This window comes from Salvia miltiorrhiza, unplaced genomic scaffold, assembly GCF_028751815.1.
Source record: "Salvia miltiorrhiza cultivar Shanhuang (shh) unplaced genomic scaffold, IMPLAD_Smil_shh fragScaff_scaffold_39, whole genome shotgun sequence".
Lineage (NCBI taxonomy): Eukaryota > Viridiplantae > Streptophyta > Magnoliopsida > Lamiales > Lamiaceae > Salvia > Salvia miltiorrhiza.
The window spans coordinates 462,472-534,560 of NW_026651458.1; the positions used below are offsets into that span (position 1 = coordinate 462,472).

Below are 72,089 nucleotides of genomic sequence, written 5' to 3' on the forward strand. Positions count from 1 at the left end.
AACTTCCTTCATGGCTGGATTTAGCTTTCTCTGGGGGTCCCGGACTGGAACTGCATCTTCCTCTAGTAATATGCGGTGCATGCATACAGTAGGGCTTATGCCCTTAATGTCGGCTAGGGTCCATCCAATTGCTTCCTTGTACTTCCCCAAAGTCATCTTGACTTTGTTCTCGTCTTCGAGTGTCAACTCTGAATTGATGATTACGGGCAAAGTGTCGTCCTCGCCCAAGAAGATATACTTGAGGTGTTTGGGCAAAGACTTCAGCTCGAGCTTGGGTGCCTTTTGGATTGATGGAACAAGTCGGTCTTCTTCCTTCAGGGTGGGGATTTTCAGTGCCTCAGTGTGGTTGACCTCTTCGCTCCACGCATTAAGTACCTTCACCGCCTCTTGCAAATGCTCCTCTTGCAAGTCCTCATCGGTTATGCCATTCTGGATTATAGTGTCATATGGCTCCTTGAATGCTGTTCTGGGTAAAACCTCCTCAACGACCTTCTCGATCATGTCGACACTTTTCACCATCTCTGTATCGGCTGGATGTTTCATGGCATTGTATATGTCGAAGGTCACTGTCTCCCCTTCGAACTGATATGTTAACTTGCCCGTATCACAATCAATGCGAGTCCTGGCAGTCTTTAGAAATGGTCTGCCCAGAAGCATTACCGGATCTCGTGCTTTTGACTTCCCCATGTCGAGAATGTAAAAAACCGCTGGAAAGATTAGTTCCTCCACTTTGACCAAAATGTCTTCCAATATCCCCTCTGGGTAGACATTTGATCGATCTGCCAATTGGATCACCACTCGGGTAGGCTTCAGCGGTCCTATCTCCAGGTCCTGGTACATGGATAAAGGCATAACGTTGATGGATGCCCCTAAGTCGAGCATTGCCTTTTCCACCTTCATGGTTCCTATTGCACATGGAATGTAGAACATGCCAGGATCTCCACATTTTATGGGCATATCTCGTTGTAAGACTGCGGACACGGATTCGCCCACTTGAAATTTCGCATCATCCGTGTATTTGACCTTCCGAGTGCAGAGTTCTTTGAGAAATTTTGCACATCTGGGCATAGAGCGTAGCGCGACCAAAAGGGGTATATTGACCTCTACCTTATTGAAGATTTTAACCAGTTCGGTTAATTCTTCATTCTCTTGTTCCTTGGCCATTCTGTCTGGGAAGGGGAGTCTGGGCTCAGTCTGGCTTGATTTCTCTTTACCCTTCCCTGTCGCCTTTCGCTTTGCCTCTTTCTCTTGGGCGAATTCTTCCTCATCTGCTGATCCCATTCCGACTTGCTCGTTGATCTCCGGCTTTTCTTTATTTTTCTCCTTATCAACCTCGGGCAACTCCTTTCCTCCTCTGAGTGTCATGGCATTCACCTTCTTCACCTCCACTTGGGATGGGAGTGTCCCTTGTTTGCTTTCAAGTCTGGCGACTGCTTGGGCAAGATGTGATAGTTGGGAGTTCACATTCTGCATTTCTCCTCTCGTCTCCATTATGAACTTTTCGGTCTCTTGCTGGAACTTCATTTGTTGTTGGGCCATTTGATGCACGAGCTCTGATAGGGAGGATCCTCTTCCCTGTTGAGGTTGTTGCGAGTATTGTGGTGGGTTACTCGTCTGCCCTTGGTTTGGCCCCAAAAAGTTGTTGTTGCCGTACCTAAGGTTCTCATGTTGCCTCCATCCTTGATTGTTGTACTGCTGCCTGTAGGGCTCAAAAGGTTTCTGGTTCTGCCCTCCGTTGTTTCCTCCTGGCTGTTGCCCAATAGCATTAAGCTCTTCATCTTCGAAAAGTTGTGGACATTCATCGGTTGCATGTGAATTTGCCATGCAAAGCTGGCATGCCTTCACAGGCTTACGAATGTTGGGAATCCCTTGATTGGGTGTTCCTTGATTCGTCATAAATTTCTCGAACATGTTGCAAAGCTTGTCCAACTTTTCGTCTTGGGCAGAAGGAACCGGCACCGGAGAAGTTCTGACCATAGTCCCTTCCTCATCTCTCGATTCCTCTGCCATGTCGGCTATGAGCTTGAAAGCTTCCGCTGCAGATTTGTTTAAGATCGATCCTCCACATGCAGCGTGTAACCATTGCCTATCTTACCTTCGGAGTCCTCCCACGAAATACCGAATAAGATCATGATCCGGTATTTGGTGTTGTGGGCATTTGGCCAACATCTGCTTGAACCTTCCCCAGTATTCATAGAGGATTTCTCCCGTCCCCATTTTGATGTTACTTATTCGAGTCCTCAAATTTTGGATTCGGGCGGCTGGGAAGTATCGCTCTAAAAACTTGCTCTGCAGCTCTTGCCAGGTCCGAATGCTTCCTTCGGGCAAATCGTACAACCACTCCCTCGCTCCTTCTAATAGAGAGAACGGAAAAGTGAGGAGTCGGATGTACTCGCCAAGGGCTGGGCTTGCGGTGCGCACTGTTCCACACGCCATCTCAAAGTCTTGTAAATGCCTTTAAGGGTCTTCCCCGGGCATATCACTGTACTTGGGCAAAATTTGGATTAGTGTATGCTTCAACTCCCAATTTCCAGTGATCTCGGGTAACACTATTGCTGACGGCCTGAGATTCAGGTTGCTTGGGAACATCATGTCTCGAAGGGTCCTGTTGTCATTGGGATCTTGACTGATTTCATGTGCTGAATACCGAACTTGACGATCAGTTCTTTGGCGTACTTTGACTGATTGATCGGTATTCCTTCGCTGGTCTGCTTGACTTGTAGTCCAAGAAAGAAATTCATTTCTCCCATCATGGGTATCTGAAACTTGTTGGTTATGATATCAGCAAACTTCTTGCACATGCGTTCGGATTTGAATCCGAAAATTATGTCATCGACATAAATCTGAACAAGTAGAAGATCTTATCCTTCTTTGAGAGTGAACAAAGTTCTGTCCACAGATCCTTTCTTGAATTCTTGTTCAACAAGATACTCAGAGAGAGTATCTGACGGAGCTGTCGTTTGAGCTTCGTGCAAATAAATAATCCTGTGCCCACAACTAGACTAGCTAGTGGTAAGTCCAGAGTCGAATCCACAGGGAACTGAGCAGTAACTTCTCCTGCAAAGGTGTCACTAAAAGGGTTTTGTTTTCTGCAGTGTTCTGACCAAAACGTGGTTGTGGGCAGAACGGGTATCCAACCTAAACTGAAATAACAAAGTAGATAAATCAAATAACAAAACAATTCTGACTTGGGTTTGAATCACTAAACATGAATTAATACTCTATCATTGGTGCAAAGATTAATCACTATATTCGCATACCAGTGGTTATAGGCATAAGAATTGTTGTGCCCATATTGTCACTCGTCACGCACACAACAAACCCCTTGACCAATCTATCCTTTCAGTTTATGATCCCTTAGAAGGGTCAGCTAATGGAAATCAACTACCCCGGGCAACATCCACGCTCTCTGCGATGGCCTATCGCTAGTTGTGCTTTGCCCAGAATGCTTTAAGAATTAGATAGACCCACTTGACTCTTACGCCGATATTTCACAGCAGTCACGGCTCCAACACCAGTTGTACTATTTTGGAGGTCGATGGCAACTCGCCTTATGCCCAAATTATTACTTGTAGTCAGAACTTCCTAGTTAACTAGTGATCAATTAATTAACCAAGTTGTTACAACCTTTTTTGAATCAAACCTAGTGTATTGGGAATATGCTCATATAGTTTTTATGCCCAAATTAGACCTCTCGAGTTTATTCATTCATGCTTAGATCATCTTTCCCAAATCAGAATATAAACTTAGCCAACCATAACGTAAATAACATAAGCAAAAGATGTAAAGGAAAACATAACTGGAATTGAAGTTACTTAAATGAAAATCGAAGTACCTACGGCCGAAAGTGCCGTGCAAATCATAAACAGAAAAGTACGAGATTATGCCCACAGCCTGGGCTAGCTTCAACTCTCAAACAATGCACAACAGAACGGAATTTCAGCACCCTTGGCTTAAGAAGCTCGTCGGCTATTTATAGGAGTCATTAGGGTTCGAAGGCCCAGCCCATGACGTGCGGCCGGATCCATGCAAGCATGGAGATGCTTATCCTTTTTCAGACCTAATCTTCGTGAAGATATGTTTCCTTTTGGATAAGGCGTTGGTTTGGCCTTATCGGTCTCTTTTGGATAGCTGCCGCCTTCCGCCTTTCTCGGACTCCCACTTGCATTCCTTCCTCGCCCGTCTGTTGTGCCTCCGTCTTCTCTTGCCTTCCTTCCTTCTCTTGCCTGCCAGCTCTCGTGCGGTACTTATGGGCATAAGGGATGGTTTTGCTCCAAAATTCCTTTGTTTCTGGAACATACCTCTTTCACGAGAGGTGACAGCACTTTTGACCCCTGGAGTGCTCGGAGGATTCCTCTGCTCGGCTGATTTCACTACTCGGATGATTCCGCTGCTCGGATGATTCCTCTGGCAAAGCCGACTTCGCTGCTCTGGCACTTTGATTCCGCTGGCAGTTTGATTTCTCTGGCGAAGCCGACTTCGCTGCTCTGGCACTTTGATTCCGCTGGCGGCTTTGATTCTTCTGGCTCTTTTGAATCCTCTGGCACTCCGCTTCTCTGGCATTTTGGCCTCTTTCCCACGAGCTGGTCCCTGCCATTGAACTACGCCCTCCCAGGCGACCAAACGACACAAACACAAGGAAAAAGACTCGATCTAGACTTGAAACACACACAAAAATAGAGCACAAACCTGGGCTCATCAGTATCATACCATGCTCTTAGTGCTTGTTTCAAGCCATCGAGCGCTTTCTTCAGCTTGTACACCTTTTCTGGTCCTGCAACCTCAAAACCTGGAGGTTGTTCCACGTAGACTTCATCAGAGAGTACTCCATTGAGAAATGCGCACTTCACGTCCATTTGGTGTACCTTGAATCCTTTGTGAGATGCGAAGGCTAAGAAGAGTCTGACTGTTTCCAATCTGGCAACTGGGGCAAAAGTCTCATCGTAGTCGATTCCTTCTTCTTGACTGTAACCTTTTGCTACAAGCCTTGCTTTGTTTCTCACAACATTTCCTTATTCGTCTTTCTTGTTTTTGAAAATCCATTTCAAACCAGTCACCTTTGCATCTTCTGGTCGATCCACAAGCTCCCAAACTGAATTCCGATTGAATTCATTGAGTTCTTCTTACATTACGATGACCCATTGAGTGGATTTTAGAGCTTCTTCAACGTCCTTGGGCTCTGCTGATGATAAGAAATAGCTGAAGTTCTTATCTTCGTTGATGTAGATCTGGTTGATATCAAAGATGAGATTGCACATTGATCTTCGAGTCTTTACACTGTCTGATGGTTCTCCAATGATGTTCTCCTTTGAATGGAGTTCAAACCATCTTCGATACTTCTTGATCTCTTCTGGTGATGGTGGAGGTTCTTCAGTCAGAATGGTTCTGAATTGTTGTGTATTTTCTTGAGCTGGGGAGTGTTGAACTGGAGTTGCTTCAGCAGGTTCAACTTGATCTTTGGCAGCTGGAGTTCCCCCTTGACTGATGCCATCTGTAGTGGATCCAGTCTGAGCTTCAGAACTTTGACTGATCTTCTGATACTGAAGCTTTTCAGTATCTTCTTCTTTTCCTAGTCCCCACACCAAGACTGTAGAAGGTTCGGTGTTGTTAATTTCAGTTTTGGAAACTTCAGTGTTCTCAACACTTCTTTCAGTTTTCTATTTCCTGAAATCATCAGTAGACTCATCAAAAACAACATGTTGTGTTTCTTCAACACAAAGAGTTTGAGAGTTAAATACTAGATAGGCTTTGCTGGATCGTTCAGTTCCAGAATATCCAAGAAAAATTCCTGTATCAGCCTTGCTATCAAAGGTGTTTAATCTCCTCTTATCATTGTTGTGGATGAAACACCTAGAACCGAAAGCATGAAAATATGAGATTGAAGGCTTCCTGTTCTTCCATAGCTCGTATGGAGTTTTCCCATGTCTTTGAGTGCGGAAGGAGCAATTTTGCGTGTAGCATGCGTTGTTGACTGCTTCGGCCCAAAACTTCTAAGAGAGTTTTGATTCGGCTAGCATCGTCCTTGCCGCTTCCTTCAAAGACCTATTTCTTCTTTCTGCTACTCCGTTTCATTGAGGAGTCCTTGCTGCAGAAGTTTGATGACTGATTCCTTGTTCCTCACAATAGTCACGAATGACAGTATTGAGGAATTCAATCCCACGATTTGATCTGATGCTCATGATGTTGACTTCCTTTTCAATGCTTAGTCTTCTCAGCAGCTTTGATAATTCCAGTAGTGTCTCTCTCTTGGTGTAGAGAAAGATAACCCATGTATATCGTGAGTAATCATCCACAACAACTAAGGTATACTTCCTACCGTTGTAACTTCTGGGAGAGATTGGGTGAAACAGATCCATGTGAAGTAGTTGAAGAATTCTTTCAGATGAGTGTCGTGACTTTGACTTGAATGACGTCCTGGTCTGCTTTCCTCTTTGACATGCTTTACATTCTTGCTTCTTCTGGAACACAATAGAAGGTAAACCTTCTACCAGTTGATGTTTAGCAAGCTTGTTGATCGTTTTGAAGTTGAGGTGGTTGAGTCTCCTGTGCCACAACCAGTTGAGCTCCGAGCTGCTTTTGCTGATGAGACATGTTTCTGGAGGGCTGTCTTCCCATGAGACGACGTAGAGACTTCCTTGTCTGATCCCTCTCAGAACCACTTTTCTTTGGTTGTTTCTGACAGTGAATTCATCCTTTTTGATCTTCACTGCGAAACCGTTGTCACAAAATTTACTCACAGACAACAAATTATGTTTTAGACCAGAAACAAAGCTAACAATACTGATACTGGCGTTACCCATGTCGAGCACACCATAGCCTTTTATTTCTCCGATTGAGTTATCTCCGAATGCAACTTTTGATCCAGCTTTCTCAACGTATTGAGTTAGATATTCTTTGTAACCCGTCATGTGCTTCAAACAGCCGCTATCTAGATACCATGTTCTGATTGAAGCTTTAACTTCTTCATTCTTTTTGTGTTTCCTGTTTTTGACCTGCAAGGAAGAGTTATTTTAGGTACCCAATCAATGTTTGGGTCCTTCATTGTTAGCTAGTGTTCCTTTTGGAACCCATATCTGCTTCAAAACTGGTCTTGGTGTTGATCTCTTGCGCTTTGCTGGTTGTTTGACTGAAGTGGTTGGTGCTTCAGTTGGCACATGAGCAATATTCTGTTGAGCTTTCCTTTTGAGAACCTCACTCTTGTAGAAGCTTTGTCTGATGAGTTGTTGAGGTTTTCTTTGCTCTACAGAGTATCTCCCTTGAGATACTTGAGTCACTCTTGACTGTTGGAGACTTGACTGATGTTGTGGAACATGAGTAATATGAGGTGCAGTTGCTTGTCGTCGTGATTGGCGTTTGGCTCGTCTGGACCTATCATAGCTTGTCTCCATGGATGTTGTTCTTTTAGGAACTGAACTGATTTCAGTTTATGACTGATGTTATTGTTCTTCCCTTTGGACTGCTGAGGAAGATTCTTCTTGAGTCCCGATGTTCCTTGCCCAATTTTTGGAGGAGGAACATTTGTTCTTGCCATCAGCTTACGTTTTCGAACTTCATCCATATCATGATCTCTTGATTCTTCTGAAGTGACATCTGCTTCTTCGATCATGATATTCTTTCCTTTATCAGTTGGAGAAACTTTCCCTCCAATGCTTTCAACGATGCCTTTTGAAGGAAAGTAAGTTGTACATCATGGGAGACTTCATCATGCAGTCCTTGACTGTTTCTTCCAGTTTGTGAGCCTTTAGATTTCATGAGATGCTCTGTCACACTCTGAATTAGAAACTCTGAGTTTCTCTTCCAGTCGACTGTTCTTCATGATCAGTTGATCAAGACAAGTTTCATCCGGAAAGTAGATCTGATTCTTGGCTTCACTACTAAAAATCAAAATAGGGATAACGGTTCATACATAACGGTTTTGGTCAAAAACCGTTATGTGTGAGCGCACTTTTGAATATACATAACGGTTTTATGGACCTCTGTTATGTATGTACTGTTATCTAAATGTATTTATAATAGTATCAAATTAAGCATTACGTAATAGCGTTATCTATTTATCATATATATAACAGTGCTACTGAACCGTTAACCCAATCGTTATGTATTAATGTCGATTTAATGACGGTTGTTTCAACGTTAAGACAATCGTTATATATGAGCGTACATTTATAACGGTAGTTCCAACTGTTATTCGCTATTGTTATCTATCAACATCTTTTATTTTTTATTTTTTAGTCACATTTATATTTTGGCAAAATCAGTTTATAGTAAAAAATAAGAATTATTAAAAATGTGATTAATATTATTATTCAAATATTTTTTCGTCAATATTAATAATTAAATTAAAATAAATGTAAACAATTTATTTTGAATTATCATTCAAATAATTAAAAGTAAAATATATTATACTTTAAACTAAATAGAAAACACTTTAAAAAATTAATTATGGCTTCTAAAAGGACTTGAACTAAACAGATAAAAAAATCACACAAAGAAGAAAAGTAATTTAAATAGCCAAAATCGAAAAAGAGATCACGATTTAATTTTATTTTATTTTTAATCAGTTTTTTTAATTATAAAATACTATATTTTAAAAATAAATAGATTCTTTTAATTGGCATTTAACCCCTAGGCCTATCAAATTAGTTCCCAATTCCCATCTAGGGTTTTCGCATCCTCCCCCTCCCATTCCCTCCGCCTTCCCTTCACCTTCTCGCATCAGTCCGCCGCCACCCGCGCCGCTCCTTCTGCATGCCACCGCACGCCGCCCTCACCCCAGCCGTGTGCCCATTGGCCCCCTTTCTCGGTGGCCGTGGCGTGGGTAAAGGAGGCCGGATTGAGCTTCGCCAGTCGCCCCAAGGCCAAGTTGCGCCCTGCCTCGCTAGAATCCAGACGGCCACCGCGATTCAAACAATCAGACGCTGGCCGCAGTAGCAGGAAATGCGAGCCTTCCCTCTGCCTCAATTGATCTGGCGAATGCTCTTCCCTTGCCTCAATCGGTCCGGCGCGAGGCGATTCAACGATCAGATGCCGCAGTAGCAGGAATCGCGAGCAGACGCATCGGCGCCGCACACGCATCAGGTCTGCCGGGAGCAGACCTCGTCATCCGCTGAACTCAGCCACCTCCACGTGAGGCCCTCACGCAATTTTCTCCCCATAATTTTCCAAGTTTGTTTATCTTATTATTATTTTCTTGTTTTGGATCGGAGCAGTGATTTGCAATGGTTTTCAAATTGAGAAATGGGCGGCTTGCGTGGAGGACTGTGAGGCGTTATTGAGGGAGAATCCGGAAAATAAGGAAATCGCGAGGATGATGAAGGAGACGGAGGTGCAACTGAGGAAGGGAGGCGCCGCCCAGGAGTTGAAATGCGCTGGCGGGGATGCTGCTGGCTTGCTCGTGGTGGCCAGCAGTGAGCATTTTAGGGACTTTGTGGCTTCTTCTGGTCATTCTTCTCAACTCTATTAGTACCATACTACCTATCTACATTTACTTCAATGCTTCAGAATTTTTAGTCGTTTTATCTTATTATGTTGTTTGGAGATTTGATTTGAACTCAGGGCAACAAAATCCCTTATCTCAATTTCCATTATTGTTAGGTGGGGGAAAATCTTCTGTATGATTAATTTGCTCATAAAGTTCTGTAATCACTTTTGTGTACTAGGATTCTGAATCCAAAAACTATACGATTTTAGGTTCAACAATGAGCTGGATTCAATCCATTTTTCAATTAAGAACGCCTCAAAGCTAGTTAAGAAAATTGGTAGGCAGGTGAGCATCTCTCTAGTGAACATCCTTCTGCTGTCATATGCCTAATTATTTTTATTATACAAGTTAACGTACTTTGGTTTCTTAATTAGGTTGCAACTGATCGGTGTATCATGGCTCTCCTATTCCTTATTGTTGTCGGTGTCATAGCTATCATTATTGTGAAGGTCAGATGCCTGTTTGCTTTCCTGTTTTGCTCATATTTTACTGTGGAAAATTTATGGAAATATGTATATTTTCTTCTAAAAACCATGAACTTTCCTGTTACTTGATCATCTATGAACTCATATGTATAATCTATGAAGGCATAGCACTTTGTTTTTCTTGGATGTCATCTGTTTCAGATTCGAGCCTTGTTAACGAGGTCAATAAGTTTACTCTAGCTGGTTTTGTGTCATAATTGACTTGTCATACTTGTAATCTAGGCTATCAATATGTTAAGCATTACAAATGGTTTCAATGTTGAATTACTATTATTCCAGTACCCCCGATGTAATCTAAACTAAATAGTATGTTATTTGGGTGTAACAACTAAAATTCTATTTGGAGATTCTTGTATACATAATAGACATACCTAGGAGATTCTTCCATAATAAGCTTGTTTAGGAGATTCTTGTATAGAAGGTTTGTTTAAGAGATTCTTGCATAATAGGCTTGTTAATGAGATTCTTGCTGATAAAAAAGGCTTGTTTAGGAGGTGCACAAGTGACCATCTATGGCAGAAGCTCTTGAAACGGAAATGCGGTGAAGCCATTGGTGATGTTGCTTACAGAGAATGGCAATCTCAGATTCCTTCACAGAGGGCTCTTCAATTCTTGCATTTCACTAAAAAAATAAGCAAATTCTTGCCCTTCTCAACCCTTTTCAGGTCTAGGTCTAAATCAGAGATGGAGGATAAAAAAATACTTCTTTACCACATAACTCACTCATGTCTTGCTATCTCGCTCTTGAAAGTGGAAAATTCTGGTTTCCAGCTCAGGTTTTCAACAGAGAGGTAAATTGGGTAATTTTTCAATACTTGTGTATGGAATTTTCTTGATGTAAACATTTTTCTGATTTTTGTAATTTTTTGATGTGCAGAATGGGCATGTGGGATTTATGCTTTCGTGTTATGACACACAATTAAGCTATGGTTCAACCTCAGACAATTTTGTTGCTAGGTATGGATCGACATTAGCCTTCAAAATCTTGCTCATTCTTTTTTGGTACATTTGGTTTTGAGTGTCAAAATTTGATGATTGCAGATATAAAAACCTTCTATACAAGAATCTCCTAAGTAAGTCTATTTACATCCACCTACTTTGTAAGTTATTGAAGATATCAATTATTAGTTTTTTAATATGAGTTAAAAGTTCTAAGTTTCTTCCTACAACAGCAAAATTGATGGCATAACTGGATTATAAAATTATAATGTTGTCTGCTTGTTTGTTCATGTTAGCTATTAGTTGAAACTTGAAAGCTATCGTGAATGACTCTCAATCTCAGGTACTCTTGCTGTACATGGATCTATTGAGTGGTGTTGACATGGACAGAGTTAGTTTCGTAAGGTGTTGTATGGGCATATTGGTTTATGGTAGTTTTTTTTTTAATGTTATTTTTGTTTTCTTTTGACTTTAGATAGAACTATTGTACTTAGCATTTTGATTATCTTCGGATGAGAATTTTATTACAATGTTTATTTTAGTACAATGTTTGGATGATTAATTATTTATATAATATATGTTTTAGATTGTAGTATTTGTTGTGTTTGAGGCTATTGTATAATTTATATTTGGGAAATTATAAAAATAGGCAAAAAAAACAACTATTATGTTTCATAACAAAAGATAACAGAAATGATCGTTATGTAAAATTCAAAAAAACGTTATGTATAACAACTACACACAGTACGTAAGAAATATATTTTATAACGGAAAAAATAAATTTTATAACGGTGAAAAATGGTTATGTTTGCTATCATAAGAAAACGGTAATTAACCGTTATGTAAAATATAAAAAATCGTTATGTATAGTTACAATACATAACGGAAAAAATACATTTTATAACAGATTTTACCGTTATGTATTACATTTATATAGAACGGTAATTAAAGTGTTACGTATATCTCATTTACCGTTATGTATACATAGTATAGGTAACGGTATATGACCGTTATGTATGAGCGCCCTCATACTTAACACCACTATATACAACAGTAGTTTTGGTACATACATAACGGAAATTTACCGTTACGTATCAGCGTTTTTTTTAGTAGTGCTTGTTCATCATTGATCTTCTTTTCCATTTTATGATTCTGCTTGAGGTGATCTTCGAACATTTTCCTCAACTGACAGTGATCAGTCATGAGCTGATCGAACTCGTCAGTTTCATCGGCTGAGCTTTCTCCAGATTCTGAGTGATCTCCTGAAAACACCAGGGAGTTAGCAGTATAAGGAGTTTTTGAGTGAGAGTTTACCTCTGAGCCATTCATTCTGTTGTCGTAGCTGTTGTCGGCCACGCTTTCAGTTTCGTTGGCCATCAGGGGTTGGCTCTCATCATCTGAGCTGGTAGAGTTGAAGTCGGATGATTGTGATGTTTCTCCGGAAGATCCTGCATCGTCAGCAACCATCGCTTTCATCTTCGGATATTTGCGATCTTTCTTGGCTTTCAGCTTTTTGCGCTCAGACTGCAGGGCATTCAGTTCGAAAGTGCCCTTTCTTTTTGCATCCAAAATATTCCACATTTTTCAAGTCGAAAGCGGTTGACTTTCTTTCTCCGCTTCGATCAGTAGAATATCTGGAGTTGCTTTCTCTTTCCTTCCCTTTGTAGTGCTGCTTGTGGACCCTCTTGTACTTGCAGAATTTGGACTCTATCTTGTTGAATCTTTTAGTCAACAAAGCATATTGACTGAAGAAGTCCTCAGGCTTGAGTTCCGCTGGTTCCTTTGTCTTCTTCTTGCTTTCTCTTGCTGAAGCTTTCAGTGCTGCTCCTCTTGAGGTTGATGGACCATCTTCGTCTGATCTTCCAGCCTTCTTGATTCCAAGATTTCTCTGGATGTCGAACTCATTTGATTCCAGGCTTGTTCTGATGAGCAATTGAATAGATCTGCCAATCTTCTCGTGGAAGTGCTCGAAGAATCTTCAAATTGATTTATCATTGAGTGTACTTGTCCTTCGAGATGGATTGAACATCGTTTAGGATCTGGTTGAATCTGAGTTCCATCTCGTCGACAGATTTATTCTTGAGCATGAGGAAGTAGTCAAATTTCTGACAAGCTATGGACAGCTTGTTCTCCTTTATTTCCTCGGATCCGATGCACATTCTTTCAAAAATGTCCCACATCTCCTTTGCAGTTTTGCACTTGATGATCTTGGTGACATGCTTTTCTGGAACTGTGCCGGAGATGATGCTTTTGGCGAGTTTGTCTAGCTCATCTTGCATCCTTTCTTCTGTGGTGAAGTCTGCCTTTTGCTTGATTTGGATCTCATTGTATGGATCCCGAGCTGGGTCAACAGTAACTCTTTTGACAATTTTGTCGATGATGATTGGTCCGTTGGTGATGACTTCCCACATTCGGCAAAGTTGGGCGGTGAGGAAGCTTTCAAGCCGAAACTTCCATATGTCGTATTGTTCAACACTAAACATAGGTAGAGAGGATAATCTGCTGTTGTTAATCTCTATCAAAAAAGAGAGAACAGGTAACAACAGATAGGGCAAATAGCAAGCACTTTTTGAAAGCGAGAAGTTTTTGAGACCTTTGAGAAAAAGGATCTAGTTCAATTAGAACCTAATCAGAAACAGAATTGTTCTTGCGAACAACCTGCTCTGATACCAATTGTTAGGTCCGGAGGGTCTCGAATAGGTGTATGGGGGGGGAGAATACACCTATATGCTATTTTTCGAAATCAGATGGATCTCAATACAGAGATCAAAACAAAACTTTAAACTCAAACACACACACACACACACACCTATTTATTGAAAAGAGATTTGATCAAAATAGGGTTGACGAATGATACTGAAAGACTCTTCAGTAAGGAGTTATCAGTTAAGTCACAAGAACTTAACTGATGCACGTAAGGCTTCAGTCGGGTTCGATAAAAACAGAGATGTTATAAATCTTCCTGACTATCAGAAGATAGATCAGTCAGACTGATAACATACGCAGCGGAAATACTTTTATTTCGCAATAGCCTTTGTTGAGCACGTTGTTAGTCTTAAGTTTCTTTTTGCAATTAATCAGTATTCAGTTTATCAAAGTAAGAACACAAGTAGAAAAGTAAAACTGAATGTTGTAAATAACACAGAGATTTTTATGTGGTTCGGAAAACACTTCCTACATCCACGGTCGGTTGATCAGACCGAAAACTTCACTCTACAAGTGCTTACGGGTGCACTGCAAACCGATGCTTGTGCTTACGGGTGCACATCAAATCAAATCCCTGTGCTTGCTGGGTGCACACAACCGAATCAACTGAAGATCCAATCTTCAGTACCAACACACCTTGTTGGATTTCTCACTCCTAACACGAACTGGCACTAGGATTTCACGGAGTCAGAGTACCTTCCTAAACTCCTTTTCAACTCAAACACTCGATTCTATCGGTCGAAGGGAGGTTTGAAATCTTGCCAACTAAACTTCAAAGAACAAGTTCTTTGGAGCTAGTTTTGACCTAGGCTCTGGGTAAACAGAGGTTTGCCTGAGGTCTAAAAGAATATATGTAATCAGCAGTGACTGATTTTTGGCTTTGGAATTCTCTTCTTCGATTCAAGCTTTGAGAATTTGAGCTTTGGGCTGAGACGCAATTTTGGCAGAGCTTCAGCTTGTGTTGTTGAATCGGTGAAGATTAAAGTGATCCTCGAGCGCTATTTATTGGAGAGGTCTTGAATAGATCCATTGGCGGAGAAGGTCTTCAAGATTTCTTCCGTTAGAAAGTAATTCGAACTTGGGCTGAGGCTTCAATCTTCGAGGTTCCTTGTTTGGTGAGAACGGCTATGTTGAAGAGCAGGAGATGCGACGTCTTTGATAAAGTAGTCACCAAATAGGAATGACCTCTGCAGAGAAAGGATGTTCCTAAGATCTCTGCATTTAATGCGGCTGTACTTTTGGAGTACGTGGCTTCCTTTGAACGTTGGAGATTCAGTCTGAGGAAGAAAGTCTAACTGATACTTGACTTTAGTATCAGTCCGCTGATTCCACATGGCACACATTAAGTAACCAGTTTAAGACTGATTCTTCAACTGATACTTCAGTTGGCAACTTCAGTCTTCAGCCTCCAGTCCTCCGTTCTTCAGTCTTCAGAACAACAACTAAACTAGAAAAGAACTCTAACACTTGAGTTCGAACAGTTCTATTCTATTACAAATAAAGCCTATGGATTTTGGTATCATCAAAATAAAGGATTAGGATATTCCATAAAGTTCCCAACAGATTTGTATACTGAAAGCAAGAACGTTTTATGCTTGTATACAATGTTTCCTAAGTTCACTATTTAATCTCCTATCTGATTGTGTTCATGATTGCATATGTATGTCATTTTATCTCTATATAAGTAGATTATATGGTGTGTTGTAGATCACAAAAGACCATATAATTGGAATAACTTTAAGAGAAATAAACTGATCACAGCCGAGATGACTCTAGGACGAGTCGTTGGTTTAGGCTGCAGTATAGATGGAAATAGTTTTTCTTGGCTACTTATTTATACTGGTACTGATGAGGGATAAGGTCCTCATCAGCGCAGCATACGACCTGTATCCCATATGTTACCAATGTGAAGTATCTACTACCTTAATGATTATCGCACAAAATAGGAAAACTAACAATGCAGGACAAAGAACGGAGATCCCAGTGCCCCTTGAAAGAGCAGCGCAGTCATTCCACCCCTTGAAGGAGCAACGCAGTCATCCATCCTTTGAAAGAGCAGCGCAGCCATTCCACCCCTTGAAGGAGCAGCGCGGTCATCCATCCTTTGAAAGAGCAGCGCAGTCATTCCACCCCTTGAAGAAGCAGCGCAGTCATCACCGCTCCAAGAGAAGGCGGCGCAACACCAGCATTCCGTGGAGAAAACAGCGCAGGCTTCAACACCTAAAGATAGCGGCACAAGCGAAAAGTTCCCAACTACCTTCTGAAGGGTACAAAAGCTGCAAGGCCGTTGGAGCAAGGACAACCACCAGTGACAACGACGCCAAGGACGTACCGAGCACGTGCCATGAAGGAAAAGACAATCTTACCCTTCCCTCTCCGTCTCTTATAAATAGCATGTCTGTAATAGTAGAAGGGATCCATCTTTTCTCTCAAGTTTTACCTGTATGTTTTGGCGTTTGTAAAGAACTGTTCCATTGAAGAGTGAAAGAAGCATCCGTCCGTCTATTTCCTTCAGGTACTGATCTACTATCAACCTTCTAGTTTAGGTGTTGGTGATTCAGTGCATCACCAACTGGCGCCGTCTGTGGGAAAAAATGCTAGTTAAGGCGTGAGTTTTTGGGTGTGTCTGGGGGTTCTGTTCTTCATGTTCTTGTTCAATATAAGTGGAGATCTATGGTGTATGAGTATGCTGTGAGGAAAATCTTCAAACGTGTGTTTTGATCTAAGTTCTTTGCGTGTTATGCATGAAAAATCTTGGAAGAAGACATGAAAAATTTCCTTGATGCCTATTGAGCTCGTATGATTCTTAGATCCTAATGTGTTCGTTGCAAATCTTAACCTGGGGATGGGGTGTTCGTTCTTTAGATGAGTCTTTTTCGCCCATAGAAGTTCACTTATCATTCATGTGCACAGGGGAACAGTTGAGTTTGGGCGAGAGTTTTTGTTGATTTGAGAGTTCTGAAATTTTACATGCATGCTCTGTTCTTACATGTTGTTATGCATAATATCAATGCTCACTAACGTTTGTTCTCTTTGGTAATGATTACCACATAACCGAGCTCCTTATTGTCACAATGGTTTTTTTCCTTTCTGGCGATGAAAATGTGGAGATATCTTTTCTGGGTTTATTTCCCAGAAAAGCTTGATGTTCCTCATGAATATCTATGAGGAAGGGTTTTCTACGCAACTTTTCTCTTCGAAGAAATCCGTACGTTTGATCCTGAATGGCTCTATGGGCCGAAGTTCGTGGGCTTCTATGAATCTTTCGTTTTAAGAATCTCTCCAGGGTTTCTCTAGGGTTTTACGGGTCCCACCAGGACAGTCAATGATTCTAGGGGTTACGAGAACAGGGTTGCGCAGGCCGCCTGCGCAGCGATAATTATTCATATGTCCTTATGCTAACATGTCTATTTCCTTCAGGTACCAATCATGGGAACCGATGACCCGTACAGGAATCTGGCTAAGGATTTTGACACAGTCGCAGGAGAGTCAGGAACCGGGAAGGCTGGGATCCCTTCGACCCAAGGGATTAATTTGTCTGAACTCACACCGCCAGGTTTCACCACTTTCAACAACCCGGCCTCGGGGCCTACTGGGATTACTCCGGGAACAACACAATCTTTGATCAGGACTTCGGCACCAGAGGGTACGGTGCCTACTTCCACGCAAGGGCTCCTCAATATCACGCTCACTGAGCAAATGTTAACGATGCTCAACTATGCCACAATCCGGCAACTGGCAGGGATGCAACCCCCCCCCCGTTACCCCGACAGCATTGGGAGAAGTTGAGCCTATCACACACAAGAAAACCACCACAGTACCAACCCAGGACAGGAACCACGAATTACCTAACATATCACACCCGGTCACGCAAAAAGGAATGGGAAATACCGGGGAAGGGCAAGGGAAGAACAAGAGGAGGTTTGTCACTAATAGTGTCCAAATAGAGGATGTAGGCGACTCTACAAGCGGCACTACTCCACAGCGCAGTCGGGGCACCCAGAGGGAGAACACTAGACTCAAAGAGAGAGTATCATTTCTTAAAAGTCAGCTGAAGAGCCTAGAAACGGAACTGAGAGAGCATCCCCAAGAAACCGTAAGGAATGAAGTCTCCGATGAGGAAGCATATTCATCGGAAGAACAGGAGGAAGAACCTCGAAGGGAAACTCCACACAAGCGCAGGGCCATGGGCACATCTGGGGGAAGAAGGAGGAATGCACCTCACCGACAAGTGCCAAGACTAAGCAATAGTCCATTCTCAGACGAGATCTTACTGGAACCCTTACCAGTGAATTATCGCCCAGTCTCTCTCGACTATGATGGGACAACTGACCCGGAAGCACATATGGCACGGTTCGAGGGCCTAACATCGTTACACCAATATGGAGAAGGCATAAAATGCCGAATTTTTGCCACCACCTTATCAGGAATGGCCCAGAGATGGTTCCACAACTTGAAAAGCAGCTCCATCTACTCTTATGGGGACTTATACCTCATGTTTATGCGACAGTTTGCTAGCTCCAAGAGAATGGGAAAGACCGCTATATCTTTGATGGATGTCAAACAGGAACCACAGGAATCGTTAAGGGAGTACGTGACCAGGTTCAACATGGCCGTGTTAGACACACCAGAGGCAGAATCGTTGATCAAATGTTACGCGTTCGTTCGAGGATTAAAGCAAGGTCCCCTTTTCGACGCATTACAAATAACACCGCCTAAGGAATTCGACAACATCATGGCTATATTACCAGGATACCTACAATTGGAGGATGCCAAGGCTGCACGTAGGGCCGAAGCCGATAAACTCCGCGCGAAGAAAGGTGACAACGGGATGCATCCCGGCGAAAAACACTCTCAGAGAATACCATATAAGGGTCTGCCACCGAGAATGCCAGCCATGGCGGTCGAAACAAGGCCTCCCTCCCCGAGACCTGCGCAGCCAGATCGGCGCAACAAAACTGGGGATACACATGAGCGTCACCCTTTGGACAGGCCTGCTGACGAGATTTTCCATCTTGTCAAAGATGAAGTTTGGTTCCGAGCCCCATGGAATTACACCCGCGGTGATCCCAAACCAGGGAAAAATGACCAACTATGCGAATACCATAATGCTTATGGGCACACAACCGCAAATTGCGGACACCTGATGAATCAGCTGGAGATATTGGTGAGACAAGGTCGACTAGACAGATTCGTCACTGGACCCCCGAGAGCAATGAACGGAGAACGGCACAACCGTGACCGGGATAACCATAGGCGTGATAGGGGGGAGAGAAGAAATGACCCAGACGACAGGCAGGAAAGAGAATTAAGGAATGAGGCACCAGAACGACCACCTTTCCAGAGGGAAATTCATATGATCGTTGGAGAAAACGGTATGCCTACATCAAACAGAGCGAAGAAACAACTTGTCAGGGCTGTGAGAACAGGACACTTTAATTTAACTCTAAGGTCATGGCTATCACCAGCGCAGCCAGCGAACCCACCATATCCTTTGGCCCGGAAGATGCCAGACCGTTAATGTACCCCCATGATGACGCCTTAGTCTTCTCAACAGACGTGGCTGGATGCCTGGTCCACCGAGTTTTTGTGGACTCAGGCAGCGCGGTGAACATTGTGTACTGGAACTGCTGGAAGGCCCTTGGCTCGGATGTCAATGTTGAACCAACGAATGCACCACTCTATGGATTCTCAGGAGAATCAGTAGTACCAATCGGAATGGTAGAACTGCCAGTCACCTTGGGACGATCGCAGGGTTATAAAACCAGGACAATCAGATTCTTGATCATAGATGCTCTGAAACCCACGTACAACATCATCTTGGGGCGGCCCGCGCTTAACACCTTCAAGGCAGTAGTTTCCACGTTCTACCTCAAAATGAAGTTTCCAATAGACGGTGGAAGAATTGGGGAGGTGTGGGGGGATCAAGCTACATCGAAGCAATGTCATGTGCAAACACTAACTCAATAGAACGATAGTATTGGAGACGATCCCAACACCCGAAAGCAGAAACGAAAGCAAGCAAATGTCCCGGGGGAACCTAATGATCAGAGAAAGGAGAAGATGGGGATAGTCACCGCGTCAAACCCCGAACGCAGAGAAATCATGGAACTCAGAGATGGAGTTGATAAACAGCCACTCGTTTCCACGAGTGATGCATGCTTGCTCATTGAACTTTTTCCTGACAGGGAAGGATACACTACCAGAATTGGAGCGGGAATGGCACCAACCCTCCAAAAGGAAGTTACCGCATGCCTGCGCAGGAACGCGGATGTATTCGCATTCAACACTTCCGATCTTAAAGGGATAGACAGAGAGCTAGCCGAACATCGTCTTAATGTGGACCCGACGGTTAAACCAGTCAGACAGAAAACAAGACACTTTGGCGCGGAGAAGGATGCAGCTATTCGGGAACAGGTCCAAGCCCTCCTAGAGGCAGGACATATCGTGGAAATCCAATATCCCGAATGGATATCTAATGCAGTCATGGTAGAAAAGAAAGTCAAGGTGTGGAGAATGTGTGTGGACTACAGAGACCTCAACGCAGCTTGCCCTAAGGACTGTTACCCGCTCCCTCGAATAGATCAACTGGTGGATGCTACTTCAGGGTGTGAACTCTTGTCCATGATGGACGCATACCAAGGATATCATCAGGTAAAGATGCATCCAGATGATGTAGCCAAAACCGCCTTCGCAGTGTGCACAGGAGTCTTCGGGTGGGAAAGCATGCCCTTCGGCCTCAAGAATGCAGGGGCCACATACCAGCGTATGATGGACAAAATTTTCAGGACGCAGCTGAGAAGAAATATCTCGGTATATGTCGACGACATGTTGGTGCGCAGCATTAAGGCCAGCTCCCACGTAGCCGATCTGGAGGAAACCTTCTCAGTAGTCCGCAAGAATAAACTCATGCTCAATCCCGCTAAGTGCACCTTCGGGGTGCAGTCAGGAAAGTTCTTGGGTTATAGGGTAACACCGGAGGGGATCGAAGTTAACAATGACAAAGTTAAAGCTATTCTGAACATGACCTCACCCAGGAATGTCAAAGAAATCCAAACACTCAACGGGCGAATTACCGCGTTGAGTCGGTTCATCTCACGCTCAGCTGAGCGAAGTCTCCCGTTCTTCAAGGTTCTACGAAAAGGAAGTCGATTTGAATGGAGTAGTGAGTGCCAAAGAGCCTTCAAAGACCTAAAAGCTTACCTGACCAAACTACCAGTGTTGACAAAACCCTCTCCGGGGGAACCATTATACTTATACATCTCCGTGGGAGTTGAATCTCTGAGCTCAGTGCTGGTCCGGGAGGAGAATCGACAACAAAAACCAATATACTTCGTAAGCAAGGTCATCCAGGGTGCAGAGCTACGCTATACTGAGGTTGAAAAGACCGCGTACACAATCATGATCACGGCCAGAAAGTTGAGGCCATACTTCTTATCGCACAAGGTCATTGTGAGAACAATAATACCATTCAAACAAATCTTAGGGCGACCGGATCTAGCGGGGAAGATGGTGAAATGGGCTATAGAGCTCGGAGAGTACGAAGTCGAGTTTGAGCCGCGCACTACCATTAGAGCGCAGGCACTGGCGGACTTCATTCAAGAAGCAACAAGGTGGCCTATGAGGGGACCGTGGACAGCACAGGTTGATGGGTCGGTCACCAAAGAAGGGTGTGGGGTGGGAATCTACATCACCGCGCCCGAAGGAGAAATCTACCAATTCGCTATCAAGTTTGAAGATAAACTATCCAATAACGAAGCCGAATATGAAGCAGTGCTAAGGGCAGCCCACATACTTAAAGAACTCATAGCCGACAACGCAGTGATTAAAACTGACTCTCAACTGGTGGCACAACAGTTAACAGGAGGTTACGGGATAAAAGAAGAGAGAATGAAACACTACTTTGACAAAGTCCAGGAGATTGGGAAAAAGTTTGAGAAATTTGAAATACAACAAGTGCCGAGAGAAGAAAACCAACGAGCAGACCTCCTGGCCAGAGTAGCCAGTGCAGTCGAACAAACGTGGAGCGAGGACATTACCTTGGTGTTCGAACCCAAGAGAGCGGTGGTGGCACAGGTATACAATATTGAAACCAAGGACGATTGGAGAACACCCATCATATACTATTTGAAAAATGGCAAACGAATGGAGGAGGATACCTCACGGTATGCCAAATACGAGAATTATTGCCTCATTGACGATCAGCTATACAAGAGGTCTTTCACCCATCCATTTTTGAAATGCCTGGCCCCAGAGGAAGCACGGTTTGCTTTAAAAGAGATCCACCAAGGGTGCTGCGGTAATCACGGTGGACACAGGGATTTGACAAGGAAGATAATCAGAGCAGGATTCTACTGGCCCGGAATCAGCAAAGAATCGAAAGCCTTCGTGCAAAAATGTGAAGCTTGTCAGAGACACGCTCCCAAAATCAACATACCTGGGGAGGAAATGGGGATCATGCATGCTGCGCATCCTTTCGACAAATGGGGAATCGGCATTGTGGGTAAATTACCAACTGCTCCGGGAGGCAAGTGCTTCCTCATAGTTGCCGTAGACTACTTCTCCAAGTGGATCGAGGCGGAAGCTGTCACCAAAATCGATGATAACACAGTGGAAAAGTTCATATGGAAGAACATCTGTTGTCGGTATGGGGTGCCAAGGATTTTGGTCTCAGACAACGGAACCCAGTTCACGAGCAAGAAGATCGAAGATTTTTGTTCGCGGATGGACATCACACAGAAATTTGTGTCAGTCGCCCACCCTCAAGCCAATGGACAGGTAGAATTGGCAAATCGCACCATATGCGAAGGGATCAAGAAGAGACTCGAACGAAGCAAGGGACGATGGGTTGAGGAATTAGATACAGTGTTATGGGCACTTAGAACCAGTCCGAAAACCGCAACCGGAGAGGCTCCCTTCACTTTGGTATACGGGTCGAACGCTGTGGTACCTGCCGAGGTAAGGCTGGAATCTCATCGGGTTACTACCTATGACACTGCACAGAATGAGGAACTGCGCCGACTGGACTTGGATCTGATTGAGCTACATAGAGAGGAAGCACAGGTGAGGGCGGCAAAATACAAAAGTATCATCAAAGCTGGTTACGACAAGAAGGTAAAGCTGCGCAGACTTGGGAAAGGAGACTTGGTACTCAAGCGGGCAGACGCATTGAAGCCTGTAGGAAAATTTGAAGCTAACTGGGAAGGTCCTTTTGTTATCACGGAAGTCCTGGGGGGAGGAGCTTATCATCTAGCAGATCAAGGAGGGCGGCCCTTAACCAGGCCATGGAACATAAATAACCTTAAGAAATTTTACGTGTAAGTACTCTTTTTCAGTTTCCATCATGTAGACCAAACACTCTTTTTCCCACTGGGTTTTAACGAGGTTTGGGCCATGGACATCTTAATAAAATGGATTTCATGGTTTAGGGAAACCTTCTCTTACTTGCATAACACCTAAACACACACCAACACTGAACTTGTACCATCTTGAGGGCCGCTCTGCGGGGGTGTACCATCTGTGTTCCATCTTAAGGGTGTACCATCTTGAGGGCCGCTCTGCGGGGGTGTACCATCTGTGTTCCATCTTAAGGGTGTACCATCTTGAGGGCCGCTCTGCGGAGGTGTACCATCTGTGTTCCATCTTAAGGGTGTACCATCTTGAGGGCCGCTCTGCGGGGGTGTACCATCTGTGTTCTATCTTAAGGGTGTACCATCTTGAGGGCCGCTCTGCGGAGGTGTACCATCTGTGTTCCATCTTAAGGGTGTACCATCTTGAGGGCCGCTCTGCGGGGGTGTACCATCTGTGTTCCATCTTAAGGATGTACCATCTTGAGGGCCGCTCTGCGGGGGTGTACCATCTGTGTTCCATCTTAAGGGTGTACCATCTTGAGGGCCGCTCTGCGGGGGTGTACCATCTGTGTTCCATCTTAAGGGTGTACCATCTTGAGGGCCGCTCTGCGGGGGTGTACCATCTGTGTTCCATCTTAAGGGTGTACCATCTTGAGGGCCGCTCTGCGGGGGTGTACCATCCGTGTTCCATCTTAAGGGCGTACCATCATGAGGGAAACTATTCAAGAGAAACTATCACTAAGGATCTAAAGAAAGAAAATAGCACTATCACTCAAAGGGAATAATGGACGCGCAGATGACTGCGCAGACCAAGGGGATAGTGGACGCGCAGATATGACTGCGCAGACCAAGGGGATAATGGACGCGCAGATGACTGCGCAGACCAAGGGGATAGTGGACGCGCAGATATGACTGCGCAAGCCAAGGGGATAGTGGACGCGCAGATATGACTGCGCAAGCCAAGGGGATAGTGGACGCGCAGATGTGACTGCGCAGAAAACGGGACAGCGGATGCTTAAAAGAGGGATACACAATGGCCGCACAAATGACAGAAAGATAGAAAGCTAAAATCTTAAAACAAAATTCTTCATAGTTGCTTACATACATTTTTCCCAACACATAAGTACTCAACAGAATTCTGATCATATTCATAATTAGTCAGATTTCAACAACGAGCCTTTTACAGAGAAGTAGGAAGTCATGAAGATAAACACGAAATACGGTTATATAAAATAAAATAACACCATCCAGAGCATTCAAAGAAAATCAAGCCATACGATTATATAAAATGGGTCCAAGAGAAACTTTACAATTGGGATAATGTCTACAAAAAGAACAATCTTTTTACAAACAAAAGAAACATAGAAGGGAGTTGGTCAGTCAAGGCGTTGGGGAGAAGAAGGAGGATCCACGATGAACTCCTCAACAGGGGGATCTTCAACAAAGGCAGGCTGCGCAATCTCCTCGATCACCGGATCCGTCACCACCGGCAGCTGAAACACAACCTCCTCCTGCGCAGCCTCTGCTACCACAACTTCCGTCCCACCCTGCGCCACTCGGGAGCTAGACCCCTTTTGGCCCTGAGAGTTGGGCACGACCGAGGAGGAAGTTGGAGGAGGGTAGACCAAGTTCCCCCCGGGATAGTTGCCTCGAGGAGAACGCATATGGCAGCGCAGCTCATTCAGATAAGGAGACCGAATCACCGGCGCCGCAGGTAGGGCATCCCTCGTCTCATCCCTAGCAAAGAGCTGGAGGGCCTTATCCAAAACAGGAAGCCACCAACCAGGAGTCGAAGGGGCGGAAGGATCGACGCCCAACAGCCCATTTAGACTGGTGTCATCCACTTGCTTCAGTACAGCCTCAAAGTCAAATTTGCTGCGCTGATCAGGCGTCGCTCCCACCTGGTCAAGAGCGAGCCGACTGCCTTCCTTAACCAAGAACTGCATGGCAGGCCCCATCAAGAGGAGCATGTCAGGGGAACGGCGGAAAGCTTGAAGGGAATCCTCTAACATATAGCGCAGGAACAATTGACCACGCGCAGTCAGGAAGTATTGTTGGCGAAACTCTTGTATCCCCCGCATGAAGGCTTGGTTTTCTTGATCGGCAATCGTTGTCTTCATCTGATTCAACTTTGCCCGGCACTCCTCCGACATCTCATGCTTGAGAGCCTTGAGTTCTTCCTCCTTGCTCTGGGACACACGAGCGAGCTCAGTCTCGAGGGACTCCTTCTTCACCTTCATCTGAGACAGCTCAGCCTGAGCTTGGCGCAGCTGTTCCCGTAACTCAGTATTATCAGCCAGAGAGGCCATGAGTTCCCCCTCCTTTTCATGAAGATCAGCGGCTGCCCGGGTCATATGTCGGGAGGCCGACAAGCACTTCACCCGCAACTGCGCAGACACAATCACAATCCAGGGGATGAATAAAAATACCCGCACAATAGTAATGTCACAAAAACAAAAACACGCATAGCTTACCTGCTCTACGCCCAGGCACATGTCAAAGGCCAGGTCCTCCATGTTCATGACATCGTACCTGCGCAGGTCGACAGAGGCGATCTGCGATTCCATCTGGGACCGGCACTCCTGACCGGTCAAATCCTTCAAAGCACGAGGGCCTGGAATCTCCATAACGGAGTCAGACCCCTCCCTTGCCGGCGCAGCTTGACGAGGCACATCATCGAGTAAGGCTTCGAAAGAATCTTTACTCTCGGCACCAGAAGCAGGGACCTTTTTCTTCTTGGACGAGACTACCTGTCGAGTCTTGCGACGCTTACGAGTACCCTCAGCGGAACTCGCATCACCTTCGTCGTGGAGTCGAAGAGGTTGAATGTCAGCAGCAGACGAACCCGGACGGGGCCGCCCAGGATTGAAAGACTCAGGGGACACGTGCTGCGCAGACCCAGTCTGCGGGGTAGTGTCTCCCCCAACAGCAGGATCAGGAAGGAAACTGAATGAAGCAATGGTACCGTGCTCAGCTGATCTCCACATACCTGCGCAGGAAGGAGAATGGTTAGGAAATGAAAATCTTTAGCACGAAAGACGATACAAACATTTGGAATATACCGATGGAGGTTGGGGGATAACGGGAGAAGAGGCCAGCCCCAGCCAAGACAGAGGGAGAAGCGACTAGTTTAAGGACATCAAAATCTTTGGCAGCAAAGGCTTGGCCCAGGAGATCGATGAAGGCGATTTCTAGGTTACCTAGGGGTTTTCTATTTGGGGGAGAGGAGTGCTTCGTCCGATGCCACTCCACCTCGTCAGTCCCTGCGCAGTCCGCCCAAGTCCCATTCCGCACTTGTACAAAGAAATACTTATCACGAAATTTCTTATCCATAGAATGAAGATTACCTAGGAATGTCAAATTCATCTTCGGCTTGGCAGTAAAGTTGTAGTGACAATCGGTCTTTTTTAGGATGTGGGTCTGGTGAAACAACTCTACACTATGGGGGTAGTTATTAGCAGCGCAGAGGATATGTAAAATATGGGCCCTACGGAGAGAAGAAGGGGAGATCTGAAAAAAGGGGATCCCGAACCGTTCACATATTCCCACAAGAAAAGGGGAAGGGGGTAAGCGCAGACCCGCCTTCACCTGCGCATACCAAATAGGGATGGTGTCCGGGCGCCATTGCCCGTCCGCATCAGGCATATCGCCGGATTCCCGCTGCATCCGGATTTTCAGTTCACGATCATCCGGCTTAATGCGTAACAACCCCCGTACTTCCGCCATTTGGGCGGTGGAGATGGTGGAACGAGGAAAATGACAACCTTGGCATGTCATATCATCCGCCTCATTTATTTGTTGCTGCCGGGCACCCACGGTGGCCATGGCGAACGCACGAAAAAAAAAACAAAACAACACACAAAACAAAAAGAAAACAAGCACGCAACAACACAACCGAGAGGAAGCGAGCAGGCCACAGGGGATAATGAAGGAAGGGAGAACCTAACCTGGTAGGAGAAGTGAAGGTCGGAGGGGAAGCCTAACAAGGAAATTGGGGACGACGAGAGATCGGAGAAATCGGAAAAGTCTGAAAGGAAGTTCGGAGAAGGAGAAGAAGAAGAAGAAGATGAAGGTGATGGAGGGTATTTATAAGAGGGGAATTTGAATCGAGGGAAGGGAGGGAGAATAATCATTAGGGTTGGGATGTGCGAAAGGAAAATGGAAGGTTAGGATTTCATCCCAGAATGGTGGGTGAAAACGAAGGGTCGAGATCTCATCCTCACAAAAATAAAAGCATGGAAGGACGTCACAAAGTACTCAAAAACATCAGATCACATTAAATGCGATGGGACAAGTTCTGTACCATGCCAGTCGACACAGACGGCGATATGAAGCCCTCCTGCGCAGGCTCACTCACTGCCTTCCCTAATATCGGCCATTCCTCCATACCTCAAAGCAAACACTTTTCATCTACGAAAATTCACGTGAAAATCTACTTCTTTTCGTAGAATAAGGGGGGGAGTAGCTGATGAGGGATAAGGTCCTCATCAGCGCAGCATACGACCTGTATCCCATATGTTACCAATGTGAAGTATCTACTACCTTAATGATTATCGCACAAAATAGGAAAACTAACAATGCAGGACAAAGAACGGAGATCCCAGTGCCCCTTGAAAGAGCAGCGCAGTCATTCCACCCCTTGAAGGAGCAACGCAGTCATCCATCCTTTGAAAGAGCAGCGCAGCCATTCCACCCCTTGAAGGAGCAGCGCGGTCATCCATCCTTTGAAAGAGCAGCGCAGCCATTCCACCCCTTGAAGGAGCAGCGCGGTCATCCATCCTTTGAAAGAGCAGCGCAGTCATTCCACCCCTTGAAGAAGCAGCGCAGTCATCACCGCTCCAAGAGAAGGCGGCGCAACACCAGCATTCCGTGGAGAAAACAGCGCAGGCTTCAACACCTAAAGATAGCGGCACAAGCGAAAAGTTCCCAACTACCTTCTGAAGGGTACAAAAGCTGCAAGGCCGTTGGAGCAAGGACAACCACCAGTGACAACGACGCCAAGGACGTACCGAGCACGTGCCATGAAGGAAAAGACAATCTTACCATTCCCTCTCCGTCTCTTATAAATAGCATGTCTGTAATAGTAGAAGGGATCCATCTTTTCTCTCAAGTTTTACCTGTATGTTTTGGCGTTTGTAAAGAACTGTTCCATTGAAGAGTGAAAGAAGCATCCGTCCGTCTATTTCCTTCAGGTTCTGATCTACTATCAACCTTCTAGTTTAGGTGTTGGTGATTCAGTGCATCACCAGGTACGTCGTAACGTATTGATATGATCACAGTGAGATGTATTCTCCTATCTGACATAAGTGAAGAATCAAGATCTCGGTGACTTAATAAGATCTTAATACTAATAAGGTTTCAGATATATAAATATATTGATTCGTGTATCACTTTGATTTACCATGGGTGAGAGTTACACATTAACTTGAGTACTCTGTATCTTGGGTGATAGCGGTTAATATATGATATTTGGTAATCTGTATTAGTAACCGTACCCGGTACAGGATAATGACATCCTCTTAAGGAGCTCAAAAGGTTTATTGCGTTAAACCCTGCAGGTTGATTAAGTTCAGACGCAATAATAAGGATTGAGTGGTACTGCTTAAGGATTACAAAGACATTAATTAATATAAGTTGTCAGAGCTTTAATTAATTAATGGATGTCGGATATTTTAAATACGGAGGTCAAATAAGTCTAAATACAAGCTTCGACTCATCATCGATAATAAAGGGGTAAGTCAATATTGATTCTCTAGTGGAATGAATTAACATTTATGAATAAATTATGATCTGCGCTGACCATAAGAATTAATTCATTTGAGGCCCATCTTTATTCCTTGTATTTGATCCCTGACCTGGCCCAAAGGCTCCTGAGCCCACTAATGGTAATTTTCAGCTAACATAGTTATTAAGGCCCTAGGTCTGTGTTTTGCCTATAAATATAGATATCTGCTCTCAGAATAAAACACAAAAAAATTAGGGGTTTAGAGAGCAGAGAGAGAGGGGGCGCCGAACACGGTGAGGTCGAAAACTATTGGGAGTTCTCAAAGATCGTTGTCCATCCGACGTTAGGAATTGAGCGGGATATAGTTCAGAAGGTCAGAACTAGAGTTTTTCGATGTGATTATCAACAGTCTCTGCGTTCAATTCACAAGTGTTTCTAACATCAACGTGCAACACTTAAATTCATAGGAGCATGCTAAGTTTAATCGATGTATGATTTATGCTTAATTGTTCGTATTTTGGGGGTTTACATGTGCTTATTTTGAGTTAAATAACCCGGATTTTGGTGCGTTTATGGGTTTGTTTTATGCTTTGTAGGAGATTCTGATTTTATAAATGGAAGAGTGTTATGCTGGAGATTTTGGGTCAGAATGGCGTACTTAGGCGTAAACTGGTGTCCAGAGCTAAAAGTTCGCGCTAGAGCAGAGTTGAGAAGCTGCGCCAGAGCACAGCTGCGCGGATAGGTCTGCATGAGAGCAGAGCTGACTTCCATAGTCAGAGCTGACCATCTCCAGAGCTGAACTTCACTATCAGAGCCGAATTCTCCAGAGCAGAACAAACTTGTCAGAGCAGAGCTAAAACTTGACAGAGCCGAAGCTCAGTCACCGGAGCTCACTTTACGTGCCAGAGTTAACACAATTCCAGAGCTGGCGATTTCTTGCCAGAGCTACCGTTACTTGCAGAGCACGATGCCAGCTGGACTTTCCTTTGATTTCACGATGCTTATATTTAAAAGTCCAGTTTTGCAAGGCCTTTTTGATCGGCATTAGGGTTGAAAGAGAGTCTATAAATAGGGCTTTAATGTTCATGTAATAATCAATTCTTTGCCCTAATCTTTCGTTCCACCTTGGAGAATCATCCTTCCGCAAGGCAACCAAAGACTTAGGCTTCTCAAGTTTTCATTGTTCTTCAAGTTTTTGAGTTCTTTGTTCTAGTTAGATTTCAAGTTTAGTTTTGTTTAGTTTTTGTTTCGAAGGTGTAATCAAGTGACAACGATTTCATCCTCGCGATGTTTATGGTATTTCGTATTTATTTTAATTCCTTTGCATCGTTTAAATTATGTTTAGCTTTCAATTATGCAATTTCGTTAGGTTTATGCTTTGCTTTAAATTATACAATTTAGTTTATGTTCATTAGATTAGAAGCTTTAAACAAAGTTATTTAAATTCTTAGTTAGAAGCGTTTAAATTCTTAAGTTCGTTTAATTCTTGCCTAGGGTTTAGTAGTTCCTTTTGCTTACGTTCTTGCTTTCATTCTTTTCTGCCTAGTTAATTACAAGTTTAATTTCACGTTAAGTTTACTTTATAAGTTTTAGTTTAATAATAAAAGTTTATCGCTTTTTTGTGACATAATTAAAAGCCCTTAAAGATCTTCCTTGAGAGATGACACTGGATTTGTTGGATTTGTATACTGAAAGCGAGAACGTTTTATGTTTGTATACAATGATTCTTGTGTTCACTGTTTAATCTCCTATCTGATTGGGTTCATGATTGCATATGTATGTTCTTTATCTCTATATAAGTAGATTATATGGTGTGTTGTAGATCACAGAAGACCGTATAATTGGAATAACCTTAAGAGATATAATATAATCACAGCCGAAATAACTCTAGGACAAGTTATTGGTTTAGGCTGCGGTGTAGATGGAAGTAGTTTGTCTTGACTACTTATCTATACTGGTACGTCTTAACGTATTGATAGGACCACAGTGAGATATATTCTTCTATCTGACTTAAGTGAAGAATTAAAGATCTCGGTGACTTATAAGATCTTAATACTAATAAGATGTCAGATATATAAGTTGATTCGTTTATCACTTTGACTTACTATGAGCGAGAGTTATATAGTAACTTGAGTACTCTGTATCTTGGGTGATAGCGGTTAATATATGATATCTGATTATCTGTATTAGTACTCGTATCTGGTAGAGGTTAATGACATCCCCTTAAGGAGCTCAATAATGTTTATTGCGTTAAACCCTGCAGGTTGATTAAGTTCAGGCGCAATAATAAGGTTTGAGTGGTACTGCTTAAGGATTACAAAAGAGATTAATTAATTAAGGCTGTCAGAGCTATAATTAATTTATAGATGTCGGAGATTTTAAATACGAGGATTTAATAAGTCTAAATACAAGCCCCGACTCATCACCGGCAATAAAGGGGTAAGTCAATATCGGTTCTCTAGTGGAATGAACTGATATTTATAAATTAATTATGGTCTGGGCTGACCATAGATAAATTAATTTATTTGAGGCCCATCTTTATTCCTTGTATCTGGTCCCTGGACTGGCCCAATGACTCCTAGCCTTAGAAGGAGCAGAAATCGCCCCCTACCCTAAAGTGGCGCCCCCTACTGCTTATTTTATTATAAAATACAGCTGTCAGCTCTCAGGAAACACACACTATAATTATTAGGGTTTGAGAGCTGAGAGGAGGCGCAGGAAACGTTGGGAGCTTTCTGCCTTGGGACTTTCACAGCCCGTTGTCCATCCAACGGTGAAAGCTGAGCGGGATACAGTCGAGAAGATCAGAACTGGAGTCTTTCGATATGATCATCAACAACCTGTGCATCCGTTTTACAAGTAAGTATTTCCTAACACCTATGTGCAGCTGTTAAATTCATAGGAGCATGTTAGGATTAATCGTTGTATGATAAATTAATAATAACCAAGAAACGATCATCGGGCAAAGCGGACCGTTAATTCAGTTTAATATTCCTTCAATTGGTATCAGAGCCCAAGATTAATTTCTTGGCTCTATTATTAATTTATGTACGATTAATTATGTGCGTTGTTTTTACTGCTGTTGTTCTTTGTGGTCTGTTGATTCGTGGATTACGTTGTTTGACGTTGTAATCGTTTTTCACCGCGAGAAAATCCGTGGTTAGATTAGGTTTTTCAAATTGTATTTGTTTTTCCTTTGTAATCTGTAAAACTGAGGAACGAGACGAGGACGACGACGAATCAATTGACGGATGAATGGTGTAAGGAGGACGTGAAGGGTGCGGTGCGGCACGGACTGTCGACGCCGAGGGTAGCGTGCACACGAGCGCTTGAGCGTCGTGCGCCGCGCGCGCCTGGTCAGGCTACCGAGCACGCCGGGTGCTGCTGCTATCGAGGGTGCCGTGCAGGGCTTCTGCGCGCGCTGCTGGTGGCGTGCGGGTCGGGCGAGAGGAGGGAGGCAGGCGGCGGGGGCTGTGCGCGCCCAGCGGGCGGCGCACTGCCGCTGCTGCCGCTGCTATTACCTTCGCCGGGGGCCTGCTGCTGCTGTTGTTGTGCGCTGGAGTGTGCTGGAGACGCCGAGGGCTGCTGCTGCTGCTGCTGGACATGCCGAGGAGGCCGAACCAGGCGGGTGCTGCCAGCGCCGGGCTGCTGCTGCACGCCGGGGACGGCTGCCCAATGAGGCGGCGGCGCCTAGGGGATCCCAAACCCTAGGTGGCTGATTTTCCAAACCCTAGGGGGCCCAAACCCTAGTTTTTCCAAAGACGGGCCGGATGAAGTTTTCGGGCCAAGTTTTTAGTTATATTTTATTTTTTTAAAAAGAGAATAGATGTTGGGATTCCACGAATGGGTCGCGAAGAATTTTAATTCTTTTTACTGTTCTTTGCATGCCGTGGTTTTAATCCCTTATGCTCTTTACCTGTTTTTTGTTCGTCTCTGCTTGTTAATATGCTTTATTAACTGCGCTTAGACAAGCATGATAATAGGTTTATCGTTTTCTTAAGCATGTTTTAGAATTCTGCGAGCATGTTTTACATGTTGCGTTCTAGAAAAGCATGATTAGATTATGTGCTTGTGCATGAACAAACCTTTTGAATGAAAAAGACTAAGCAGATTTTTAAATAATTTTTAAGCAATTAAAATTATTTTATAGATCTCCACATGCGGTCTCTAGACAAAGTGATTAGCAATGTGAGTAAATGTCCACCCAACGTGGCTTACTTCACATTTGTTTTTCATAAGTTTGTCAGAAGAGGTTTCTATAAAAAATATTTAAACCATTAAAGTAGTGGGAGTTATGCAGTAAACGTCCACCCAACGTGGCTTACTTGTGTAATTTTCACAAGTACTTTGGAGAATGGAATTAAAGAAGATAACCAAGAAAATTAAATTGAAAGCGACATGGTCCGAGTGAGTATGTCAATTTCGAGAATTTAATTTTGGGTAAAGGTGCAGATTAGTCCCTAAAGTAGACCCCCCCTAGAGCGTTTAGCCCCCCACACTCGACTTTGGTGCAAATACCTCCCCTATAGTACATAAAAAATATGCAACTTAACCCACGAAGAAAACGGACGTCTAACACCGTTTCCTTGAATTTTTTTTATTTTTTTCTTTTATTTTGTAGTGGGTCCCACCACCACCTCCATTCCTCCTCCGACCACCACCACCACCACCACCTCCATTCCTCCGCCTGCAAAAAATCAGTTGCGAATTTAGGGTTCTCGATCAAAATCAGCAGCTGTATATTATCTCGCATACTGCAATCGAATTGAGCTTTGAGTAAATAAGCTGTTAAACCCTCGAGATTAGAAGCTAAAATTCACTGCAAATCAATGGCCGCCGCCGCCGGCAACAACGGCACAGCCGCAAGCAAATCTCTGAAATCGCCGAAGCAGAAGGAGCTGCAGGGGCTGCTATTAGACCGGTACGACGTCGGAAAGGTCATCGGCCACGGGACCTTCGCGAAGGTGTACCACGCGAGGAACGTGAAGACAGGTGAGGGCGTGGCGATAAAGGTCACCGACAAGGAGAAGATCTTGAAAGTCGGTCTAATGGCGCATATCAAGCGCGAGATCTCGATCCTGCGGCGCGTCCGCCACCCAAACATCTTCTTCGTGATGGAGTTCGTCAAGGGCGGCGAGATCTTCAGCAAGGTGGCCAAGGGCCACCTCAAGGAGGAGGTGGCGCGGAAGTACTTCCAGCAGCTGATCTCCGCGGTGGCGTTCTGCCACGCCCGCGGCGTCTACCACCGCGATTTGAAGCCGGAGAACATCCTCCTCGATGAGGACGGCAACCTCAAGGTCTCCGACTTCGGATTGAGCGCGATTCCTGAGCAGATTAAGCAGGACGGGCTGTTCCACACTTTCTGCGGCACGCCGGCCTATGTGGCCCCGGAGGTTCTGTCGATGAAAGGGTACGACGCCGCCAAGGTCGAGAAACTATTTGGGCGGGGGGATGGAGGAGCGGTGGACCTGCTTCTCCCAGGGGGCGCCGCTGCCGTAGAAGGCGGAGGAATGGAGGTGGTGGTGGTGGTGGTGGTCGGAGGAGGAATGGAGGTGGTGGTGGGACCCACTACAAAATAAAAGAAAAAAATAAAAAAAATTCAAGGAAACGGTGTTAGACGTCCGTTTTCTTCGTGGGTTAAGTTGCATATTTTTTATGTACTATAGGGGAGGTATTTGCACCAAAGTCGAGTGTGGGGGGCTAAACGCTCTAGGGGGGTCTACTTTAGGGACTAATCTGCACCTTTACCCTTTAATTTTCAAGGTTAAAATGTGGTCATTGCTTAGATATCATATCAAGTACAATGTACAACTCCCAAAGGAGTCCCTTCTTGATGATGATATGGTCTAGTTAAGGTGCCAACTATTAATTTCTTTTGTCAAAAGGTTAAGTTGACATGGAAATTAAATGACTAGGTGAATAGTCTGGTTGAGGAGTTCGTGTGTAAACGTCCACCCAACGTGGCTTGCACATGGGATTCTTTGAGCCGTTGGAGGTTTCATTAATATTGTTTTATCAAAAGGTTACAATATTATTGTTACGAACTATATGCTTTCATGTTCTTACATGTTTAAATTGTTTACTTTCAGATATGTCTATGTCTCCGATTATTAATATTCTAGCAAACAATACTCTCACCGGTCCTAACTATACCGAATGGAAACGCCACATAATGTATATTCTTGACGCTAACGAGCACAGTTTTGTGCTTACCACTCCACGTCCCGCGGCCTTAACTGATCAGTCAACTGATGCGGAACATGAGGCGCATAGGAGGTGGCACAAGTCGAATAATATGGCCAAGTGCTATATTATGATGACTATGTCGCAAACTTTGCAACTCCAGCATCAGGGCATGGACGATGCGACTACGATCATCTTAAATCTCTCTGAGGTTTATGGGGAGTCCGAAAGATCTGCCCGCTTTAACATGATGACAGAAATCTTGGCATGTAAGATGAGCGACGGCAGTTCTGTGCACGATCATGTCATGCATATGATAAATTTGTTTGACAGGCTTGATCTGCTAGGAGGGGGTATCGAAGGCGAAGCCAAAGTCGATATCATCCTCAACACTTTCCCCAAATCTTATGAGAACTTCCGTCTCAATGTCGTTATGAGCAAGGCCAACTATACTCTTAATGAGTTGTTGAATGCTCTAGTCACGGCGGAGGGAGTTATGGGCACGCGGAAGGAGAAAAAGGTTCTTGTCGCTGCCAAGGGATCTACTTCTTCGTCGAAAGGCGGGAAAAAGAAGTGGAAAGGTCCAAAGGGCAAGAATGACAACGAAGCTAGTGGGAGTGGCAAAGCCGAAGTGGACGGCCCTAGCGACAGCGTGAAGAAGCCGACGGGAAAGGGGAAGTGCTTCAAGTGCGGCAAGACTAGGCATTGGAAGAAAGATTGTCCGATGCTCAAGGCAAAGGGACAAGGTACGTCACAAGTTTTAGTAACTGAGATATGTTTAGCTTCGTTTTCTACTCATTCATGGGTAGTGGGTACGGGGGCAACTGATCATGTTTGTTACACCTTGCAGGGCTTCAAGCCGACAAGGGAGCTGGAAAGTGATGAGATCACCATCTCCATGGGCAATGCGTCGAACGTCGCAGCTGTTGCTATTGGAGATTTATCTTTATGTTTTGGTGATGACATTTTAGTTTTGAGAGATATTTTATATGTGTCGGAGTTTCGGCGGAACATAATTTCTGTTTCAAAATTGTTTTTGGATGGATATTTTGTTACTTTTGATAGAGGCGTCTCTATCATGAAAAATAACATGACTATTTGTTCTGGAATTTTGAACAACTCTCTCTATACTATTACATGTCCAATTAAAAATTATGTCCATGTTGCATCTACATCACAAATCTGTCCTAATCCGAATAAGAGGAAGTATTATTCTCATGAACAATATACGCATGCGTGGCACCTAAGGTTAGGCCACATCAATATAAATAGGATCCAAAGGCTCGTTTCAAATAGAGTCTTGAAAGACTTTCAAGCTGTTCCATTTAGAACCTGCGAATCCTGTATAGAAGGGAAGATGACGGCAAGGCCTTTTAAGGCCAAGGGAAATAGGGCCTTGCATGTGTTAGAATTGATTCACTCTGACTTGTGTGGACCGATGTCCACAAAAGCTCGTGGAGGGTATGAGTATTTCGTCACTTTCATTGACGATTACTCAAGATTTGGGTATATTTACCTACTTCAACGCAAGTCTGAATGCTTTGAGAAATTCAAAGAATTCAAGGCAGAAGTGGAGAAGAGAACGGGTAAATCTATCAAGTCATTGCGGTCTGATCGCGGTGGCGAATACCTCGGAAATGAATTTTTGCAATACTTGTCAGATTTTGGGATTACATCCCAATTGATTGCACCGGGTACTCCCCAACAGAATGGTGTAGCGGAGAGAAGAAACAGAACTCTTATGGAAATGGTATGATCTATGATGAGCTATGCATCATTGCCTATTTCGTTTTGGGGATTTGCCTTGGAAACAGCGGTTTATTTGCTAAATAGGGTACCGTCCAAATCGGTTCCTAAAACTCCTATCGAGTTATGGTCAGGGCGTCAGCCCAGCTTGAACCATATTAAAGTATGGGGTTGTCCTGCATACGTGCTAGACAAGGAAGCGAAGAAATTGGAGCCTAGATGCGAGTTAATGTTGTTTATAGGATATCCTAAGAAAACGAAAAGTGGTTGTTAGCACCAACGCACGATTCTTGGAACATGATTATATAAATGAACACAAGTCAAGGTTCGAGATTGTCCTTCAAGAAATCGAAGGCAATGGACAAGCGATTCCATCACCCCAGCCAAGTGTGCAAGTGAATGCACCACAGGATACTGCACGAACCATTGTCACAGCTGTACCACCACCGCTTCGTCGTAGTGGGAGGGTTATAATTCAACCTGATCGATTTATGTTCTTGGGAGAGTCTTCGGATCTTCTTCCTGTTGATGAACAAAAGGATGTCGACCCTGATAACTATAGACAAGCGATGAAAGATCTGGATGCAGATTCTTGGTACGACGCCATGGTTTCTGAAATAGAATCCATGACTGCTATGGATGTATATGAGAAAACTGAACTACCTGATGGCTTTGAGGCTATAGGTAGTAGGTGGGTATACAAAAGAAAGCGAGATTCGGATGGCGAAGTCGCAGCTTTTAAAGCTAGACTGGTGGCGAAAGGTTATACCCAGGAACAGGGTATAGATTATCATGAAACCTTTTCGCCGGTTGCCATGCTTAAGTCTATCCGAATACTCCTTGCCATAGCAGCCCACATGAACCTTGAGATTTGGCAAATGGATGTCAAAACCGCTTTTCTAAACGGTTTCCTTGAAGAAGGAAGGGACATTTATATGCAGCAACCCGAAGGGTTTGTGAAAAAGGGCGAAGAGCATCTTGTATGGAAGCTGAAGAAGTCCATTTATGGACTTAAGCAAGCTTCGAGGTCATGGAACAAGCGTTTTGACGAGGTCATTAAATCATATGGATTTACTCGTTGTGAGAACGAAAGTTGCGTGTACCGTTTAGATGCCAATGGCGACGTGGTTTTCCTTGCACTTTATGTAGATGATATCCTTCTCATTGGAAACAATGTTGAGCTATTATCGGACATAAAGAAATGGTTATCCGAACAGTTTCAAATGAAGGACTTAGGAGATGCAGCGTACATCCTGGGGATCAAGGTTGTCCGTGATCGCCAGAAAATGATGTTGAGCTTATCTCAAGCGTCCTACATTGATACTGTGATTGCTCGTTTTAGCATGCAAAATGCCAAGAAAGGCTTGCTACCTTTCAGACATGGCATTCCTCTGTCTAAGGACATGTGTCCCAAGACGCCTAGTGAAGTTGAGGAAATGAGGAAGATACCCTATGCTTCCGCCGTAGGTAGCCTCATGTATGCAATGCTTTGCACGAGACCTGATATATGCTATGTCGTTGGCATGGTTGCAAGATATCAGTCGAACCCTGGACCAGGACACTGGACTGCGGTAAAGCATATTCTCAAGTACCTGAAGAGGACTCGAGATTATAGGCTAGTTTACCAATCAGACAGTCTATCTCCTTTGGGTTACACCGATTCGGATTTCCAGGCTGACCGGGATGAGAAGAGATCTACCTCTGGATATGTGTTTACCTTGGGAGGTGGAGCCGTATCATGGCGGAGTGCAAAGCAAAAGTGCATTGCAGACTCCACCATGGAAGCCGAGTATGTAGCTGCTTCTGAAGCTGCTAAAGAGGCTGTATGGTTCCGGAACTACCTCTTGGATCTAGGAGTGGTACCTAATTTGCCTAAGAGTATCATAATTTATTGTAATAACTCAGGTACAGTGGCAAATTCTAAGGAACCCAGGAGCCACAAGGCGACCAAACACATAGAGAGAAAGTACCACATCATACGAGAAATCGTAAGCAGATGAGATGTGCTAGTTGAGAAGATTGACACTTTGGAGAACTTAGCTGATCCTTTCACGAAGAGCTTGCCGTAAAAGGCCTACGAGAAACATGCTCGAGGGATGGGATTGCGGTTGATGCCACCCACTTAGAGAAAAACTTTCAGTATAAGTGGGAGAAGAAGTGAAGTGTGAAGTGGATGTTGTAATAGCTAGTATTTAGACACATTGTATACTAAAAGTTTTGCTTTAGTATAAGTGGGAAATTGTTGGATTTGTATACTGAAAGCAAGAACGTTTTATGCTTGTATACAATGATTCTTGTGTTCACTATTTAATCTCCTATCTGATTGGGTTCATGATTGCATATGTATGTTCTTTATCTCTATATAAGTAGATTATATGGTGTGTTGTAGATCACAGAAGACCGTATAATTGGAATAACCTTAAGAGATATAATATAATCACTGGTTTAGGCTGCGGTGTAGATGGAAGTAGTTTGTCTTGACTACTTATCTATACTGGTACGTCATAACGTATTGATAGGACCACAGTGAGATATATTCTTCTATCTGACTTAAGTGAAGAATTAAAGATCTCGGTGACTTATAAGATCTTAATACTAATAAGATGTCAGATATATAAGTTGATTCGTTTATCACTTTGACTTACTATGAGCGAGAGTTATATAGTAACTTGAGTACTCTGTATCTTGGGTGATAGCGGTTAATATATGATATCTGATTATCTGTATTAGTACTCGTATCTGGTAGAGGTTAATGACATCCCCTTAAGGAGCTCAATAATGTTTATTGCGTTAAACCCTGCAGGTTGATTAAGTTCAGGCGCAATAATAAGGTTTGAGTGGTACTGCTTAAGGATTACAAAAGAGATTAATTAAATAAGGCTGTCAGAGCTATAATTAATTAATGGATGTCGGAGATTTTAAATACGAGGATTTAATAAGTCTAAATACAAGCCCCGACTCATCACCGGCAATAAAGGGGTAAGTCAATATCGGTTCTCTAGTGGAATGAACTGATATTTATAAATTAATTATGGTATGGGCTGACCATAGATAAATTAATTTATTTGAGGCCCATCTTTATTCCTTGTATCTGGTCCCTGGACTGGCCCAATGACTCCTAGCCCTAGAAGGAGCAGAAATCGCCCCCTACCCTAAAGTGGCGCCCCCTACTGCTTATTTTATTATAAAATACAGCTGTCAGCTCTCAGGAAACACACACTATAATTATTAGGGTTTGAGAGCTGAGAGGAGGCGCAGGAAACGTTGGGAGCTTTCTGCCTTGGGACTTTCACAGCTCGTTGTCCATCCAACGGTGAAAGTTGAGCGGGATACAGTCGAGAAGATCAGAACTGGAGTCTTTCGATACGATCATCAACAACCTGTGCATCCGTTTTACAAGTAAGTATTTCCTAACACCTATGTGCAGCTGTTAAATTCATAGTAGCATGTTAGAATTAATCGTTGTATGATAAATTAATAATAACCAAGAGGATTAACTTACCATCGCTAGAATGTCCTTTTTCTATTGCAAGTCAATCTAGAGGTATTTCTAGTTGAGTCTCAATCAGCTACGATCAAGCGCCTTGAAACGACTGTTGGCCAACTTTCTGGTACCTTGAACCCAATTCAGCAGCAACAGCAGCCCGGAAAACTTCATGGTTAACCTCTGCAAGCTCATCATGCCCTAGCTATTACTGCTCTCCCAGAGCAGACATGGATACCAGAGCAAACATGGATACCAGAGCAGACCAGGGTACCAGAGCTGATATGGATGCCAGAGTTGATAAGGGTACTAGAGCAGATTACGGTACCAGAGCAGAAGAAGGTACCACAGCAGAAGAAGGTACCAGAGCAAACATGGATAACAGAGCAGACCAGGTTACCAGAGTCGACATGGATGCTAGAGCTGAGAAAGGAACCAGAGCTAAGAAGAGCGCCAGAGCTAATAAGAGAGCCAGAGCTGAGAAGGGCGCCAGAGCTGAGAAGGGCGCCTGAGCTGAGAAGAGCGCCAGCGCCGATAAGTGACACACACCCGTCGTGCGGTGCGGACAAAATACCTATGTATGCCCAGTACAGACAATACACGCTCCTACTTCTCGCAATAAGAACTTAGCCTTAGCGGTAAGTGTAGGGTCGAATCCCACAGGGAGTGAGGAACCACTTTGTTCTCCTACGACAAACTGAGGTGTCACAATTCTCAATCTGTATACTCTGCAAAAGAAATAAACAAGATCAATAATAACAAAGGGGTGAGGTTATTCGGTAAGGTCATAACTGTTGTTAACATTCGTTTCGGTCATAGGCACACTGATGATCCGTCTACGATCCATACAAGCCCAAGGCGTGGCCCAAAGACATTGGGGCGTTTCAAGGGGTTATACTTCACATATAGGATGGTTGATTCTCATTGTGGTCACTTGGTCCGAAGATCACACAATCCCCGGTCACAAGGCAGTGCTTCACTCCTCCTTAGATAGTAGCCATACCCGTTACTCACCAAGCATGGCCCTCATCAACCTTCTCTCCCGAGGTCCCCAACTCCACGCTTTTAGTGACACATGCCTCCAGGACTCAACTATTTCCGGCTTTGTCAGCCGACCAGTCATAGACATGCTACGGCGCCGAGATTGCTTTCCTCATTCGATAACCATGGCTTTATGCCTCATCACAGTTGATGGATAGTCTCTAGAGAAGCCCAAGGTTGAAGAAGGGCAGTGTATCCCATCAACCCTTTCCCCACCTTCTGGATCTACAACGCCTTTTGTTGACGCTGTTCAGCTACTCGGTCTTGGGCATACCGATTGTTGTACCTTGGTATACCCTGGCCTTTGCTTTACATGGACAGCGTTTTACCGAACGGAGATCACCCGTTAGACCCCTACTGCCCATGGTTTCGAACAGATCCTTCCGGAACCACGAGATTCAACCGAAAGAACAAGTGCCTCACGAATGTTTACATGTTAACAACAATTATTTCCACCCCTAAAACCTCACCAAGGGAATTACTCACACATAACGCAATTCATAAATACAAAAGGGATTAAACACATTAAAGAACGAAAAGAAATGCTGAAATAGATAAATAGTACCTAGGCTTCAAGCCTTCGAACTTGTTCAAAAGTAGAAACACAACGGGAAAATGGAAAAGCACGAAAATGTAATTATTTTGGATGCCACACACGGCGAACTTAATTGAATACTAAAAGTAAAAACAAGAGTTTCAAGGTGCCAAGAGCTTCTTCACGCTGCACACCATTAGTCTTTTATACTGCCGGATGGTAAAGGCCTAACTCTAGCTGCGCCGGTTCCAAATCTTCGCCGGGATCTTCTTTCCTTAATTAACTCGATTTGATTGATCCTGATTGAAGATGGCGTCCAGCTGCAAGCTTAGTCAACCTTTCCCATTCCTTCGATCCTTCCAGTTTCTTCTTCCACCTTCTACTTGTTTCTTCAAGATCTCCGAGATTGACCTTCCTTTTATGGCTCTGTCTGTCTGCTTCTCATGGTAACGATCAGACGGATTGCTCTCTTTGGTGTGACTTATACCAGGTGGGTTGCTCCAGGTTCCCATGCCCCAAGTTGAATTGGAGAGGTACTTGTTGGCCGAAGCTCCATGCTGGTAAACATGACTTAGCAATCCAGGCTCGGTAATGCCCATTCTGACCGCATTTCTTCCGTTTCCGCTCTACTGACCTTCCTTCCTTCACAACTTCGTTTTTCCCCCTGACAGACCTGTACCGACACAAATAAAGGGAAAAATAGGGCCAAATGGCCCAAAAGTCGAAGACGCATCACACCTACACACTTAAAGCATACTTGCCCTCAAGTATGTAGGTGGATTCACAGAAGACACGGACGAAAAGGTTGAAAGAAAAGGAATAAAACTAAAAGACACGAAACTTGCACAGATTTCAGGATCAGATCATACCAACATGCATCATTCAGTTCAAACAGACCACAAACCAGAGTAATGATCATGCATAAAGTGTGATGGTAGTCTCTCTTTTCGCTCAAGCACCGGGTTAAGTGTTTACACTCATAATTTGCTGTGCTAGTTCCTCTAAGAGTTTGATTGATGACTACAAGTTAAGCACACTAGTATGACTCATCAAAGGGTCTTTGTTGGGTTGTAATGGGGCATACGGAGCTAAGGTGAGGTATATATGGTTCAGTGGCTAATTTCAGTATCACCCTTACTCAGTATACACATTCAGTACATCTATATCCAACCCTTTATTCCTCCATTTTCAATGGGGCTCATCTTTCCTTGGATTCTTTTGTGGGCAATAATTTTTATACAAATTTTTTTGTGCCCAGATTTTCTTTCTCTCCTGTAATTCCTTGTCCACCATTTTATTCACTTCATAAATTCTTTCTCCTAGATATAGCATTGAGAAAGCTCAAGAAAGAAAGAATTCGGCTCAAGTTGGCATACAAGGGATTATTTTTCACACTAAACATCAAGGAAAAATCTGGGGCCCTAAGTCAAAGAATCGTGCCCAAATCACACAAATCATGTACTAGCAAAAATGAGTCCTCAAATAAAGTCAAGATTTCCTAGTCACAGCAAATTCTCACCATAAACATGCATTTTTCAATTTGGTCCTGATCTCACCGGTGGGGTATTCTCTGTATCCTCACAACTACCATCATGCATTTCATACTCAATCCACCAATCATACCAAAACAGAAATCAGCATGCACAATCTTTCACCATCAAACAATGCAAGTAGACTCGACTCAAGAACAGATTAAACAAACACTAAAACAAGAAAAGCAAAAGATAAAATAAAAACTAATCTACGAGTTAGGGGGAAGAAACTTAGTTGTTTTGGTCGGAGGATCTTGCCTCCGCATTCAGCCGGTCCATGATTGCTTTGAAGCCAGCTTCCATAGCCTCCCTCAGGGTTGTGATCTCCGCACTCAGCATCAGCAGCTCGTCTTTCACTTCCTTCATCTCTACCAACAACATTACGCTCTCGCTGCTGACAAGGCGGGGTCCCTCTGGCTCCAGTGGTCTCCTCGGTTCTGGTCTAGCTGCCGCTGCTCTCTCAGGATACACCAAACGGTATCTCCCGCCTTCGTCTGCTTCGACCACCCTCCAACGCACGAACCTGCCCAAGTCCAGAAAGCGACTTTCGGCCAGGGCTGCATCATCTGAGCTCTTGGTGTCGAACTTAATGAGCTTTTCTGCCAAGATGGTCACCAGTGGGCAGAGTGAGAGGTACATGTTGGTATGGGTTACCCCATACTGAAATTGAAGCGCCACGGTGAGCCCGAAGTTCACCTTTTTCCTCTCCATCATGCACCACAACAGGAAGACTTCCTGTTGGGTGACTACATTGGAACCTTCCAGCCGGCCGTAGATGTTGTAGGCCAACCACCGGTGGCAGATCTGCAAAGCGGGGTCCCTGATCTCGTTCGATTTGCTGATGTTTTTGACATACTTGCTTCCGGTAGACAGCAGTGACCAGTAATGGTCAATCCGACTCCTCCACTCCGGTGTGGCTATGGTTTCTGCCTGCTTGTACTCCTCATCGTAGACTTCTGTGGCTTCAATCACCCCCAGGTGAATATTCAGCTCGTTGATCGAGAGCGGGAATATCCTACCTTGCATCTGGAACCGCAAGGTACCTGGAGTCTCAATTGTGTAGTTCCCCTTGGGCTTAAACTCGACAGTTCCCATGAACTCCTCCGTCAACTTCTGGTATGCTTTAGGGTTCCACTCCAGTATCTTCTTCCAACCAATCCCTTCAAAATAACCCTCTACTTTCTCCTTGATCCCCAAATCCTCCAAAGCTTCAGTCACCAGAAAATACCAAGGGGTAATTTCTCTGTTTTGCAGGACGGCATACCTCTGACTTTCTCTCGGTATGACCACTCCGGAAGCAGTGGTGCGTAGCAGCCCCTTCTGCTTCGCATGTTTCGGCTTTGCAGTAGTGGCTGTACTGGAGGTGGTTTTCTTTGGTGCCAAAACCTCCTCAGATTTGGAGCTATCCACGGTCTCAGTTCTCTCTGGGTCTACTTCCATTGGCTCCTCCATCTCCTTGGCCTTCCCTTTTTCGGCCGCAGTGGGTTTCCTTGGTTTCTTGCTCTGCTCAGCCTTTGTTCGGGTCTTACTGCCTGCCGGTGCCGGTTTGGCCTTAACTGGTAATGGGGGCTTGGCAACATCTAGCTTCCTTTTTACTCCGGGTCTCTTTCTCTGGGGTGTCGGGATTTCTACTTCCTTTTCCTGAACGGCCTCAACTTCCTCTGCTTCATCATCCTCTTCCTCGTCCATCTTCTCTTCTTCGCTCTTCTCCTCCTCCGCTTTCTCTTGTTCTTCCTCTTCCGTATCTTCGGAAGCTGATCTTCCCTCTTGCACGGAGGTTTCTGGATTTTGCAGCTGCGGTTGAGCTTGAATAGGTGGTGATGCGACAGTGGACCGCGCCGGAGTTGCTCTGCTCGCTTGAGCCCTATTTGATTTCTTCACAGGAGGGGTGAGCTCGGGCTCCCCCTCTTCCGGTTGCGTCAACTCGGCGGCTGCTCTTGCTACTTCTCGTTCCTCTTGTTGGAGGACTTCTGCACGCCCCTTGTCCTCGGGCTGGATCTCCAGCAAATGGTCTTCGGTGATTTTAGTGGAGGTCTCCTCCGAAGCGGTCCGCCTTGTGGTACGCTTTGGAGGTGGGAGTTTGGCGCCTTTCTTCTTCGGCGGTTGGTTGCTTCCGGAGCCTGCTCCTCCTTTGGTTTTGGCCATTGCGATTTGCAGAGATCAAAATACTTAGGATTTGTGCAGAAGTTTCGGATTTTGTGGGGTTTTTTGGAGGCAAGGTTGGTCTTTAAGAAGGGTGATCGGTAATTATGGGAATTTAAGGTTTGAGGCGAGTGGTGATCGTGGTGTAACAGTTTTTTCGGAGGTTAGGGTTTGTGGGGAGGAAGATCGTGGGTTGAGGTTTTGAATATGGTAAGTGTGACGGTTATGGTAGAAAAAGAATTTTTAAGAAAATAAAAACTTGGCCAAAATTTGAAATTCAAATTTCTGCGGAAACTGAATAGTTGCGGTCACATCGCCGCCTGCCTCTGACACGCTCGCGTCATCTCCCTCCGTAAGCCCTCTCCAGACCGTTCCAATCCCTAACTCTCCACCTACACACTTTGCAACGCAAAGTGGGCTTGGATCAACCTCTGGGCCTCTTTCCGAATTATCTCGGTCCGACCTTCCTGCATGTTAGTGCATCCAAACAAAAACAAAATAACTTTAAAGAAAAAGAAAATTCGGTATAGACCATACCGAAGTAACCACACTGGGTTGCCTCCCAGCAAGCGCTCTTGTTTTTCGTCTTGAGCTCGACCTTCCTTCACTCTTCATTCGTATTCAGGGTCAAGAAGGTGGCACTCCTCTTTCTCTTTTCCTACTTCGGCAAGCTCATGATAGGGCTTTAAGCGATGCCCATTCACCACGAACGTATCAACTCCATTGTGATCATATACTTCAATGCTTCCATTTGAAAAGATTCCTTTGATCACGAATGGTCCTGACCACTTTGAACGAAGTTTCCCAGCCATCATCTTGAAGCGTGAGTTGAAAAGTAGGACTTTTTGTCCCACCAAGAATTCCTTCTTCCTGATCTTGGCATCATGGATCCTTCTGGTTCGCTCTTTATAGAGCACCGCATTATCGTAAGCCTCCAACCGAAGTTCTTCCAACTCACTCAGCTGCAACTTTCTTGCTTCTCCAGCTAGGGTCATACTGAGATTGATTTGCTTGATAGCCCAGTACGCCTTATGTTCTATCTCCACAGGCAAATGACATCTTTTCCCATAGAGTAAACGGAACGGGGACATCCCAATCGGTGTCTTGAAAGCAGTTCTGTATGCCCATAACGCATCTCCCAAATGATCACTCCAATCCTTACGGTTGGGGTGCACCACCTTTTCCAGGATGCTCTTTATCTCCCTATTTGAAATCTCGGCTTGTCCATTTGCTTGGGGGTGATATGCAGTGGTGACCTTATGTGTCACCCCCATCTTCTTGGTTAGAGCTCTGATAATGGCATTACAGAAATGAGACCCTTGGTCACTGATTAGAATTTTGGGTATACCATATCTCCCGAACACTTGTTCCTTCAGGAAACTTGCCACGGTATGGGCATCATTGCTTGCGGTTGCCTTGGCTTCAACCCACTTTGATACGTAATCCACTGCCACCAGAATGTATTCGTAGTTCTTTGACTTTGGGAAGGGCCCCATAAAGTCAATCCCCCATACGTCGAAAATTTCGACCGGCATGATTGGAACTTGTGGCATTTCATCTCTTGCGGTAATCCCTCCAGTCATCTGGCACTTCGGGCAGCTCTGTACCCATTTCCTTGCATCCGCAAATATGGTGGGCCAGTAGAATCCACTCTCCAAAATTCTGTGGGCCGTGCGCTTCCCTCCAAAATGTCCGCTATTTGCTGTTCCGTGGCACATGTCCAAAATTTGGGCATGCTCATCCTCAGGTATGCATCTCTGTATGACTTGATCTGCTCCAGTCTTCTAGAGGTATGGATCCTCCCAGTGATAGTATCGTGCTTGCACGAGTAACTTCCGTTGTTCGAATCTTGTCAATCCTGGGGGTAACTCCTTAGTAATCAGATAGTTAGCTATATCCGCATACCAGGGCTCCTGCTTGGTTAGAGCATATAGTTCTTCTTCTTCCTCCAGGATGCTCATGGAATAAAGTCTCTCGTCTGGAAAGGTATCAGTAATGGGCATACCATCATCTTCTTCCAGTTGCAACCTGCTCAAGTGGTCTGCTACGAGGTTTGCAGCTCCTTTCTTGTCCCTTATCTCTATATTGAACTCTTGTAATAGCAAAATCCACCTGATGAGTCGAGGTTTGGATTCTTTCTTAGCCATCAAGTATTTCAACGCAGCATGATCCGTGTAGACCACCGCCTTCGTTCCTAAAAGGTAGGAACGAAACTTTTCTATCGCAAACACCACCGCCAGGAGTTCTTTCTCAGTAGTGGTATAGCTACACTGTGCTGGATTCAGTGTTTTGGATGCGTAGTAGATCACGCAACTCTCCTTGCCTTTCTTCTGTCCCAGTACTGCTCCAACGGCGTGGTTGCTGGCATCGCATATGATCTCGAACGGTATGTCCCACACTGGTGGTTGGATAATGGGGGCCGATACCAACTTGTTTCTCAAAATTGTGAATGCCTCCTTACAATCATCATCAAATTCAAACGGCACATCTTGTTGAAGAAGTCTGGTCATGGGCTGGGCAATCTTAGCAAAATCTTTGATAAATCGCCGGTAGAAACCTGCATGGCCTAGGAATGCCCGTATGTGCTTTACGATCGTCGGGTAGGGTAATTTGGCGATGGAATCGACTTTCGCCTTGTCCACTTCAATCCCTCTTTCTGAAATCACGTGCCCAAGCACTATTCCTTCCCTTACCATAAAATAGCATTTTTCATAATTAAGGACCAGGCTTTTCTCCACACATCTTTTCAAGACAAGCTCTAGATGCTTCAAACATGTGTCGAAAGAGCTACCATATACGGTGAAGTCATCCATGAATACTTCAATGCAATTCTCCAATAGGTCGGAGAAGATGCTCATCATACACCGTTGAAAAGTTCCCGCTGCGTTGCAGAGTCCGAACGGCATTCTTCGGTATGCAAATGTCCCAAATACGCAGGTGAAAGTGGTTTTCTCCTGGTCCTCATGTGCCACAAAAATTTGCATGTATCCAGAATATCCGTCTAGAAAACAGTAATAGGCATTACCGGCTAACCTTTCCAACATCTGGTCGATAAAGGGCAGTGGGAAGTGGTCCTTCCTGGTTGCATCATTCAGCTTCCTGTAATCAATGCAAACTCTCCATCCAGTTTGCAAACGGGTGGGCACAAGCTCGCCTTGATCATTCTCTACAACCTGTATCCCTGACTTCTTCAGTACGACATGGACTGGACTCACCCATTGGCTATCGGATATGGGGTAGATGATTCCCAACTCCAACAGCTTGAGAATTTCCTTCAGCACTACCTCTTCCATGACCGGGTTCATCTTTCTTTGAGAATCTCGAACGGGTTTGGCTCCCTCCTCAAGGTAAATGTGATGCATGCACTCCGTAGGACTGATGCCTTTAATATCAGCTAAGGTCCAACCGATGGCTTCCCTGTTCTCTCGTAATACTCTGACCAATCGGTCTTGCTGCACGACGGTTAGATCAGAACTGATGATGACTGGTAACGTCTCCTCTGGTCCCAAATAAGCATACTGTAAATGCTTAGGTAATTGTTTGAGCTCCAAAACGGGTGCTTTCTGAATTGAAGGTAACAGCTTCTCGTTCTGCCCATACTGAGCCAACAACTCCGGTTTGCTTGCCTCTGCTCCCCCAGCTAGATAGACTTCCTGGATTAATTCTTTGATCTTCTGGTCTACCTCCACCTCGGCTTCTAAAGTGCTTTCTCGGAGGGAGTAGAGCTCCATGATAGCTTCCTTCATTTCATCGTCCTCCATATCTTCGGCATCCCGATCAGTCAGACCATATTGAATCACCTTCTCTGTGGTATCCCTGGAACTGAAAGTAATTCCTTGTTCCTGCACCAAGGGTTCAAATACATCGACCATGTCCACCGTCTCCATTGCTTGTTTCCTCTTCATGGTTTCATAGATATTGAATTCCACTTGAACTCCGTCGAACTCACATGTCAAGATTCCGGTTTTCATATCGATCTTGGTTCCGGCGGTCATCATGAACGGCCTTCCCAATACTATGGCATTCTCTCCAGTTTCAGGTCCGGTATCTAGAACATAGAAGTCTGCTGGGAAAATCAAATCTCCAACCTTGATCAGTACGTCTTCCACTACTCCTTCAGGGTAAGCGTTGGACCTGTCAGCCAACTGTATGACCACACGGGTGTTCCTCATCTCGCCAACATTCAATCTCTTGTACACAGCCAATGGCATCACATTAATGGAAGCCCCTAGATCCATCATTGCCTTATCCATGTTGGTTCCTCCTATGTTGCATGGAATGGTAAACATCCCTGGATCCTTTTGCTTAGTGGGAAGCTTCCGTTGGATCACTGCCGAAACACTTTCTCCCATCACGTAGCGGACCTCTTCCTCCATTTTGACTTTTCTTGAACAAAGGTCTTTCAAGAATTTGGCATATTTGGGGATTTGCCTGATAGCATCGAGTAGAGGTATGCTCAACTCAACCTTTTGAAACATCTTCATCATTTCACTTGCTTCCTTCTCTCTAGCTTTCCGTTTCAGGCGTCCCGGGTAGGGTGCCTCGGTTGGGTTGCTACTTCCAGCTTGTTCATCGGTTGGACCCTTCCCGTGCTTATTCCAGCCTCCTCGAAGCAATTCAGCTTCTGCTAACAATTCTTCCTTCTTTTCTTCCCCCTCAGGAAACTCAGTTAGCACCACTTGGGCATGCTCTCTGGGGTTGATTCCCATGGCTGGGAGTTTACCAGCGCTCTCCTCTAGTTTGGCCACTGCCTTAGTCAAATGACTAATTTGCTGGTTAGTTTGGTTCATGCCGGCACGAATTTCATTGCGAAACTTCTCGCTCTCCTTAGCCATGCTTTCAATTGCTTCTTCCCAAGGTGCTCTCCGATGTGGGGGTTGGTAAGGAGGTTGTTGCTGATTCTGGTTGTGGTGTTGAGGTGGTCCTAACTGGTACTGTTGTTGATGCTGGTTCTGATTATACTGAGGACGTTGCACTGGTGCGCCCATATTGTTCTGCTGTTGGGGCTGACCATCTTGCTTCCACCGAAAGTTGGGGTGATCTCTCCACCCAGGGTTGTAAGTATTTGCATAAGGATCGTACTTCCGTGGATTCCCATCATGTCCTCCCATGGCATTGACATCAACAATATCTTCACCAAAATTTGGACAATTTTCAGATTGGTGTCCAGTGGCATCGCAAAGGCCACACTGGCGAATCTTCTTTGGTATAGTCAAGCCCGAAAGAAGTTCCTTGAGTTCGTTCATGCTCTTCTCCATAGTTTTCTCCAGATTAGACATCCCTTCCTTCTCTTCAGCTTTCCTTGGTTTCTCCAGATTCCTTTCATGCCCTTCATCGCGTGATTCTTCCGCCATGGTGCCCAACAGTTGGAAGACTTCCAGCGGGGTTTTGCTCATCAACGACCCATTACAGGCTGCTAGGACTAGACTGCGATCGTTCCTCCGCATGCCCTTTACAAAGCTCTCCACTTGATCTTTCGGAGAGATTTGGTGATGGGGGCAATTGCTTAACATTCTCTTGAATCTCGTCCAGTATTCGTAGAAGGATTCTAGCCCATCTTGCCTTATGCTGCGGATATCCCATCGCATCCGCTCCACTCGTGCTGCTGGGAAGAATTCTTCCAAGAAGGCTTGTTGCAGTTGTGCCCATGTAGTGACACTGCCCTCGGGTAGGTCATACATCCATCTTCTTGCATTGTCCACCAGGGTAAAAGGGAAGAGTATCAACTTGACATACTCTTGATGTTCATCATTTGATTGGTGCATGATTGTCATCTCAAAATCTTGGAGATGAGTATGAGGGTCATCTCCTTGATATCCATTGAACTTCGGTAAGATTTGAAGCAATGAGGGCTTCATGTCATACCGACGAGGTGCGAACGGATTTACGGGTAAGGTGATTCCGTTCGGCCTCAAGTTGAGGTTAGTTGGGTATGCCAACTGTCTGAGGGTCTGCTCCGGTACGGCATCTGCTTGTTCGGCTTCTGCCATAGCTTCGCGTCTCGCTATTCGTGCTTCTGCGCGCAGTCGTCTCTCTGTACGATCAATATCGGGGTCAAACACCAATGCTCTTACAGCTCTACGAGTTCCACGCATACACCAGTAGCGGAAGATGGAATGAGGAGAGAACAAAATTGCTGCGCGTCACTCCCCGGCAACGGCGCTAATTTTGACACACACCCGTCGTGCGGTGCGGACAAAATACCTGTGTATGCCCAGTACAGACAATACACGCTCCTACTTCTCGCAATAAGAACTTAGCCTTAGCGGTAATTGTAGGGCCGAATCTCACAGGAGTGAGGAACCACTTTGTTCTCCTACGACAAACTGAGGTGTCACAATTCTCAATCTGTATACTCTGCACAAGAAATAAACAAGATCAATAATAACAAAGGGGTGAGGTTATTCGGTTAGGTCATAACTGTTGTTAACATTCGTTTCGGTCATAGGCACACTGATGATCCGTCTACGATCCATACAAGCCCAAGGCATGGCCCAAAGACATTGGGGCGTTTCAAGGGGTTATACTTCACATATAGGATGGTTGATTCTCATTGTGGTCACTTGGTCCGAAGATCACACAATCCCCGGTCACAAGGCAGTGCTTCACTCCTCCTTAGATAGTAGCCATACCCGTTACTCACCAAGCATGGCCCTCATCAACCTTCTCTCCCGAGGTCCCCAACTCCACACTTTTAGTGACACATGCCTCCTGGTCTCAACTATTTTCGGCTTTGTCAGCCGACCAGTCATAGACATGCTACGGCGCCGAGATTGCTTTCCTCGTTCGATAACCATGGCTTTATGCCTCGTCACAGTTGATGGATAGTCTCTAGAGAAGCCCAAGGTTGAAGAAGGGCAGTGTATCCCATCAACCCTTTCCCCACCTTCTGGATCTACAACGCCTTTTGTTGACGCTGTTCAGCTACTCGGTCTTGGGCATACCGATTGTTGTACCTTGGTATACCCTGGCCTTTGCTTTACATGGACAGCATTTTACCGAACGGAGATCACCCGTTAGACCCCTACTGCCCATGGTTTCGAATAGATCCTTCCGGAACCACAAGATTCAACCGAAAGAACAAGTGCCTCACAAATGTTTACATGTTAACAACAATTATTTCCACCCCTAAAATCTCACCAAGGGAATTACTCACACATAACGCAATTCATAAATAAAAAAGGGATTAAACACATTAAAGAACGAAAAGAAATGCTGAAATAGATAAATAGTACCTAGGCTTCAAGCCTTCGAACTTGTTCAAAAGTAGAAACACAACGGGAAAATGGAAAAGCACGAAAATGTAATTGTTTTGGATGCCACACACGGCGAACTTAATTGAATACTAAAAGTAAAAACAAGAGTTTCAAGGTGCCAAGAGCTTCTTCACGCTGCACATCATTAGTCTTTTATACTGCCGGATGGTAAAGGCCTAACTCTAGCTGCGCCGGTTCCAAATCTTCGTCGGGATCTTCTTTCCTTAATTAGCTCGATTTGATTGATCCTGATTGAAGATGGCGTCCAGCTGCAAGCTTAGTCAACCTTTCCCATTCCTTCGATCCTTCCAGTTTCTTCTTCCACCTTCTACTTGTTTCTTCAAGATCTCCGAGATTGACCTTCCTTTTATGGCTCTGGCTGTCTGCTTCTCATGGTAACGATCAGACGGATTGCTCTCTTTGGTGTGACTTATACCAGGTGGGTTGCTCCAGGTTCCCATGCCCCAAGTTGAATTGGAGAGGTACTTGTTGGCCGAAGCTCCATGCTGGTAAACATGACTTAGCAATCCAGGCTCGGTAATGCCCATTCTGACCGCATTTCTTCCGTTTCCGCTCTACTGACCTTCCTTCCTTCACAACTTCATTTTTCCCCCTGACAGACCTGTACCGACACAAATAAAGGGAAAAATAGGGCCAAATGGCCCAAAAGTCGAAGACGCATCAATAAGGCTGCCAGAGCTGAAACTTCACAAGTCCACTACGCCATATCGACCACCGAAAGCTATCCAACATCCTAGCCCGCCTCTGCCACCAATGATTGTTGATCAAACCCAACCACTACCGAAGCAAAGAGATCTAGGCAGCTTCACTTTTAGTATTGGTTTGGGTAGAGTTGGGGAGGTAACGGGCATGTTAGACTTGAGTGCGGCAGTCAATTTGATGCCGTTTGATATTTTTCGGAAGTTGGGCAGGAACGAAGAAGAGCTGAAGTGCACTAATATGAGACTTCAGCTAGCTGACGGTGCTATAAGCAGCCCACTTGAACTTTTGGAGGATGTCGAAGTCACGGTGAGAGGAATCAAAGTGCTGGCAGACTTTGTGGTGCTCGATGCAGGAAAAGGGAGTAGAGGAGAGAATGGCCATCTTGTGCTGCTTGGCCGGCCGTTTATGGCTACTACCCAGACTCGCATTGATGTGGGATCTGGAACCTTGAGTATGGCTGGGTCAGGTAGATCGGTAACGTTCTCTATTTTTAATAAGAAGCCTGCTATTTATACATATGTATTGCATGACTGTTCTTACGTTGAGTTATTTAACCCTATGGAAGAGGAACGTATTGGGCAGAAATTTCTTGATAATCTGTAGGGGGTTGATAATTTTATGCAGGAAGAAATGGAAATATTTAGCGCTGAAAAGCACTGGCCAGCTCTGACTAGACCGCCAGAGCTAACCATTCCGCCAGCTCTGTCCATTCCGCCAGCTCTGTCCATCCCGCCAGCTCTGGCCAGTTTGCCAGTTCTGGAGAGCACTCGCCCGGAAGACAAACTGCCATATGTGGATGAAATAGTGCAAGAGTTTCTTGATAACCTGCAAGATGAGGTGGCCTTTGAAAAATAGTTTTTGGACAAGCTGCCACTCGACATGAATGCAGTGCAAGAATTATCAACTCACTTGAAAGAGGACGCATCCGTTAAGAAAGAATCTCTGGGCGTACTGCAACACAATGATGGTGTCATGCAAGGGTTGCACTGTGTACTGCCTGAGGAAAAGAAGAATGAAGGGAGTTTGTGTTCTGGCTTCCGAAAAAGAGTGGTCAGGAAGTCTTTTGATGCGATGAGCACTGTATGCTCATTAGGAGGACCCACAGCTGCAATAAAGAAGGATGTGTGTTCACAGGGACTAAGGCAGCTGAAGCTTCAATATGATTACGGTTAAGGGTTGCTCGGAGTCGGGCTAGCGACTTTAAAACTAGCGTTGCATGGGAGGCAACCCATGTTGTTTTTCTTCGTTTGTTTTTCATTTCTATTGTTCTGTTGTTCTTTGCTTTCCATTTTTGTGTTTCCTTGTTTTTGGTTGCTTGTTCGGTTGCTTGTTCGGTTGCTTTGATTCTGGGTGTTAATGTTTTTATTTTCAGCGCTGCAATTCTACTCTGACTTTGCCGCCAGCGCTGAAAAGTCCAAAACCAGACCTGAAATTCCACTCTGAAAAGGACCAGCGCTGACATTTCTACTCTGCCGCAGACCGCAAACTCGACATTTCGCCGCCCCCATAGCGCTTCTGTTTTTCATCACCTATGATCAGGGACGTCTTCTAACTCTTTATATCTTTTGCCCTGAGGACATGGCATTCTTTAAGTGTGGGGGGGTTGACTTGTTTTGATGCTTATGCTTTCGATTGGGCGATTGGTCCCTCTATTCTTAGCTTGCTCTTGGATACTTGCGATTTTGTTATGAATTTGTGGAAGAGAAGACGATTTTTGATGTGATTTTTGGGTTAGTGTGTTGTTTGGTGGTTATTCAGGTTTTACTATTGATATATGTTTATTGATTGTGCAAAAAGTTATGAGTTTTGTTGCAACACGGTTGTAAGCAAGTAAAACGTTATTTGTCCGGTATATGCTAGAAGGAGTGTTGTCATTGTGATTGCCTACGATCGTATCCTTATCTGTGAAATGTTTAAAATGTTGGACGAATTGCCAGCTCTGAAAAGGCCAGTTCTGAAAACGACAGCTCTAACTCTATGCTCCTCTAGTCTAACTATGAGCATGGGAAACCACATGAAAAGACATTAGATTACATCCAAATGGTTTTATTTCATGAATTATGGCTTAACTGTCAAAATTTAAGTGTTTAAGCACACAAAGTGTGAAAAATGGAGATATTGATTATAAAGGCGATCACATTAGGGAATTCACTTCTAGCGGAGAATTGGGTCTGATCGAATTACTTGCATTACTGTTGTGTTGCTTCGTAAACTTTAAGTTACTTGCATGATCTAAGAGATATGTGTTGATTGGAAAATTTTGAATCGACTTGTTGAATGTTTGGATGGAAATAATCATCGTGAAACGCTCTCTTCCTAGGATTCATACTGATTTTGCTTGAGGACAAGCAAAAGCTTAAGTGGGGGGTTGATTTATGCTTAATTGTTCATATTTTGGGGGTTTGCATGTGCTTATTTTGAGTTAAATATCCTGGATTTTGGTGCGTTTATGGGTTTGTTTTATGCTTTGCAGGAGATTCTGATTTTATAGATGGAAGAGTGTTATGTTGGAGATTTTGGGTCAGAATGGCCTACTTAGGCGCAAACTAGTGTCCAGAGCTAAAAGTCCACGCCAGAGCAGAGCTAAGAAGCTGTGCCAGAGCAGAACTGCGCGGATAGGTCTGCATGAGAGCAGAGCTGACTTCCATAGTCAGAGCTGACCATCTCCAGAGTTGAACCTCACTGTCAGAGCAGAGCTAAAACTTGACAGAGCTGAAGATCAGTCACCAGAGCTGACTTTACGCTCCAGAGTTTACATAATTCCAGAGCTGGCGATTTCTCGCCAGAGCTACCATTACTTGCAGAGCACGCTGCCAGCTGGACTTTCCTTTGATTTCACGATGCTTATATTTAAAAGTCCCATTTTGCAAGGCCTTTTTGATCGGCATTAGGGTTGAAAGAGAGTCTATAAATAGGGCCTTAATGTTCATGTAATAATCGATTCTTTGCCCTAATCTTTCGTTCCACCTTGGAGAATCATCCTTCCGCAAGGCAACCAAAGACTTAGGCTTTTCAAGTTTTCATTGTTCTTCAAGTTTTCGAGTTCTTTGTTCTAGTTAGATTTCAAGTTTAGTTTTTGTTTCGAAGGTGTAATCAAGTGACAACGATTTCATCCTCGCGACGTTTATGATATTTCGTATTTTTGTTAATTCCTTTGCATCGTTTAAATAATGTTTAGCTTTCAATTATGCAATTTCGTTATGCTTATGCTTTGCTTTAAATTATGCAGTTTAGTTTATGTTCATTAGATTAGAAGCTTTAATTAAAGTTATTTAAATTCTTAGTTAGAAGCGTTTAAATTCTTAAGTTCGTTTAATTCTTGCCGGGGGTTTAGTAGTTCCTTTTGCTTACGTTCTTTCTTTCATTCTTTTCTGCCTAGTTAATTATAAGTTTAATTTCACGTTAAGTTTACTTTATAAGTTTTAGTTTAATAATCAAAGTTTACCGCTTTTTTGTGACATAATTAAAAGCCCTTAAAGATCTTCCTTGAGAGATGACACCGGGTTAACTTACCATTGCTAGGATGTCCTTGTTCTATTGCAAGTCAATCTAGAGGTGTTTCTAGTTGAGTCAAATTTTGGCACCGTTGCCGGGGAAGGTTTTAGGCTTTTTAATTGTGTTACCTTTCTTTCTATTTTTAATTGCTTTCTTTATTTGCTTTTTCGTGTTACTTTTACTTTCTCCCGCCGGTACATTTGATCCGTTTGTTTAGTGTTGTGCATGCAGGGACGCCGTAGTCTGAAAGGAAAACTGGTGTCTGCCTTGAACAGTACGAACGAGGGGATTTTCAGAAAGAACAGCTGCAAAGGAGTTTTCGTAGAAGACAGAGCAGACGATTCTGAGTCTGACTCTGAGGGAAAGGAGCGTGCCAGAGCAGACGCTTTCTACTCTGGCTCTGGATCTTACTCTGACTCTGACTTTCTAGAGCAGACCGTAGAAATGGAAGAAGAAAAGCCTACAGAGCTTCCAGCGAGCTCTGACTCTGACCATACAGAGCAGCCCACAAAAGAGAAAGAAGAAGTGTTTACAGAGCTGCCCGTAGAAACGAAAGAATAAGAGCTTGCCAACCACAACTAGGAAGAGATGGCGCTAAAAAACATGCAGTACATGGGAGACTTCACCAGACCCGTTGTTGGATTTGTATACTGAAAGCAAGAACTTTATGCTTGTATACAATGATTCCTGTTTTCACTATTCTTATCTCCTATCTGATTGTGTTCATGATTGCATATGTACGTTCTTTATCTCTATATGAGTAGATTATATGGTGTGTTGTAGATCACAGAAGACCATATAATTGGAATAACCTTAAGAGATATAATATGATCACAGCCGAAATAACTCTAGGACAAGTTATTGGTTTAGGCTGCAGTATAGATGGAAGTAGTTTGTCTTGGCTACTTGTCTATACTGGTACGTCATTACGTATTGATAGGACCACAGTTTGAGATGTATTCTTCTATCTGACTTAAGTGAAGAATCAAGATCTCGGTGACTTATAAGATCTTAATACTAATAAGTATTCAGATATATATGTTAATTCGTATATCACTTTGACTTACTATGGGTGAAAGTTATATACTAACTCGAGTACTCTGTATCTTGGGTGATAGCGGTTAATATATGATATTTGATTATCTGTATTAGTACCCGTATCCGGTATAGGATAATGACATCCCCTTAAGGAGCTCAATAAGGTTTATTACGCTAAACCCTGCAGGTTGATTAAGTTCAGGCGTAATAATAAAATTTGAGTGGTACTGCTTAAGGAATTATTACGAGATTAATTAATTTAAGCTGTCAGAGCTCTAATTAATTAATGGATGTCGGATATTTTAAATACGGAGATTTAATAAGTCTAAATACAAGCCTCGACTCATCACCAGCAATAAAGGGGTAAGTCAGTATCGGTTCTCTAGTGGAATGAACTGATATTTATAAATTAATTATGGTCTGGACTGACCATAGATAAATTAATTTATTTGAGGCCCATCTTTATTCCTTGTATCTGGTCCCTGGGCTGGCCCAATGTCTCCTAGCCCTAGAAGAGCCAGAAATCACCCCCCACACTAAATAAGCGCCCCATACGTATTTAATTCTCTATTAAATACAGCTGTCAGCTCTCAGGGAAACACACTGATAAAATTAGGGTTTTTGAGAGCAGAGCGGGGCGCAGGAAACGTGGGTGAGCATTCTGTCTTGGGAATTTCCATAGCTCGTTGTCCATCCAACGTTGGGAATTGAGTGGGATACAGTCGAGAAGATCAGAGCTGGAGTCAGATTCTTTCGACACGATCATCAACAACTTGTGCATCCGATTCTCAAGTAAGTTTTTCCTAACACCTATGTGCAGCTGTTAAATTCATAGGAGCATGTTAGGATTTAATCGTTGTATGATAAATTAATAATAATCCAAGAAACGATCATCGGGCATTAGAGTATTAATTCAGTTTAATATTCTTTCAATTGGTATCAGAGCCCAGGATTAATTTCTTGGCTCTATTATTAATTTATGTACGATTAATAATGTGCATTTGTTTAACTGCTGTTGTTCTTCGTGGTTCGTTGATTCTTGGGATACGTCGTTTTGACGTTGTAATTGTTTTTCACCACGAGAAAATCCGTGGTTAGATTAGGATTTCAAATTGTATTTGTTTTTCCTTTGTAATCTGTAAAAACTGAGGAACAAGACGAAGATGACAACTATTCAACGACGAAGAACGGTGAAAGGAGGACGTCACCGGCACGGTGCGGCACGGGCTGCTGGCGCCGAGGGCCGAGCGCGCACGGGCGCTTCGGCACCGTGTGCTGCGCGCGCCTGGTCAGGCTGCCACGCTGTCGCGTGCTGCTGTCACCGAGGCTGCCGGATCGTGGCGAGGCGAGGGTGACCGAGATCGAGGGGCTGCGGGCGCCGAGGGGCGGCGCGCGCGCGGGTGCGTGCACACCGCGCGCAGCGCGCCCAGGTCAGCGACCGCGTGGCCGCTGCTGTTCTCTGGTCTGCTTGTGCACTGAAAGGCGAGGAAGGCAGGAGCTGGGCGAGGGCTGGAAGCCACCGGCAGGGGCGGTGCACGCCCGGGGCCGCGCCTGCGCGCTCTGCGCGCTGCGCGCCCGGCGGGCGGTGCACTGCCGCTGCTGCCGTTGCTGTTGCCGACTGCTGCCGCTGCTGCCGCCGAGTTCGCCGAGGAGCTGCTGCTGCTGGAGGCTGCCAGAAGGGAGCTGGTGCAGCACCGGGCTGCTGCCAGCGCCGGGTCGCCGCGTGCTGCCGGGCGGCGCTATGCGGCGGCTGTGTTAGAAGGCGGCGGCAGCTAGGGTTTCCAAACCCTAGCTGCGATTTTCGAACCCTAGGGGGCCCAAACCCTAATTCCACGACGGGCTTGAAGTTTTTCGGGCCGTGTTTTAGTTTTGGGCCTGTTTTTCTATTTTAAATGTAATAGAATAGTTGGGTTTCCACGAATGGGTCACGAATAATTCTAATTCTTTAATTATGTTCTTTGCATGTCGTGGTTGTTCATCCCTTATGCTCTTTACCTGCTTTTGCACGTCTTTGCTTGTTAATATTTGTTTATTAACTGTGCTTAGACAAGCATGATAGTAGGTTTATCGTTTTCTTAAGCATGTTTTAGAATTCTGCGAGCATGATTTACATGTTGCGTTCTAGAACGCATGTTTAGGTTTATGTGCTTGAGCATGTACAAACCTTTTGAAAGAAAAAGACTAAGTTGTTTAATGATTTTTATAGTAATTAAAAATTATTTTAGACCTCCACATGCGGTCTCTAGACAAAGTGATTAGCAATGTGAGTAAACGTCCACCCAACGTGGCTTACTTCATATTTGTTTTTCATAAGTTTGTCAGAAGAGGTTTCTATTAAAAATATTTAAACCATTGAAGTAGTGGGAGTTATGCAGTAAACGTTCACCCAACGTGGCTTACTTGTGTAATTTTCACAAGTACTTTGGAGAATGGAATTAAATAAGATAACCAAGAAAATTAAATTGAAAGCGGCATGGTCCGAGTGAGTATGCTAATTTCGAGAATTTAATTTTTAAGGTTAAAATGTGGTCATTGCTTAGATATCATATCAAGTACAATGTACAACTCCCAAAGGAGTCCCTTCTTGATGATGATATGGTCTAGTTAAGGTGCCAACTATTAATTTCCTTTGTCAAAAGGTTAAGTTGACATGGATGGAAATTAAATGACTAGGTAAATAGTCTGGTTAAGGAGTTCGTGTGTAAACGTCCACCCAACGTGGCTTGCACATGGGATTCTTTGAGCCGTTGGAGGTTTCATTAATATTGTTTTATCAAAAGGTTACAATATTATTGTTACGAATTATGTGCTTCATGTTCTTACATGTTTATTTGTTTACTTTCAGATATGTCTATGTCTCCGATAATTAACATTCTAGCAAATAATCCTCTCATCGGTCCTAATTATACCGAATGGAAACGCCATATTATGTACATACTTGACGCTGATGAGCACAGTTTTGTGCTTACCACTCCACGTCCCGCAGCCTTAACTGATGAGTCGACTGATGCGGAACGAGAGGCGCATAAAAGGTGGCACAAGTCGAATAATATGGCCAAGTGCTATATTATGATGACTATGTCACAAACTTTGCAACTCCAGCATCAGGTCATGGATGACGCGGCTAACATCATGTTAAACCTCAAGGAGGTTTATGGGGAGTCCGAGAGGTCTGCTCGCTTTAACTTGATGAGAGAAATCTTATCTTGTAAGATGAGCGAGGGCAGTCCTGTGCACGATCATGTCATGCATATGACAAATTTGTTTGACAGGCTTGATCTTCTAGGAGGGGGTATCGAAGGCGAAGCCAAGGTCGATATCATCCTCAATACTCTCCCCAAAGCCTATGAGAACTTCCGTCTTAATGTCGTTATGAGCAAAGTCAACTACACTCTTAATGAGTTGTTGAATGCTCTAGTTGCGGCAGAGGGAGTGATGGGCCGTGGGAAAGAGGTCCTTGTTGCTGCCAAGGGATCTGCTTCTTCGTCGAAAGGCGGGAAAAAGAAGTGGAAAGGTCCAAAGGGCAAGCATGACCATGAGGCTAGTGGGAGCGGTAAAGACAAAGTAGATGGCCCTACCAGCGGCGTGAACAAGCCAACGGCCAAGGGAAAGTGCTTCAAGTGCGGCAAGGTTGGGCATTGGAAGAAAGATTGTCCAGTGCTCAAGGCAAAGGAACAAGGTACGTCACAAGTTTTAGTAACTGAAACATGTTTAGCTTCATTTTCTACTCATTCATGGGTAGTGGATACGGGGGCAACTGACCATGTTTGTTACACCTTGCAGGGCTTCATGCCAACAAGGGAACTGGCAAGTGATGAGATCACCATCTCCATGGGCAACGCGTCGAAGGTCGCAACTGTTGCAATTGGAGATTTATCTTTATGTTTTGGTGATGACATTTTAGTTTTGAGGGATATTTTGTATGTGCCGGAGTTTCGGCGGAACATAATTTCTGTTTCAAAATTGTTTTTGAATGGATATTCTGTTACTTTTGATAGGGGTGTCTCTATCATGAAAGATAACAAGACTATTTGTTCTGGAATTTTGAACAACTCTCTCTATACTATTACATGTCCAATTAACAACTCTGTCCATGTTGCATCTACATCACAAATCCTTCCAAATCCGAATAAGATGAAGTATTATTCTCATGAACAATATACACATACTTGGCACCTAAGATTAGGCCACATCAATCTAAATAGGATCCAAAGGCTCGTTTCAAATGGAATCTTGAAAGACTTTCAAGCGGTTCCATTTAGAACCTGCGAATCCTGTATAGAGGGAAAGATGACGGCAAGGCCTTTTAAGGCGAAGGGGAATAGGGCCTTGCATGTGTTAGAATTGATTCACTCTGACTTGTGTGGACCGATGTCCACTAGAGCTCGTGGAGGGTATGAGTATTTTGTCACTTTCATTGACGATTACTCAAGATATGGATACATTTACTTACTTCAACACAAGTCTGAATGCTTTGAGAAATTCAAAGAATTCAAGGCGGAGGTGGAGAAGAGAACGGGTAAATCTATCAAGTCATTGCGGTCTGATCGCGGTGGCGAATACCTCGGGAACGAGTTTTTGCAATATTTGTCAGATTCTGGGATTATATCCCAATTGACTGCACCGGGTACTCCCCAACAGAACGGTGTAGCAGAGAGAAGAAACAGGACTCTTATGGAAATGGTACGATCTATGATGAGCTATGCATCATTGCCTATTTCGTTTTGGGGATATGCCTTGGAAACAGCGGTTTATTTGCTGAATCGGGTACCGTCCAAATCGGTTCCTAAAACTCCTATTGAGTTATGGTCAGGGCGTAAGCCCAGCTTGAATCATATAAAGATATGGGGTTGTCCTGCATACGTGCTAGACAAGGAAGCGAGGAAATTGGAGCCTAGATGCGAACTAATGCTGTTTATAGGATACCCTAAGGAAACGAAAGGTGGTTATTTTTATAATCCGAAGGATCAGAAAGTGGTTGTTAGCACCAACGCACGATTCTTGGAACACGATTGTGAAGATAATCACAAGTCTAAGTTCGAGATTGTCCTTCAAGAAATCGAAGGCAATGGACAGGCGATTCCATTACCCCAGCCAAGTGTGCAAGTGAATGCACCACAAGACACTGCACGAACCATTGTCACAGTTGTACCACCACCGCTTCATCGTAGTGGGAGGGTTATAGTTCAACCCGATCGATTTATGTTCTTGGGAGAATCTTCGGATCTTCTCCCTGTTGATGAACAAAAGGATATCGACCCTGACAACTTTAGACAAGCGATGGAAGATCAAGATGCAGATTCTTGGTACGAAGCCATGGTTTCTGAGATAGAATCCATGGGTGCTATGGATGTATACGAGAAGACCGAACTACCAGATGGCTTTTTAGCTATAGGTAGTAGGTGGGTATACAAGAGAAAGAGAGATTCGGATGGCGAAGTCACAGCTTTTAAAGCTAGACTGGTGGCGAAAGGTTATACCCAGGAACAGGGTATAGATTATGATGAGACCTTTTCGCCGGTTGCCATGCTCAAGTCTATCCGAATACTCCTTGCCATAGCAGCACACATGAACCTTGAGATTTGGCAAATGGATGTCAAGACCGCTTTCCTAAACGGTTTCCTTGAAGAAGGAAGGGACATCTATATGCAGCAACCTGAAGGGTTTGTGAAGAAAGGCGAAGAGCATCTTGTGTGGAAGCTTAAGAAGTCCATTTATGGACTTAAGCAAGCTTCGAGGTCATGGAACAAACGTTTTGACGAGGTCATTAAATCCTATGGATTTGCTCGTTGTGAGAACGAAAGTTGCGTGTACCGTTTAGATGCCAATGGTGACGTGATTTTCCTTGCACTTTATGTAGATGATATCCTCCTCATTGGCAACAATGTTGAGCTATTATCAGACATAAAGAAGTGGTTATCCGAACAGTTTCAAATGAAAGACTTAGGAGATGCAGCGTACATCCTGGGGATCAAGGTCGTTCGTGATCGCCAGAAAAGGATGTTGAGCTTATCTCAAGCGTCTTACATTGATACTGTGATTGCTCGTTTTAGCATGCAAAATGCCAAGAAAGGCTTGCTACCTTTTAGACATGGCATTCCTCTGTCTAAGGACATGTGTCCTAAGACGCCTAGTGAGGTTGAGGAGATGAGGAAGATACCCTATGCTTCCGCCGTAGGTAGCCTCATGTATGCGATGCTATGCACGAGACCTGATATTTGCTATGTCGTTGGCATGGTTGCAAGATATCAGTCGAACCCTGGACCAGGACACTGGACTGCGGTAAAGCATATTCTCAAGTACCTGAAACGGACTCGAGATTATAGGCTAGTTTACCAGTCAGACAGTCTATTTCCTTTGGGTTACACCGATTCAGATTTCCAGGCTGACCGGGATGAGAAGAGATCTACCTCTGGTTATGTGTTTACCTTGGGAGGTGGAGCCGTATCATGGCGAAGTGCAAAGCAGAAGTGCATTGCAGACTCCACCATGGAAGCCGAGTGTGTAGCTGCTTCGGAAGCTGCTAAGGAGGCTGTATGGTTCCGGAACTACCTCTTGGATCTAGGAGTGGTCCCTAATTTGCCTAAGAGTGTCATAATTTATTGTGATAACTCGGGTGCAGTGGCAAATTCTAAGGAACCCAGGAGCCACAAGGCGTCCAAACACAAAGAGAGAAAGTCCCACATCATACGAGAAATCGTAAACAGAGGAGATGTGCTAGTTGAGAAGATTGACACATTGGAGAACCTAGCTGATCCTTTCACGAAAAGCTTACCGCAAAAGACCTATGAGAAGCATGCTCGAGGGATGGGATTGCGGTTGATGCCACCCACTTAGAGAAAAACTTTCAGTATAAGTGGGAGAGATGAAGTGAAGTTTTTGTAATAGCTAGTATTTAGACACATTGTATACTAAAAGTTTTGCTTTAGTATAAGTGGGAGATTGTTGGATTTGTATACTGAAAGCAAGAACTTTATGCTTGTATACAATGATTCCTGTTTTCACTATTCTTATCTCCTATCTGATTGTGTTCATGATTGCATATGTATGTTCTTTATCTCTGTATGAGTAGATTATATGGTGTGTTTTAGATCACAGAAGACCATATAATTGGAATAACCTTAAGAGATATAATATGATCACAGCCGAAATAACTCTAGGACAAGTTATTGGTTTAGGCTGCAGTATAGATGGAAGTAGATTGTCTTGGCTACTTGTCTATACTGGTACGTCATTACGTATTGATAGGACCACAGTTTGAGATGTATTCTTCTATCTGACTTAGGTGAAGAATCAAGATCTCGGTGACTTATAAGATCTTAATACTAATAAGTATTCAGATATATATGTTAATTCGTATATCACTTTGACTTACTATGGGTGAAAGTTATATACTAACTCGAGTACTCTGTATCTTGGGTGATAGCGGTTAATATATGATATTTGATTATCTGTATTAGTACCCGTATCCGGTATAGGATAATGACATCCCCTTAAGGAGCTCAATAAGGTTTATTACGCTGAACCCTGCAGGTTGATTAAGTTCAGGCGTAATAATAAAATTTGAGTGGTACTGCTTAAGGAATTATTAAGAGATTAATTAATTTAAGCTGTCAGAGCTCTAATTAATTAATGGATGTCGGATATTTTAAATACGGGGATTTAATAAGTCTAAATACAAGCCCCGACTCATCACCGGCAATAAAGGGGTAAGTCAGTATCGGTTCTCTAGTGGAATGAACTGATATTTATAAATTAATTATGGTCTGGGCTGACCATAGATAAATTAATTTATTTGAGGCCCATCTTTATTCCTTGTATCTGGTCCCTGGGCTGGCCCAATGTCTCCTAGCCCTAGAAGAGCCAGAAATCGCCCCCCACACTAAATAAGCGCCCCATACGTATTTAATTCTCTATTAAATACAGCTGTCAGCTCTCAGGGAAACACACTGATAAAATTAGGGTTTTTGAGAGCAGAGCGGGGCGCAGGAAACGTGGGTGAGCATTCTGTCTTGGGAATTTCCATAGCTCGTTGTCCATCCAACGTTGGGAATTGAGTGGGATACAGTCGAGAAGATCAGAGCTGGAGTCAGATTCTTTCGACACGATCATCAACAACTTGTGCATCCGATTCTCAAGTAAGTTTTTCCTAACACCTATGTGCAGCTGTTAAATTCATAGGAGCATGTTAGGATTTAATCGTTGTATGATAAATTAATAATAATCCAAGAAACGATCATCGGGCATTAGAGTATTAATTCAGTTTAATATTCCTTCACCCGTCATAGGGGACACTAACACCTCGGCTATTGTGCTCCCTACCGCAGTCCGCAACTACAACTTGAAGCCAAATGATTCAAGTTTGCTACCTCTTTTCCACGGAATGCCGAATGAGGACGCCTTGCAGTTCATTCGCGATTTTACACTCAAGTGCAAACCATCCCACTGCTGAATCTCACGGAGGACCAATTAAAGCTCAAGCGTTTCCCGTATGCACTTAAGGATAAGGTCAGGACATGGATGCTATCTCTGTCGCCCAACTCCATCACCACTTGGGGAGAAGCTTGTGAGAAGTTCATGCTAAAGTACTATCCGAATCACAAGACACAGGAGATCAGAGCTCAAATCATGGAATTCACCCAAGGAACGGACGAGCCCTTTCATGAGGCTTGGGAGAGATTCCACGAACTCCTCCGCCAGTGCCCGCAGCATCAACTGACCAAGGTAATGTTGATGCAATTCTACTATGACGAGCTGATTCAAACTGCTTAATTTATGGTGGACAGCACGGCAAGCGGGAACATAGCTAGACAGACAGCTGCAAAGCTGAACGAGATTTTCCAGACTCTGGCCGAGAGGTCTCAGTAGAAGTCAACCTGTGGACGCCGGGTTGAGGCCAGTGCTGTAGCACAGACTGGCGAGCTGCAAAAACAGTTGGCCACCCTTATGAGAGAAGTACAACAGCTCAAGTTGAGCAACGCAAAAACTCCTCATGTCCCTGCGCAGAGCATAGAACCTTGTGGAATCTTTGGTGATGTTAGCCATGGAGTTAATCAATGCAATAGAATGGGCGATTTTACTCCAGAGCGTACAGCTGAAGTTTATGTGGCGCAAGGAATTCAGAGCAGACCGCAATTTGGGCAGACCTTCAATAGCAGATGAAGAGGTCTGCAGCCTTATGCACCGCAGCCAAACTTCTCTCAACAATATCCTCCGAGGTATCAGCAGCAAGGGAATTTTCAGCCCAATCAATAATTTCAGAATGCTCCACAGTAACAGAAGCATGTTTAGCCCCAGAAGTCATCCTTAGAAGATACTATGCAGTCGTTTATGGAGATGACCAAGCAAAATATAGAGTCTCAATCAGCTATGATCAAGCGCCTTGAAACGACTGTTGGCCAACTTTCTGGTACCTTGAACCTAATTCAGCAGCAACAGCAGCCCGAAAAACTTCATGGTCAACCTCTACAAGCTCATCAGGCTCTAGCTATTACTGCTCTCCCAGATTAGACATGGATACTAGAGCAAACAGGATACCAGAGCAGACCAGGGTACCAGAGCTGACATGGATGCCAGAGCTGATAAGGGTACCAGAGCGAACTACGGTACCAGAGCAGAAGAAGGTACCAGAGCAGAAGAAGGTACCAGGGCAAACATGGATAACAGAGTAGACTAGGGTACCAGAGTCGACATGGATGCCAGAGCTGAGAAGGGCACCAGAGCTGAGAAGAGCGCTAGAGCTGATAAGAGAGCCAGAGCTGAGAAGAGCGCCAGAGCTGAGAAGAGCGCCAGAGCTGAGAAGGGTGCCAGAGCTGAGAAGAGCGCCAGAGCCGATAAGGCTGCCAGAGCTGAAACTTCACAAGTCCACTATGCCATATAGACCACCGGATGCTATCCAACATCCCAGGCCACCTATGCCACCAATGATTGTTGATCAAACCCAACCACTACCGAAGCAAGGAGATCCAGGCAGCTTCACTTTTTGTATTGGTTTGGGTAGAGTTGGGGAGGTAATGGGCAAGCTAGACTTGGGTGTGGCAGTCAATTTGATGCCGTTTGATATTTTTTAGAAGTTAGGCAGGAACGAAGAAGAGCTGAAGTGCACTAATATGAGACTTCAGCTAGCTGACGGTGCTATAAGCAGCCCACTTGGACTTTTGGAGGATGTTGAAGTCACGGTGAGAGGAATCAAAGTGCTGATAGACTTTGTGGTGCTCGATGCAAGAAAAGGCATTTCAGGAGAGAACAACCATCTTGTGCTGCTTCGCCGGCCGTTTATGGCTACTACCCAGACTCGCATTGATGTGGGATCTGGAACCTTGAGTATGGCCGGGTCAGGTAGATCGGTAACGTTCTCTATTTTTAATAAGAAGCCTGCTATTTATACTTCTTTATTGCATGATTGTTCTTACGTAGAGATATTTAACCCTATGGAAGAGGAACGTATTGTATAGGAATTTCTTGATAATCTGCAGGGGGTTGATAATTTTATGCAGGAAGAAGTGGAAATATTCAGCGCTGAAAAGCACTGGCCAGCTCTGACTAGACCGCCAGAGCTAACCATTCTGCCAGCTCTGTCCATTCCGCCAGCTCTGTCCATCCCGCCAGCTCTGACCATTTCGCCAGTTCCGGAGAGCACTTGCCCGAAAGACAAACTGCCATATGTGGATGAAATAGTGCAGAAGTTTCTTGATAACCTGCAAGATGAGGTGGCCTTTGAAAAATAGTTTTTGGACAAGCTGCCACTCGACATGAATGCAGTGCAAGAATTATCAACTCACTTGAAAGAGGACGCAACCGTTAAGAAAGAATCTCTAGGCGTGCTGCAACACAATGATGGTGTCATGCAAGGGTTTCATTGTGTACTGCTTGAGGAAAAGAAGAATGAAGGGAGTTTGCGTTTTGGCTTCCGAAAAAGAGTGGTCAGGAAGTCTTTTGATGCGATGAGCACTGTATGCTCATTAGGAGGACCCACAGCTGCAATAAAGAAGGATGTGTGTTCACAGGCACTAAGGCAGCTGAAGCTTCAATATGATTTCGGTTAAGGGTTTCTCTGAGTCGGGCTGGCGACTTTAAAACTAGCGCTGCATGGGAGGCAACCCATGTTGTTCTTCTTCGTTTGTTTTTCAATTCTGTTGTTCTGTTGTTCTTTGCTTTCCGTTTTTGTGTTTCCTTGTTTTTGGTTGCTTCTTCGGTTGCTTTGATTCCGGGTGTTAATGTTTTTATTTCCAGCGCTGCAATTCTACTCTGACATTTCTACTTTGTCGCAGACCGCAAACCCGACATTTCGCCGCCCCCATAGCGCTTTTGTTTTTCATCACCTATGATCAGGGACGTCTTCTAACTCTTTATATCTTTTGCCCTGAGGACATGACATTATTTAAGTGTGGGGGGGTTGACTTGTTTTGATGCTTATGCTTTCGATTGGGCGATTGGTCCCTCTATTCTTAGCTTGCTCTTGGATACTTGCGATTTTGTTATGAATTTGTGGAAGAGAAGATGGTTTTTGATGTGATTTTCGGGTTAGTGTGTTCTTTAGTGGTTATTCTGGTTTTACTCTTGATATATGTTTATTGATTGTGCAAAGAATTATGAGTTTTGTTGCAACACGGTTGTAAGCAAGTAAAACGTGATTTGTCTGGTAGATGCTAGAAGGAGTGTTGTCATTGTGATTGCCTACGATCGTATCCTTATCTGTGAAATGTTTAAAATGCTGGACGAATTGCCAGCTCTGAAAAGGCCAGTTCTGAAAATGACAGCTCTGGGTCTCTGCTCCTCTAGTCTAACTATGAGCATGGGAAAACACGTGAAAAGACTTTGGATTACATCCAAATGATTTTATTTCATTAATTATGGCTCAACTATCGAAATTTAAGTGTTTAAGCACACAAAGTGTGAAAAATGGAGATATTGATTATAAAGGCGATCACATTAGGGAATTCACTTCTAGCGGAGAATTGGGTCTGATCGAATTACTTGCATTACTGTTGTGTTGCTTCGTAAACTTTATGTTACTTGCATGATCTAAGAGATATATGTTGATTGGAAAATTTTGAATCGACTTGTTGAATGTTTGGATGGAAATAATCATCGTGAAACGCTCTCTTCCTAGGATTCATACTGATTTTGCTTGAGGACAAGCAAAAGGTTAAGTGTGGGCGGGGTTGATTTATGCTTAATTGTTCGTATTTTGGGGGTTTGCATGTGCTTATTTTGAGTTAAATATCCTGGATTTTGGTGCGTTTATGGGTTTGTTTTATGCTTTGCAGGAGATTCTGATTTTATAGATGGAAGAGTGTTATGTTGGAGATTTTGGGTCAGAATGGCGTACTTAGGCGCAAACTGGTGCCCAGAGCTAAAAGTCCGCGCCAGAGCAGAGCTGAGAAGCTACGCCAGAGCAGAGCTGCGCGGATAGGTCTGCATCAGAGCAGAGCTGACTTCCATACTTAGAGCTGACCATCTCCAGAGCTGAACTTCACTATCAGAGCTGAATTCTCCAGAGCAGAACAAACTTGACAAAGCTGAAGCTCAGTCACCGGAGCTGACTTTACGCGCCAGAGTTAACACAATTCCAGAGCTGGCGATTTCTTGCCAGAGCTACCGTTACTTGCAGAGCACGGTGCCAGCTGGACTTTCCTTTGATTTCACGATGCTTATATTTAAAAGTCCAGTTTTGCAAGGCCTTTTTGATCGGCATTAGGGTTGAAAGAGTGTCTATAAATAGGGCCTTAATGTTCATGTAATAATCAATTCTTTTCCCTAATCTTTCGTTCCACCTTGGAGAATCATCCTTCCGCAAGGCAACCAAAGACTTAGGCTTTTCAAGTTTTCATTGTTCTTCAAGTTTTCGAGTTCTTTGTTCTAGTTAGATTTCAAGTTTAGTTTTTGTTTCGAAGGTGTAATCAAGTGACAACGATTTCATCCTCGCGACGTTTATGATATTTCGTATTTTTGTTAATTCCTTTGCATCGTTTAAACAATGTTTAGCTTTCAATTATGCAATTTCGTTATGTTTATGCTTTGCTTTAAATTATGCAATTTAGTTTATGTTCATTAGATTAGAAGCTTTAATTAAAGTTATTTAAATTCTTAGTTAGAAGCGTTTAAATTCTTAAGTTCGTTTAATTCTTGCCTAGGGTTTAGTAGTTCCTTTTGCTTACGTTCTTGCTTTCATTCTTTTCTGCCTAGTTAATTATAAGTTTAATTTCACGTTAAGTTTACTTTATAAGTTTTAGTTCAATAATCAAAGTTTACCGCTTTTTGTGACATAATTAAAAGCCCTTAAAGATCTTCCTTGAGAGATGACACTGGATTAACTTACCATCGCTAGGATGTCCTTGTTCTATTGCAAGTCAATCTAGAGGTATTTCTAGTTGAGTCAAATTTTGACGCCATTGCCGGAGAAGGTTTTAGGATTTTTAATTGTGTTACCTTTCTTTCCATTTTTAATTGCTTTCTTTATTTGCTTTTTCGTGTTACTTTTACTTTCTCCCGCCGGTACGTTTGATCCGTTTGTTTAATGTTGTGCATGCAGGGACGTCGTAGTCTGAAAGTAAAACTTGTGTCTCCCTTGAACAGTACGAACAAGGGGATTTTCAGAAAGAACAGCTGCAAAGGAGTTTTCGCAGAAGACAGAGCAGACGATTTTGAGTCTGACTCTGAGGGAAAGGAGCGTGCCAGAGCATACGCTTTCTACTCTGGCTCTGGATCTGACTCTGACTTTAACTTTCCATAGCAGACCGTAGAAAAGAAAGAAGAAAAGCCTACAGAGCTTCCAGCGAGCTCTGACTCTGACCATACAGAGCAGCCTGCAGAAGAGGAAGAAGAAGAGTTTACAGAGCTGCCCGTAGAAAAGAAAGAAGAAGAGCTTGCCAACCACAACAAGGAAGAGATGGCGCTCAACAACATGTCGTACAAGGGAGACTTTGAAAGCATATTAAACTTAATTAATACTCTATTTGCCCGTGGATCGTTTCTTGGATTATCTTAATTCACCATACATCGATTAAACCTAGCATGCTCCTATTAAATTAAATGCTGCACATTGGAGTTAGAAATACCTGAAGAATTCCTAAGAATTCATCAATTCGTCGCTGAACATGTCAGCCAACTTCAAGCCTTCGTTTGAAGCCTCAAATATCCTCCAATCGTATTTTATTTAGAAATTCGACTTCTTCTTTTTCGAAAGAGCTTTCCGTGGCCGCCTGTTTCGTCCAAATCCGAGTTCT

At 44.0% G+C, this 72,089-nt stretch overlaps 4 protein-coding genes and 1 long non-coding RNA gene across 5 annotated transcripts; all 5 read left to right on the plus strand.

Annotated features, from left to right (window-relative positions):
* The first annotated feature begins 8,623 nt into the window (after positions 1–8,623).
* Positions 8,624–10,228, plus strand: LOC131002926 (uncharacterized). The gene is made up of 4 exons (XR_009094468.1): positions 8,624–9,126; positions 9,210–9,440; positions 9,660–9,766; positions 9,856–10,228. It is a non-coding gene; the product is annotated as an uncharacterized LOC131002926 (long non-coding RNA).
* Positions 10,229–10,661: 433 nt separating this feature from the next.
* On the plus strand, positions 10,662–11,500 carry LOC131002934 (F-box protein At2g32560-like; the record flags this gene model as incomplete). The annotated part of the gene is made up of 4 exons (XM_057929425.1): positions 10,662–10,766; positions 10,844–10,923; positions 11,008–11,066; positions 11,249–11,500. Coding segments are annotated over 4 exons (282 nt in total), but the record flags the coding sequence as incomplete, so codon positions are not given.
* A 5,991-nt stretch (positions 11,501–17,491) lies between these two features.
* Positions 17,492–19,132, plus strand: LOC131002935 (uncharacterized). Its single transcript, XM_057929426.1, has one exon. It carries the CDS (start codon positions 17,492–17,494, stop codon positions 19,130–19,132), a length of 1,641 nt encoding a protein of 546 aa, XP_057785409.1.
* A 542-nt stretch (positions 19,133–19,674) lies between these two features.
* Positions 19,675–22,932, plus strand: LOC131002936 (uncharacterized). The gene has a single exon (XM_057929427.1). It carries the CDS (start codon positions 19,675–19,677, stop codon positions 22,930–22,932), a length of 3,258 nt encoding a protein of 1,085 aa, XP_057785410.1.
* Positions 22,933–33,791: 10,859 nt separating this feature from the next.
* On the plus strand, positions 33,792–34,421 carry LOC131002925 (CBL-interacting serine/threonine-protein kinase 12-like). The gene has a single exon (XM_057929417.1). The coding sequence runs from the start codon at positions 33,801–33,803 to the stop codon at positions 34,263–34,265; it is 465 nt and encodes a 154-aa protein (XP_057785400.1). The 5' UTR covers positions 33,792–33,800; the 3' UTR covers positions 34,266–34,421.
* The last annotated feature ends 37,668 nt before the right edge of the window (positions 34,422–72,089 follow it).

What these genes read in the sequence shown, in the direction of transcription:
- LOC131002935 (XM_057929426.1), top strand. Translation starts at nt 17,492, where the DNA reads ATGGGAAATACCGGGGAAGGGCAAGGGAAGAACAAGAGGAGGTTTGTC.
- LOC131002936 (XM_057929427.1), top strand. Translation starts at nt 19,675, where the DNA reads ATGGGGATAGTCACCGCGTCAAACCCCGAACGCAGAGAAATCATGGAA.
- LOC131002925 (XM_057929417.1), top strand. Translation starts at nt 33,801, where the DNA reads ATGGAGTTCGTCAAGGGCGGCGAGATCTTCAGCAAGGTGGCCAAGGGC.